Source organism: Zosterops lateralis, assembly GCF_965231275.1.
Source record: "Zosterops lateralis genome assembly, chromosome: 3".
Taxonomy (NCBI): domain Eukaryota; kingdom Metazoa; phylum Chordata; class Aves; order Passeriformes; family Zosteropidae; genus Zosterops; species Zosterops lateralis.
The window spans coordinates 9,604,184-9,671,214 of record NC_139764.1 but is presented as its reverse complement, the minus strand read 5'-3'; the positions used below and the strand labels follow the sequence as shown (position 1 = coordinate 9,671,214).

Genomic DNA, 67,031 nt, shown 5'->3' with positions numbered 1-67,031 from the left:
GGCCGTGGATGTGGGGAAATCCCCTTCCGAGGAGTCCCTGAGCGGGAAGGCCGAGGCCGATGGGAGGTGGGACGGTGCAGACACGGAGTCGGATTTCCCAGAGCTGGCAGGGAGCCTGCACCGGCTTCTAGGGACAGAGGAAGCCAAGCCCAGCCTGCAGGGGACAGAGAACGTGGCACTGAGCAGACACATGGCCACTGGTGTCACCCAGGGAGCCTCAAGCTGCCACCCAGAAGTGTCTTCAGCATCTGCACCCGGATTTCCCAGAGCAAGAGCAAACCCCTCAGGGAAGGGGGTGTTGGTGGATAGAGCTGCTGATGGTCGTGGAGCTGGTCACTGTTTCCTCTCCTCAGAAGAACAGCAGGTGAGAGAGTTTGTACCTGTAGGTGTTGCTGCACCACGAGGAGGTCCCAGGAGAGGTGGGGACCTGTTTGTCTCAGGGCTGTCCCAGCAAGGGCTTTCCATCTCTCCCAGCCAGAGTGTGCCCACCCTGCCCGGGCTAAGATGTGTGGTGGGGAAGGGCTTGGCCTCCAACACCCAGGCTGCTGCTTCCATTCCTATAGTGCCAGTGCAGAGCTGGGAACTTGCTCAGGACAGTGCTCTTTAAATAAGCCTCTTGCTGCCAGATGACTCGTGCAGCTTCCCAAGCCCTTGAGATGCCTTTCCTTAAAAACAAGCCCTGCTCTGGGCAGCTGCAGGCCATCCCCACGGATGGAACAGAGTTCTGCTTCCAGTCTCAGCTCATGGCAGGTCCAGGGTTGGATTTTTATCTCCGTATCCTGGCACAAAGGAGCCTTTTGTCTGGGTGCTGTGCTTCATTTCATGCCTCTCTCTCTCTCTCTCTCTCTCTCTCCCCCTTTCCTTTTCCATCCCGTCCTTGAGCAGGTGAAGGCATTGGGCTGTTGGGACCCGGTGTCCAGCCCTCCCAGCTGGTGCAGCTCCGCCGAGGAGACCATCCCTGCGGGCAGCCGCCACGATGCCCGTGTTGGCCGTCGGAGACACAGTCTGGGAGCTCCATCCCCGTGTCCTTCCACCCCGGAGCTCCTGCGGCCCCGAACCCCGCCCAGCGCCGGGAGCGCCCCGCGGAGCCGCTCGGTGCGGAGCCTCTCCGCTCCGTCCTCCCAAGGGAACGGCCCCTCGGAGGAGCCGTCCGGGAGCCTGGCAGCCAGCACGGATGTCCCTTCTCCTGCGGCCAGCGCGGCTGCCCGGGACGTGTGCTGCCCATGGGGAGCGGAGGGCAGCGCCCTGCAGAGGCGGGAGCCCCCGGGCCCTCTGCTCGATTACCGCAGCGCCCTGCGGCGCCTCCGGGAGATCTCCTCCTACCAAGCCGATTTCTGGGCCTGTGCCATCCCGGATTCGCTGCCCCCGTCCCCGGACCGCAGCTCACCCCACTGGGACCCCAACAAAGAGTACGAGGACTTGCTGGACTATGCGTACCCACTGAAGCCGAGGTACAAGCTGGGGAGGATGCCGGAGCCTTTCCTCCATGACTCAGGGGTAGGTCTGGACAGCTTTGCTACTTCTCCTGGGGGCGTGTCCAGGTCCACCAGCTTCTACGGCCGAACTGGGCAGGCTCGGGGCAGCAGAGAAAACGGACTTTGGGAGTTCGTGACCTCTGCAGAGAGATTCTCCACCCCGAAGCCTGGAAAAAGAGGCTGCTCAGGAGCTGACTCGTACTATGAACCTTCACCTATTGCCAAAGCATCGTTTGCAAGAAGTGCCTCCTCTCACCCTTCCAGAGGTTTTGCCAAAGGTGTAAGGGTGGAATCATCTGGGGCCAGCTCACCTGGGCGCCCTGCTGCCGATGGCAGGAGCTGGGATACCAGGGCAAGCCCCTGTCCAAACTACACAGGGCAGGTGAAAAGCACCACTAGGTTTTTACCCACCACGGGAGTGCTCCCCCTGAGGAAGGAGTGGGAGGGTGATGAAGAATTTCTTTCCCTGCCTCCTAGACTGCAGGAGCTGGAAAGGCTGGCTCAGTTTTTGTCCAATCTTTCCTTAACTATAAGTTTGCCTGGGCATGACCACCATAACCGTCCACATCACAGCACCAGCAAGCAGCCCCTTTCATCCAGGCTGGCTCCTTTGGGAGAAGTGAGAGGCAGGGATGACAGAGGGAATATTGAGGGTTATGCTGGGCTGTGGCAACACTGCAGCTCCCAAAAGCCCAGCTGGGAAAACACGGAATCAGATGGCTGGATCCATAGGGATCCTCCCCAGGGCCTTCATCTACCAACTGCTCTCAGGGACACATTGGATGGGATGTGCCTGAATGAACCACGGCTCAAGGGGCATCCAAAGAAGAGCCAGCAGAGCGAGTCCCTGATCCAGTGTGTTAAGGTAGGCTGAGACCAGAAATGAAGTTTATTCTGGGAAGATCTTGCATAAAATGTGCCTGTCTTTATGGCACGATTAATTAAAGCTTCCTGTTCTGCATGATGTGTCCTGCCTGGCAGCTGGTGTAATTTATGCAGGGGGCTCACCAGAGCAGATAATTCCTTCCGATGGAGCAAGAGCCCATCTTGCTTTCCCCAGGGCTCAGTGTCATGGCCCAGGCTGGCTGGAGATGTGGCACTCAGCTGGGTCCCCCAGCCCAGCCATCCTGCAGCCCTGCTGCACCAGGCAGGAGCTGCAGCAACTCTGAAGGGTTTCCTGATGATTTTGTGGATTCTTAAATTCGTCCCAGCACTGTGCTCCCACCCTCCTCTCCATCTTCTTCCCACCCCAGTGCTGGGACAAATTTGGAAATGATGCTAGGCTGTTTGCACAAGTGTTAGCATGCACAGAGCTGCAAACTCATCCCCTCCTCTGGTATGGAAATAACTCTGTTGATTTAAAAGGGTCTTCTCTGTATTTGTCATGCCAGATTGCAGTGCCAGGGAAAAGCACTGCTTCATGGCAAACTCCTGAGGAGCGGGAGCAGGTCTTGAGCCTGATTTTGGTGCCAGCAGAGGCCCCTGGGGTTCCTGCAGCATCTTACAAAAATAATCCCTTACCGAGACGCTTTAAAAATAAATGAAAGCACTTAATTGAACGAGACAATCCCTTGGGGAAAAGCAACTGCAAATTAACTGCATGGCTCTGCTGAGGAGGAGGATGAGGATGGGCTGGGAGGTGGTGGAGGAGGCCAACCTCTTCCTTCAGCCTCCAGCATCTCTCTGAGCAGACATTCCATGGTGACCCTCAATTCTTGCCACACAGTGAGTGCTGGAGCTCTTCAGGAGTTTAAGTTAATTTTGGCCTTTTTCCTGTTGACCCTTGGTACTCCCAAGCTCAGGGATGTTTGTGTGCTGGGCTCGGAGAGGAACAGGGAGCAGCTTCTTTCCGAAACACCACTGGCTCACCTTTTCATGTCCCTGTGCTGTCTCTGCTGCAGAAATAGATCTGAATCGATCTGTGACCCCATTTTTATGCTTTGTTGGGCAGATGTTTTGCTGCCAGCTGGAGGAGCTGATCCATTGGCTGTACACCGTGGTGGATGTCACCGACAGCTGGGTGCCACCCTCGCCGGATGCCCGGAGCGTGTCGGCGTCGCTGCACCGGTACCTGGTGGGTGTCACCCTTGCTCTGCATCCTCCCCTCTCCTGTGCTGCAGGCAGCAAGCCAGGCATCACTGGGATGCTCCAGAGTGCACTGGCTTTGCACAGCCACATTTGGGAGCACCGGGAACCTGCTTGAAGGAAACTGCTCGCTGGGCAACCTGCCGCAGGTGGTGTGTGTTTCAAAATCCCTCCTAAGAAATGCTGTTCTTCTCCTTGCCTTGCCAGGAGTTCAGGAAGGATGTGGCTGACCACAGGAGCCTGACTGAGAGCGTGCTGGAGAGGGGAGAAGCTCTCCTGGACTGCATGGCATCGAATTCACCAGGTGAGGACAAGCACTTGTGTGGGGCTGCTCATGGACACAGATGATGCTGGCCCAGCCTGGCCAGCACCACAGCACACACAGAGTGGTTGCTCTGGTGATTTAGAAAAGGGATTTCTAAAGGGTGGGCTGTAGCTGCAGTCACCAGAGGGGCTGCAGAGGTCAAGTGCTGCATTATGGATGGGTTTTCTTGCACAGTTCCAACGGTTTTCTTTAAGACCCCCTATTTCTGCATCTTCATTATGAACCTGGAGCCTCCTAGGTCAGTCCCCACTCCCTGCAAATGCAGCATCACAATGGGGATGGGATGAACAACACAATATTGATTTTTAACACTTGATTTCCTTCCAAAGTCTGCCTGGACGAGCAGCACTCGCAGCTCTGACAGACAGTGAATTATCGCATTCCCGTCACCTCCATTCCGCGGTTTTTGCTTTCCAGCTCTGAGAGACACGCTGGCTCTGATTGCCAAACAGTCTGAGGAGCTGGAGAACCACGCAGAGCACCTGTACAGGTCCATCCTGGCTGCCGTGGGCCCCGTGGGGCAGGACAAGGCGGGTGCAGCACACGGCTGCTCCCTGGGTAAGCAGGGGCACACCAGAGAGGGAGCACAGGGAGAGAAACACTTAGCAAACACCAACCATCAGACTCCATTGTTATTTCTTGGGTTCTGTTTGGAAAGCCTGAGAAGGCAGCAGGGAGACTCAAAATAGATGTCCTGTGGTGTTTAACCGTGTCAGGGAAAGAGCAGTGCTGGTGAACCAGCTGATGAAACCCAAGAGCAGGAGGGGAGCGATGGCAGGGCCCTGTCACTCAGGGCTGGGGGAGGGCAGCAGTCCAGCACAGACACCTGCTCTCCCCGGATCCCTTGCACAGAACAGGGGAGGTGAGGAAGGGATATTTTTTGGTTTTGTATTCTCTCAGAAACATTCTGGTTGCTGGGAAGGGAAGCAAGTGATTTCAGGTATAATACAGGGGGCTAGAAAACTCATTTGCTTATTTCTTGACCATCTCCCTTCAAAGGAAACTGGAGGCAAGCGTTTCTTAAAAGAGACAAAGTGTCTTAAGTAGTGTTTGTTGTGGTTTTTGAATTGCTGCCTCTACAGTGGTGGGATGGGGGAGTAGACCATGGGGATTTCTTTCTTTGTCACACTGCAGGCAAAGCACAGCCCCAAACACCTCATTTCATTTCAGGTGCTGCCTCTGTCAGACCTAGGCTGCGTTAGCCCATCTCAGGAGGGCTGAGAAGAATTGCAGCAGGCACCAAACCACCTCCATCCCCTCTCCAGAGATGCCAAAATCTGTGTCCAGTTGCCCATGAGGCCGATTTCAGTGTGGGTTTGTGCCATGACTTGAGAAAGGTGTGCTTGGGATGTCCAGAGTTGTGTAAGGAATGTACAGCTGCCCTTTTCTGGTTTGTTTTTTTAACATAGTTTCTTTATTTTTATTGAAATGGGCTGTTGTGTGTTAGCAAAACGTCAGGAAGAATTTTTTAACTGAGCAATCCATGGTGTGCCGTGAGTTTGCTAAGTAAAGCCGTGTGATTTTAATAGCCCTGTTCTCATGGTTTGTTTATGCTCGTCAAAAATAGGTGTGAGGAGCCAAGAAATAGCAGCTCCTGGTTCTTGGGAGCAAACTGAAGGCCTGTTTATAATTACCACTCCCTGCTGAAGCAGAGCCTACTTAACTTTCAATTTTGTTATTAATAAACACAAAAAGCCGTAATGGTGAATCCAAATAAAATAATAACCAAGGGAGTTCAGGCAGGGAGGATCCAGGTTCTGTGTGACCTGCTGGTACCTGCTGCTGGCTGGAGCTGTTAGTGCTGTGCTTATTTCCTGGGGTGGAGTTGTGCCTTCCCCCCCTTCCAGCTCCTACAGTTAAATCACTGCTCAGAACATTCATCAAGGGCTCCCCAACCCTTTCTCCAGCAGAAAATGGGCAGCTCTGAAGCAGCATAAGGTAAGTGGCCAAGAAAAGGTACAGAATGTCGGTACTTGGCTTTAATTAACCTTTAACCTGAAGGGTGATCATCGTGTTCTTGTGCAGAATACATCATTTCCTCCCATTCCTGTGAACAGAACATAAAGTTTCTGTTCTCACAAGTAGAAGGTGAAAGCAAAGTTAAACTGAAGCAGTTGCAGCAAATAATTCATGGGGGTTTGATATTCTCCCATCTTCTATAGCCTCAGCCTGAAGAGCAATTCTTTTTGGCACATTGTGTCAAAAAAGTATTGCAATATTTCAGCTCACAGGTAAGAAACTACAGTGCCTTTTCCCAGGAGTTTTAGGCCTGCTCTACCTTGTTCACACAGCTCAGGCTGACAACCCCAGGGTCCAGCATGGAACAGCAGCAGCCCAGTGACCCATTCATGACTGAGGGGGAAACAAAGAACCACCAAACACCTGGTGTAGCCCAACTGGTTTTGCAATGCTTTTATTACTGTATATATTAACATTGGTTTGGATAGTATGTAGCAGGCATCTCGACATTGAAGTTCATTTGTGCACTCTCTGCAGGGAAAGATGTTTTACCCTCAACACACCTCCTTTGCTTCACTTCCTGACCTCAGCAGCACTCGCTGCTCCTCCTGCTCCTGAGGAGCAGCAGGTCACATTTATAATGAATTATACCAACAAGCACATCTCTACTAGAAAGCACATCACTTTATTTGTGAAGGTCTCAAGTGGAAGAGTTCAACTTAACCATGACAATACTTTATGTATTACAATTGCCTGTTGATTTATGCAACTATGTTGAAGAAAGCTGTTAGCCAAAGTCACCCCCCCAAAAAAAAAGAATCAGAGGATATTTGCACCAGTTTTAGTTTATACCTCACAACATACCTAGGCTATATTTTTACTATCACAGGGTGTATTTACTACTAGGGGAATGTTACATGGTCTTTCAAACATGAGACTATTTACAGAATAGGCTGAACATTTGAGTTTAGATAAAGCTGAACAATTTTACATGTATAGGAAGTGTTATAGGCTAGCTTTCCTGTGGCTTTTAGCTAGACATCAGGCACTAATGATTTGATTAGCTCTGTACAAAGAATCACACACCATCCAAAACCCCTTGGCTGCTGGTTAGTTCCAAATTGTTTGAGAAAGCGCCTACTTGGAGCAACAGTTTGGTGGGGGCCTCGCTATCCCCGTGTCACCCTCCTGGTGCCTCGCTGCAGAAGGGAATAGAAGCTAAGCTGTTGCACTAAGTCAGAAGATACTGATTAAAAGAGGATGGAATTAACAGTATATAGAAAAGACATAATATACTGGTAGAAAGTTAAACCTCCTCAAGGTTACGCTGAAATCGTTCACGTTAGGGAAATACCGTTCTCTCCCCTGCTCGGCAAAGCTGACAGGAATTCCCTACATTGAGTCCTTGAGAAATAAATTAAGTTCCAAGACTAAGTTAGGGAACTGTTGTACATTCAGAGTGCATTATGCCTCATGAACCTTGGCTGGGTGTCTCTGGTACAGCACTTGTGCCTTAAGCACCATGACAGCTCAGGCTTTGGGGCCACAGTCACTGGGCGAGTTGCAGGGAAGGTCTGAGAGCCAGGGCTGCACACACAGATATGTTGTTTTGTGCACAATGCAAGCCTGATTTCCCCCTTAGCCATACAAATTAAGACAATATTTATCACCATACAGTTTGATATTACTTCCAATAAGTACAATATTTATTAAACATTTCTTCAGTTTTGTTACATATTGTGCAACAAATTACAATGTTCTGCAGCCACAAATTATATGCAGAGTATGAAGAAACTATTAATCAGATAGTGTGATCTCTCCATTTATAATTCTACAAGAAGGAACTAGCAAATCAGATCTTACATATATCTTACTAAATTTTATGCATGGAAAGTGACAGACACTGTTGTGCTGTTTGATACAAAATGGCTAAACTTCATCTTCAGAAGACTAAACCTGACATCTAAACATGCCAATAGAAACATCAAAACAAAAATACATCCTAACCAACCACAGGAAACAGTCTGGTATCAGGAAAAGCAACAAGGATTACACGTTTATAAACCAGCACACAAAGGTTTAAAACAGTTCTGAAAATGAAGTTAGCTGTCTTGAGTCAAGGGAATAAAAAAAGTCAGTATTGACCATTTACAATCTCTGACCTTTGTGGAGACGGTAAGAATCTGTTGTAGTGCAGCTACATACAGTACAATTCAGGCAAATTTTTTTTTTTTCACTTGGGTTCAGATTGCAAATTCATTGTTGTGAGACAAAAGGGGGGAGGCAAGTTTTAGCAGCAACCTCCACTAGACTGCTTGACTGGAGTGCTCTGAATTTTAACATTGGACTTCTCTGCACCACCAGCTGTCGCTCCCGGGCCCATTCGTTTTTTAATCTCGGCAGCCATGGTCATGAAAGACTGTTCTACATTTGTGGCATTCTTTGCACTGGTTTCCAAAAATGGAATTCCGAGAGAATCTGCAAATTCCTGCAAATTGAGAAACAGTCAACAGTAAGCTCAGCTCATGCACAGGTTCACACCTCACCTCATCTCCTGGAGCATCACTCATGGGATAACCCATGAGTTCCTGGATCCCACCCCACACCCCAACTCCAGTGTGAGCAGGACTTGCAGGGCAGGGGTCACTGAACTGCCCATGTGTGGCACTGGAACATCTGTGCCTGACAAACCAGAGCAGGGGCTCAGGCAGGCACCCACAGGAGCCCAGACATACCTTTGCTGTTGTATAGTCTACTACTTTCTTTGTGGTCAGATCACACTTGTTCCCCACCAACAACTTGTTGACGTTTTCACTGGCATAGCGGTCTATCTCCTGCAGCCACTGCTTGACATTATTGAAAGACTCCTACGAGGTAAGAGAACAGTGAGCAAGGCCCTTGATAAAGAGGGAAGTTCAGCACTATCCCTTTGGTCGTGACCAGGGAAGAGTAGGAAGCACTGCACTTATCCATGTGACTGACAACCATGGGAGAGGACTCTCCCCTGATGGCCTCAGGACAGGCTGCTCACCACAGGGGCCATACAAGCTCCTGTTCCCAGCCCTACACAATCAGCCCTTCCTGCGCTCTTCCCCTATTATTTTTCCCATATATTGAATATTCAACACATTCTACCATCTGGGGCTGTTCTTCCTCCTCCTATAGCAGAGTTAAGAGACATGGCACACAGCTGAAACCAGATGCATCCCACATACTGACAAAGCATCAGGTATTAGGTGCAAGCCACCTTGTTGTAGATGGGCTGGAACAACCTCTGACTCTAGGAATGCTGGAGTGATTTTCCAGTTAGTGACTGAACGCAAGTGTTTGTTCTTTTTCTATTAATTCAGGGAACCCTATACTTCCCAAGTGCCCTTCAAACAACTGCAGCAGTTCTTCAGAGATCCTTTCAGAGAAAACACTGGCTCAGTTGTATCCTGCACAGAGGCTGGCAATTTTCTGTTCCAAATGCCAGTCTTTACTGTAGACCACAGTTCAAGTACATTCAGAAATCTTTCAACAGCTTCCATCAGTAACTCAGACTTCCTGCTACCAAAGGCAGGGTGAGATGTATTCACACAGAACAGTAAGTCACCTGGCTCACCCAGTTTTAGGTTAAGCCTAAGATACAATTGCTTAGGAGCCACAAATCCCACTGCTCTCTTTATTTCTGTGTTTTGTTTCTGCCAAACACGTAAGTTTAGCTTGATAAGCCTTAACACAGCCTGTAGAACTGTGTCACTGCCTCCTCAAGATGTGCCCAGCTGTTAAATTCCCAATGTGCTCCTCAGCCTGGAGCAGCTCTGCAGGCAGAGGCTGAAGACGTACCTGATCTGTAACATCATACACAACTATGATGCCATGAGCTCCTCTATAGTAACTGGAGGTGATAGTCCGGAACCGCTCCTGTCCCGCCGTGTCCCACTGCAAGACAAGGGACAGGGTCAGCTCCTGCAGCCTGTCTGAGCCACTGCCCTTCATCAGCTTCCAGAGAAACACCTCAGCACTCATCCAATCACAACCAGCTGTGCCACAGCAGTGGGTCTAAAGCTGCATGCATCAAACAGGATCCCAGGAGATCACGTATTTGAACTGAGAATTACACTTTGTAGGTACTTTTTGAAAGTGCTCATTAGTTTGGTTTCAGCCAAGTGTAGTCAAGAGGATCTCTCTGGGGAGAACATTAAGCAGTTCTGACCCATGAAGAAGCCACGGTTCAGTGGTTCAGAAGAGCAAACACAAGCCAGGACTTGAAAACCTGCTAGGAATAAGGTCAGAGAGCTGCAGGTCTCTAACATGACCACTCTCTTCAACTTCCTTGGCACACAGGCTTCAGCAAAGGCACTTAAAGGCAACAACCCAAACCAAACGTGGTTCCCTTCTCCTGCTGGGAGAGTTAAGAAAGGACATGAGATGCTTGACCTCTTCTCCCACCCAGGGCAGGAGCAGGACTCGCCCAAACATTTCTCTCTGTGTGTCAAGAGCTGTGTCAAAAACAGGGCTGGCTGTGTATTAAAAACGCACTCACAGACAGATTGCAGCAGTGACAGCATTCCTAGTGGGCTGCTCTGCACTCAGGACAGTTACATTAGAGTCTGGAGGCTCAGGCTTCTGGCTGTAAGCTGGACTCTGCTCCACAACACTGAACCCCTGAGTCATTGCCTTCAAGTCCTCAGAGCCTCTGCTTGAGCTGGAAGCAGTGGCTGACAAGGAGTGTCTGACCTTGCACAGATATTAGATTTCATCACACCAGGCACCCTTTTAGAGTGCTTCAAGATTAAAGAATTGCCAAGTCTCTTCCCCTGTTTATTCCAAGTGAAAGGCCAAAAGCATAACCAGAAAACACCGCCCAGTGCTAAGGCAGCCAGGCCAGCTAAAAGCCTTTGTGTCACTTTTTCCATTCAGGTCAACAAAAGCAGTTTCCAGCACTTAAGACAGTGCAGCCTGGTAGTAACAGCTGCTGTGGAATTCAGGCATCTTGGACAACTGTGTGGTATTCCTGCACTTACACAAATCCTGGCTAAATACTGCAGAACTACATCACTTTTGATATGAGAGCACTCCAGCACAGATCTCCTCTTTCAGGCAAACAGCATTCATAATAAACATCCTTCTTTAAGGACAGGTCATGGCAAGTCTTGTGAAAACTGCCTCACCTCTTGTAACAGGGAAAATACCCCTTGTACCTGAATGTATTTTAAAGTACAAAGGTGACCACCAATAGCTATGGATGTAACTCTGTGCTCCAACAGGCTGAAGCACACAGGAGTTGAGAAATACTACTTACTATCTGAAGCTTGATTGTTTTCCCATCTAGTTCTATAGTTCTGATTTTGAAGTCCACACCAATCGTGCTGATGTAACTTTCTGTGTACGTGTCATCCTAGGAGAGAGAGTGAACAGAAGTCAAGCCAGCTGCACCTCTTCTGCAGTCACCTACTTCATTATGCACCAGGCAGACAAAGGTACTTAATTTCCTTGTGAAACCAGCCTGATCTCTCTCATGGCGAAGTCCAGGACGTGGCCCAGCATTTCCACCAAGTATTTATTTTCCAAAAATCCTGCAGCTTTTAAAAGCACCATCCAAACTTGTGTTTCAAAAACCAGTCCAAAAAAAAAAAAAAAAAAAAAAAAGCCTCTTTTTCTGGAAATGCTGCAGTGTAAAAAACAATCTTTGCTCGAGTTGGCAGACTGAAGAGCTACTTAGAATAACCACTAAGGTTATTGAAACACATCACATTTTCATTTTCCTTTGATGATTTTTCATCTGTGTTACACAGCAGCTACCTAGAACAAGTCAGAGGCTGTGTCTCAGTCACAAATGAGTGTCAGGTCCTCTGCTGCTGCAGCTGGTTGCTAAGGCAGGTTAGAGTTACAGCTGGAGTACTCGTGCTGAGGCCTCTGCTCTGCAGCCTGTGTCCACACAGGAGGGAAAACACTGCTTCAGCAGCTTGCAGGGCCCTGGCTGCAGCCTCCAACAGCCTTAAGGCACACAGAAAATGCTGGGTCAGTCTTTGCTACCTCCTAGTGATTGTCAGCTCGTCAGCATGAAGGAAGGTTTTATTCCTGAAGTACCCAAAGGATAGAACTTCATGTACAATGTACCACAAAAGGTATCACAAAAGCAAGGGATTCCTCTGGGCTGTGAATGGAAGACATCTTAGGCAATAAATCCAAGAAAGAATAAATTATTAAGCCTTTCAGAATGACATGACATTTATTTCCTTAACATTTCAATACTCCAAAGGGTATGTTTGAAAAACCTGAAGCTGAGCCTACAGCAGCAAGGAAACACAGGTGGGGTGTGCTGTGTAATTCCTTATGTCAGGGTAAAACAGCTTAGCTGGAAAAACACATCTCAAAAGGAAAAGGCTACTCAGCTGAAGAAACACCAGATAACAGAGTACAAAAAAGAAAAGCTGGATTGCTCACATTAAGCCAAAATTAATTCAAAAGTATCTGCAGGAGAAGCAGGCTAGCCTGCTCTGGGAGTGCTGCTGCAGCTGTGGTGTCACTTCCAACCCAGTGCCTCCATGCTGTGAGCAGAGCAGGTGACATCCGGGTACCCAGAGCAGCCATAATGGCTTTAGCTGAGGCTGTCTGTACACCCAGATCACCATTTCACACTCATAATGTCAGGTACAACAGGCTCCTCCTTCCAGAGGTGCCCAGAGAAGTTGCTCAGGCTGTGAAAACAAAGCCACCATCCTAAAGCAGTGTCACACTCAAGTTTCTGAGTTCATGCCCCTTATCCTGCTTCCCTTCCTCTCCTCCCATGGCAACGTGAGGCTGCACTTTGGCATGGACAGAGATAAGAAGTTCATTGGACTTCAGCTGTTTCTACCAACACCTGAGTCAAACCCATTTTACATTTTCTTGGTGACAGGAAAACCAGAGCCAGAACAGCTCAGCAGCAATTTTAACATTCACTAAAGAAAGCAGAAGGCCTTAATATTCCTGAAGTACTATTTACATTACTTCTCTGGTAGGTCTTTTTACTGCAGATATCAAACTTCATCTGGCTGAAATGTTCTTATCAAGTAGTCACTGATCAAGGTCTGTACTCCTCATACCTAAGGGCACACCCTCAGAATTCCTTCCATCCTCAGCATTCTACCACCACTGTAATGATGGAAGTTAAATTAAGGTATCTTGTTCTCAAGTAACAGGAAAATCAGAATTAATCTTAGCTGGACATATTATTGGTATTATTTCTTCCCAATTTAGTCAAACAGTCACATCAGACAGACACAAATTCAGCAGACAGGAGGAGTTTGCAATACTGTACTTATTCTTTGGTATTACCAGGCCTGTCAGACATCAGCCCTGCTACCTGAAGGGAAGTTCTTGCTAAGTACCTCTTTTACATAGTTGCCAAGCATGATCACTTACTGCAAACCTAAGTAGAAGGCAAGATTTCCCAACACCGGAGTCTCCAATCAGAAGTAGCTTGAATAAATAGTCACTGCAAAAGGAAAAAAAAAAATTAGGTCACTTAATGAAAAACACTGTCAAGAATGAAGTTCCTTACAGCCAGTACATTATGACTTTTGAGAAGGGTAAATTAATTCACTGCTAGGGAAATCACCTACAACTCCAAGCTCCTCTATTCAGTTAAAAATTCACAATTTACTTGGTCAGGGAGGTGTGAGGCAGATGCTCTGAGCACAGCACTGCTGTGTGGAACTGTGCCTTCCTGGGAAGTCACTCTGAGGATAACAGCAGGAGTACCCACAGTCCTACCTCAGCCCTTTGTGGTGTAGCTCAGATGAAAACCATGCTCCGCAATCGAGTGCAAGTCCCTTGTTTGGCTGAGTAACTCAAGCAGCACACAGTGGTGGTAACAGCCTGCTGCCCTCCAGGGCCATCATTATCTTTGCTCTCTGGACTCAGAGGTTTGATTCCACTGCACATCTTCACCAACACCAGGGAGCTGCCGAACCCAGCCATGTCCTTCCTCAGATTTAACTCCCAGCAGAATGGTACAGCCCAGCTGGATTCCCACCTTACAACAGACTGTGAGCAGTAACCAACACCACACTTGCATTCCAGGAACTAAGCAAAGCTCAAGTCATCTCCAGATGAGGATATACCTCTGGGGGATGTCAGGTGTGGTGTCAGTAATTCTCCAGATACACTGGAAGAATTGACAAATCTTGTGCCTATAATGTTGAGCCTTCCCAACATTAAAGAACAAGCACAGTGTCTCTGACCAGCCTGTATTTACACTTCAAAGAGTAGTGAGGATTTCACTGTTGGTAAAATAGGAGTTCTTGTCTTAGTCCTGAGACTAATGGGGAAATTTCACGCTAGAGAACAAGTAACAGAGAAAAACAACAACCCACCACTTACACAAGTTAGTGTAGTTAGTACTTGAGAGGCAAAATAACTCATTCTCAGCTGACAACTCTTCAGCCCCATAATGGCCCAGGACTGAGTTCTGTTCTCACCTAACCACAGCAGTCCAACAGCCATATTTTAATGCCCACTTAAGCAAGGTGAGTAAAGATGAAGGATATGTGAAGTGCCTGAAGTCAACTGTCCCCACCTATTATTCCCTAGAATGGCCAGAGCCTCTGGCTGGCAGGACTCCAGGCAGTAACTGCATCCATCCAGCTGATAAGAGCCGAGCAGATGGCCAAGCACAGCTTCCCACCACTCCTCTGCTCAAGGGCCCAAGTGCTCTCACCTGGCTGGGCTCAGGCTGCAGAACACACCCAGCTCCGGCCTCTGCAGCACTTCTGCCCAGCCTAGACAGGACTCACAGCTGCTAAATGTAGTAACCAACAACCCAATCCTTAAAAATGCAACATTTCCTAACAGTGCGCAGCTAAAAGCACTAAAGGCATAAAAAAATAAAGTCCAAGGATACTTAGCAGTTTACAGTCTCAGAATTCAGCACTCCACATGTCAAGTCATGAACTACCACAAGGCAAGATGGCTTCAGGAGAATGCCAATTAACCCAAACTGTGCAGGGGACAGAAGTTACATTTCCCCACAATCACACATCTCAGCAGGCTGGAGGGGGCCAAAGCACTATTACAGACCAGAAAACTTCTCTCTCTCAATAATGGGGTGAAACTCTGTAACCTGGGGACCAAGGAGCAGCACCAGGCTCCAGGACCTGCTCCACTGTCACACCTGTGCCTTCTTCCCCACCACTGGGCCTCAGCTTTCACTCGGCTCCTTCCAACTCCAGTTTGGGTTGCTCAGTTCCCTACAAACAGAATTTTCAGCAATCCCGAAGTCAAGTTATTAGGTACAGCCTGCAGCATGTTATAATCCCCTTGAGAATATAAACAAAAAGGATATTAGCACTGTATTGTCTTCACTAAGATTAATGGGGAAAAAAGTTAACTCCTTCTCGGTAGAGGTAAGGCTCCAGCTGTGGGTCTGAGATCCATTTAAAACCTCCAGTTGCTTCCAAGAGGAATTCAGGTTTCCCCAGGCCCCAGACGTGAAAACTTGTCTTCCTGTGTTACTCCTCATGCTAAGAGCAGCTCCCAGCCAAACCTACCCATTAAACCTTAGTCTCCAGCAGCAAACAACAACACTAAGTGTGTACACAGAACAAATGTGAAGCTAACACAACAAGAACTCAAGCCTGAAATACTGGGTTTGATATCTTTGCTATTCAGCAGTCCCTTCACTTTGGGCTTCAGTATTTCCACAGAGACATACAGTGGTCTTAAACCACTACCAAACTCAGCCTTTACTGAGTCAGCCCTGTTTCTGCCCTTAGAAATGGCTGCTGTCTCACAAAAACCTAATTTTGGTGGTAAGACTTTCATTGGTTTGGGAATAATATAAGTAAGACTTTAGGAACTTAGGATTTCAATTTTTTAGAACACTCCATATCCCAATATTATAGCGCCTTCCTTCCCAAGTACAGCTTAAAGCTTTACAAGATCCAGGTCCCAAGACCTTTTTAAATACAGCAGGTGCCTATTTAGGGCCATAAGAGCCAAACGTGCAGTTTGTTAGACAGAGTGTGATGCTTGGGACAGCTCTTGGGTACAGCAACAGTTTAAATCAGAATTTTAAAAAGCTACAAAAATTTGCAGAAATTTCTAGACTATTTCTAGACTGAGCTACACTAATAGAATAATTGGGTAATGGGGTTCAATTGTAGAAGCCAAACAGGTTATTTGGTATTTACTCACACACATTTCTGAACCCACTGAATTTTGCTCTTTAAACCTGGAGACTTACAACTCATCAGCTCCTCTGGTTTAGGGAGCCTTGATAAAGTTGGCTGAGCCATGCAGCACAGCCTTCTCCCAGCTCCTTGGGAGACACTGGGAATTCAGGCTAATCATTCAATTATTTCTCACCATTTACATAAGCCACTCATACTTGGGTCGTTTAAAAGAGAAAGAGCAGCAAGGCAGGTGGGGACGGTGAGTAAGAGTGAGGCTTTCAAATCCTCCCCATAACTTCCTCTGGCCAGAGAGATAAAGGACAAAGATGTTAAATGTAACTGCCAAAAAAAAAAAAAAAAAAAAAAAAAAAAAAGCACCTCCAAACCAGCCCTGTTGATGTTTTGAGCAGCGCAGCATCCTCTTGACACACACATGTCCCACGTCAGAAAACCAGGAAATCAAGTTGAGGACAGACCTGGCCAGAGCTCTGTGGAACAAGGGCCCTGTGGGCCCCTGAGATACTGTTGTTTATCTAATTTATATAAGGGGATTTTTTAAATGCCAGGAAGGTTTTGTGCCAAAACAGACAAGGGTAGGTAGTCATCTCTCTGCAACAAGGAACTGCTGAAATTGGCTTTAATCACTGATGTCAGCTGCAGGTTCACTGTAAACAGGGACTCGTGGCAGCCTCAGTCCCCACTCTTTGTTCCACCACCCCAGAAATTTTGAAGAGGAGCACGACTGTCACTGATTACACACTCTTTGTGTAAGTAAACAGAATCCAGGAGACACGATGCCACCCTGCATGGCAGATTGCTCTTTAGAAAGGTTAGAACACAAACACTTTCAGAGGATTCCAGCAACCCAGGAGCTGTCACTCAATTGTGATCTACTAACCGCCATCACCCAAGACTGAAAGCCACAAACTCTTCTGAAAAACGCAAAGAGACCCCCTAAGAGCTGCTCCAAACCCCAGCGAGTTTCCTCATCTGTGCTGGAAGGTACCTGGAACAAGAGCCAGGCAGAACATTGATCTGATCAAGAGTAACTCCTGGCAGCACTGACTGTGGACCTGCACCCCAGCAGCGTGTTTATGCCACATGCAAATTGGAGAAGGGCAGGAAATGCTGAACCTGACATGATCTAGTCACAACAGAGTCAATATTGACATTCTGCTCACTCAAACACGGCCAGGGAGGGAGGGAGGGACAGAGGGAACACATCCCCCAGAGCTGGGTGGGCAGGTGTTTTCAGATTTAGCTTCCAAACACTAATTTTAATATCTCATCCACCCAATCTAGAAACTATCAGTGCACTCAGCTGTCCAACAGCCCTGAAGCTTCAAGGAAACCCTCAGAAGCACAACTCCCCTTCAAACCTTGGCAGGAGCAGGACACAACCCCGTAGCTTTATCAGGAAAGCTGAAGGAAGCAGGTCTTTAGTTAGGAATTTTAACTAGCTATCCCACTGACTTCTGACCAGGAGAGAGGATCTGGGGCTGCAGCCTGATCTGAGGCTGTGATGGGGAAGTGAGAATGTCTGACATTACAGGCAAGGCACTTCTGAGAGGACAAATGGATGTATCTCTTGCAGGGAACAAGAAGGAGCAATGTCATAATCCCTTAAATCTTATTCCTGTTTTAACAGGGATCCAAGCACACACAACACAGTGACAGGTATTTCTGTCCATCTCACCACACCCTTCCCATCTCCTCCCCTCATCCTGCCGACGCCTCCCTCTCAGGAAGTGGCAATTTAACTCTGCGAGGTAATCTCAGGCTGCAGCTTTTCCTCTTTGTTTCACTTTCAAGAACTCAGCTGTGATCACCACCAGGACCAAGCACCCTCCACTGAGAATGAGTCTCTCTGAAAACACTGTCCCTCAGCACTTGGGACCTTGCTGTAGGGAACTACCCTCTGCATCAGTCTAGAGGGCTGACAGACTGCAAGAAAGGGGAAAAAAGCCACTATGGGAAAAGCTCCCTCCAACTCATTTCTCTCAGTGGCCTGACACTCTGCAGGCAGTTTTCCCTGCCTACAAAACCCAACAGTCTGCAAGGTAAATTTGAGTTTTAACTCTTGAGAGTCATTAAGCTCAGGGGTCACCAGCAGTTTGTCGGTTTTTTCATCCACTGCCCACCTCCAGCTGCTGTTTTGGCGTTTTCCAAAGCTACACGAGCAAGTTTGTGATGTAATCTTGCCAAGATGTAACTCGAGTTCCTGGCTGTTCCTCCTGGGTGTCACCAGCTCCCTCACCAGCCGATGACTACTTGTTTGCTCCTCAGGTGATTTTAATAGACGCGGAGCACTTGTAACCAGCCCCATGACAGAAGTGGGGAGCACAGGAGCCACACCGGTCAGCCAAAAGGACAGAACTGTGGTGCCTTCCAAGAGCAGAGCCCATGGATATCCAGAGCAGCAATGTCACTCCAGTGGCACCAGATGGGACAGTGGCTTCCCCACCCCAAACTGGGGTGACAACAAAGCCAGCATCTGTGAGAGGATCCTAAACACACCCTACAAGGCTGGAGGGTTGGAAGAGCAGCAGCTGGTTTTTATGAACTGCTTTCTAAACTAAGCCTAAGTCCCTCCTCTAACTCATATGAGAACGTCTTGAAGGAAATAAAAGTTTATTGTTGCCGACAGCCCGGTGGGCAGGACACATCTCCCCGAGTCTCCAGAGCACAGACAGGCCCCGGGCAGAGGGTCAGACAGCCCGGCTCCCCAGCAGGCCGGCTGAAGAAAAAGGCCACACTGGCACACCGACCCTCCCCAAAACCCCTCGTGTCGTCACCGGGTTTTCGGAACAAGTGCCCTTTCAGCTGGAAACAGCCCCAAGAGCGTTCTATTATCAAGTCACAGCGTTGCAAAATCTCCATAGGCAAGAAGTGTTTTGCAAGAGCCATGTGACACACACATGACTCGCACTAAAGCGCAGGGTGGACCCCTGGCTCCGGAGCGCCCGCCGGCCGGGGGGATCGCCTTTCCCGGGGCGCCGCCGAAAGTCTCCCCGCTCACTTGTTGGGCTCCAGGCCCCGCCGTGCATTCCCGAGCCTCGGGAAAATCGCCGCGGCTGCGCCCAAGGCGCTGCCCGGGCTCCGGGGCGGGGGAGGCCGGCTCCCCCCGCGGACACCACTGACCCCCCGGACCCCCCCGGGCGGCCGCGCTGCCTCCCGCCCCCACCCTCCTTTTCCTTCTCCTTCTCCTCCTCCTCCCCCGCCGCCGCTGGGCCCGGGCGCGGCTCCGCGGGGACGGGGCGGGGGGGGGGTGGTTCTCGGTTCCTGGGGCCCGGCGCGGTCCCCCCGCGCCCCCATCGCGGCCCCGGGCCCGCCCGTCCGCACTCACTATTCGGGGTTCATGCTGGACATGTCCGTGGGGCCCGCGGCCCGAGGGACGGCGAGCGCGCTGTGAGGGGGCGGTGCGGCGGCACCTCCCGCCGCCGAGGCAGGCGCTCCGCGGTGCACTGGTCCGAGGGAGCCGCGATCGCCCGGCGCTCGGCTCGGCCCGTCCGCCCGCGCCCGCTCCGCGGCCTCCGCGCTGCGCCTCAGCCCAAAATGGCCGCCGGAGCCCGACCAGGAAACGGGGCGGCCGCTCGCCGAGCAGCGCTTACATGGCTGGGGGGCGGCCGAGGGGCGCGACGGGAAACCGAGTCCGCGCCGCCGCCTCCTCCCGGCCGCGCCCCCTCCCGCGGACTCGCTCTCCCGGCGGCCACAGTGGTGGCGGCCGCGCATGCGCAAAAGCCGGCCTTTATTTCCTCGGCCCCGTCGGCTCGGAGCGGCGGCCGGCGCCGCTGATTGGCCGGGAGGCGCCGGCCGGGGGTGACGTCAGCGGGCAGACGTGGCAGCTCGGGCGAGTCAGAGCGCGGGCGGGGCGGGGGCGGGGCCTCGGCGGGCGGGGCGGGGCCAGGCGGGGCCGGGCTCCATCCTGGAGTCGTCCACCCTGGGCTGCATCCCGGCTCCATCCCTAATTCAGTCCCTTCTCCCGTCCCTCCCGCCATCCCGGGCTCCCTCCTTCCTCCATCTCTGCGGGCAGCCCTCGGTCCATCCCGGCGCGGCCCGTTATGTGTCCCGGTGGTTCCCTTTGCTCGGCGCCCAGCGGGCCCCGCCCGGCCCGGCTGTCGGTGCCCGGCGCTGCCGAAGGCCGGGAGCGGCGGAGGGAGGGGGCGGCGAGCGGGACGAGCCTCGCTGGGAATGCCGCCAGGCCTGCGGCTGCGGGGGGCGGCGGGGAAAGGGAGACCCGGTGGCGGGCGGCGGTGGGGGCTTTGCCCTGAGCGTGGGAAGCGCCTCTGGAACGGCACAGGGCATCTTCAGCTCCTCCACGGCCTCTGTTCTTCACAGGCATTAATAAGTCACTGTCCCTTCTTGCGTTTTTTATATATATATATATATAAAAAGTGCCGTTGCATCTTTTATCAAAATCCCTTTACGAGCATGAATGACATTTCTCCCCCCATTCTTCAGGCACAGTAAATATTCCCACGCTGGAGTGACTGCTGAGGACCAGGCCAGACTGCTGGGGACCTCTGAGCCACCCGCCTGTTAGAGCTGGGACATTTCACAGCGCGGGGGGCGGGCGGTTTTCTGCTCAACCACTTCTAACAGTCCCACCCGACAGCGAGTTGTGTTGCTGACACTTTGAGTTGTGGATGTTCTCGGGTTTGTTCCCAGCACAGCCCTGGCCTTTTGAGCAGCAGCAGAGAGAGCACAAGTGCCGCAGCAGTGCACACATCATTCCAGCCTCGCACATGGGGCACTGCTGAACCTTACAAGCCTTAACAGCTCCTCGTAATCAGCTCGGGAATTCAAATCCCACCGCTAAATACATATTACCCGGCGTTATTTCATTACAAAGGGCACACTATAATGCACTGACCAAAGTTTATCTTCCAACCAGCTCCAAGGACAGGAGGCACGATCGGCAAATGGGCTGTGAGATCACTGCAATATCCAGGGCAGGGGGGTGTGTGCAGGGCTACAAGCTGGGAGGTGTTACTGCAGACATCCAGGTGTTAAGTGTGCTCCATGCCCAGAGAATCCTGGAATAACCGACAGGAATGACTGCCTTTCACTTGGACAGCATCAGGATAGAGCTGAAGCCCCAGAGGAACTGGAAATTGCGCTCCTGTTCCCTTTTCTGCCCACAATAAGATGAAGAAAAGCCACTCATGCTGCACGCATCTCTGAGGTTTTAGTTACGTTGGGTTCCTTACAAAAAGCTGATAAAGTGTGCTGGCTACAATAGGAAACACCGAGCACTGGTTACCCAGGGTTTGGGTTTCCTCTGCTCTCGCCCTGCTGGTTGGGTAACGCAATCTGCAGTTGAATCTACCACATCACTTGCTGTATGTTCTGTTGTTTCTGCGGGGGTCACTGCTGAAGTCTCCACTTCCCTTTCTCTATTAGTTTGTCTGTCTGTGAAACAATGCTCGTTTTGTTTGATGTTTGCCATCAGAAATCCCGTGAATCCTCTGAAATGGGGCTCTGCTCTCTGGTACAGTAGTTCTCTTTGGGCTCTCCATGCAAGGTGACCAGATGTGCAGGAATACCCCAGATGACAAACTTCATTAAGCAGACAGCACTTCGTTCTCTGCTGGATACAAAAATTGGTTTTGCAGGGACATTTTAAAATGTGTGCTTTAACTTTTCTCTACCCCAGAGAAACAAAAAGCTCCAACCACCCCAATCCCTTACTCTGTTGTGAGGAATAATGCTCAAAAGGCACAATAAATAGGACTCTGCCATATATGGCACTGCATAAATGTACCCAGCCAAATCAGAGAAGACACAGGGACAAACCAACACTAGCACCAGCTAACTATGAAATTGCAAATTAGATTTACTTCTGAAGTAGGGCACAGGTTAATAAGACTGTGGGAAGCCGTTTCATTTCAGAGAAATAACAGCTTCCATGTCTAAAAGCATATTTATTCTGTGTGACTGTCCAGGCAGCGTGGCAGCTGTAGCAGCCCATGGCTGCAGGGTGTACGAGGGAAGAAGTGGGAATCCTCCAGCTCTGCAGGAGGTGCACGGGGGACTTTCTGCTTCCCGTGTGGCAGGCTGAGGTCACCTGCTGCTGTGGTGTCACCTGGTGCCATTGTGTCACCATCTGCAGCCGACTGTGTCACCTGTCTGACTGGACGAGCAGGCTCAGGACCCCTGCCTGGTTTCTGTCTGGGATGGCAGCGATGATTTATAACCCTCTATCACATTCTGTCCTCTCCCTTGTCCTGCCTTCAGGGCTTATTCGTGCTTTGTCTTGAACACCTTGAATCACTGGATGGTCAGAGGGGCCTCACTTGTTTCCTGATAACAGAAGCCTAATGCAGGGAGCAGTGTCATGCCAGTTGGGGGGAATGTTATTCATACACCTTCAGGCCTGAATTCTGCCTGTGAAAAGATAGGTTTGTTTTATCCTGTTTGTAAAATCAGCTGCAGAATTTCCTTTGGTTTGGGCTGTAGTGCTCTACCAGAGCAGCCAAGGAAAAGCCATGAGCACAGACTGGTTCCACCTGTAACCAGCTTCCTCGGTCCTGTCCACCCTGGGGCAGCATCCTGACCCACTAACTCGTGTTTTTGAGGTTGAACTCTGGTTCCTGGTTCCACTCAGGTGATCTGCCCTCCCCTGCTCCCATCTCTCTGCTCCCCAGGCCACAAAAGGCCTGTGCCAGAGGAGCTCTGGGGAATGAGGGGACAAGTAGACAGAGGATGGGAGGGAGAGAGAAAGCGAGCTTCAGGGGCTGCAGTCAGGTGTGAGAGGGGAAAGGAAGGAGGAAAAACAGCACAGATGATGGAGGAGAAATGTTACAGCTGCATGAGCCCAGTTTTTCCACTCATGTACAGAGCCCCCATTCCCAGAGGATTGTCAGTGGGACTGGGATGGGACCACCTGCAGAGAGCAGCAACCTGCACAGGATCCATTCTGCCTTTCTTTTCTGCCCTTATTTTTTAAGAAATCATCCATATTTTTATGCTGTATAACCACACCACACAGTCACAGGGCAAAGGAAGGTTTCAGGTGTGCTATCTGGCACTCTACCACAATTTTACCCTGGAAATGTCTTTCCTTCTCCTGCATAACAGTTCTTGAACCAAAGGTAGGAGGAATTGGGCTCCTGACCCAGAACTGCCTCTCCATAAAGCTGTCACGTTAGCACAGCAGAGCTCAGAAATCATTTGGCCCCTGGACTATGTATAAAACCAGAGGGGAAAAGTAATACAGGAGTTTATTTGCCCTCCTGCCTTTCCCCTCCCCCTTCTCAGTGTCTGGCCCGTGGAGTGGGAAGCTCTCAAGCTGAAAGATCCACAGCAGCCTCGGGAGAAGGTCAGGAACACACAACATTGCTGTTGGCTGTTTGGATCCTGGGAGTGCTGGGGAACAAACACTGATTTCAGCTTATCAATAGCAGCAATAGTGTTTCTCTGGCCTCGCTCACAGTCCTCCCATGTGCCTAATTTCTCTGCAGGACTTGTCAGCTACCAGTGCTTTTCAGACAACATAACCAGGCCATTTCAGATGTGTTGGCAGCACACCTAAAATGGTGTCAACAAATTCTTCCTATTAATCCTTGATTTAGGAAGCAAAGGACAAGGGAGAAGTAAATTGCTGATGCACCTATGGTACCCCTGGGAAGGAAAGTACAAATGTCACCATACTCAGACATAGAAAGATGTCTGAAAAATGATCCTGGAGAGGACAATGGTATTCTGGAACTGTTTAACAGAGCTACTCCACTATCACACATTGCTTAGGGAATTTACTGCTCTGTGAATGACCAGGAACAGGCTGATGTCCAGCTCTACCTCTCACTTTCACCTCCCACAGTGAGGGGAATGGAGCCCAAGGTTTCACATTGATCCCAATCACAGGCAGGAGACAAGAGGTTCCAGCAGGGTGGAGTGTCAAGAGCACTTGGATGTGAAGTGACAGCAGGATGCTCAGGGAGCAGATGTCCAACCCTGGTGAGCTAAATCTCTTTTGGGAAACTCCTAGAAGGAGATCTAGCACCTTGTTCTGGTTCCTTTCTTCAAGCCTAGTTTGCTTCAGTATTGCTGTGAACACACTTGTGTTTTTAGGGCAACTGTCAGCCAAATTTGAAGTAGAAATTTATGTTGAGCAGGACATGAAACACTGTAATAAGCAGGTTACCTATTAACTTTGATATCTTTCTGTTTTACTTCACACTGTTGCCACAGTTCAGATCTTGATTTCACAATATTTTGCAAAACTGTCAATACCACATTTCATTTTGTGTGAGTAGCCATGGAGGAAGTAGAGGGGTTTGGGAGCTGGACTTTCTGGGACACAAGCCTCTGGAAGCAGGGTAATACTGCCAGCTTAGGATAGCAGCTGTCCTTATACTAAATATTATATACTTATTTAATATTATATAAAATATAATTTTATATAGTATTGATATAGATATATTTATTTTATTAGATATTATAATCATGTTTAGCAAACACAATTTGCTAAAATCATGCAAAAAAGAAGGTTGGAAGAGACTCCAAGAGATGATCTATTCAGTTCCTCTGTTTCAGCTGCATCTATTTGAATCTCAATAGTGATATTCTTGAAAAAGTCCAGATATGACAATTCCACTGTTCCCACAGGCCATTTATGACAGCACCCACAAGAAAGGTAAAAAAAGCTCACTGTTAAAATGATTCTAAGGATAAATTAAGCAACTTAGGCTTTTACTTAAGGCTGCCAGTAAATTCAGTATACTTTACTTCATCTTTTACATCCTGAGCATCTTTTCAATCATAATCTTCAGTGCCTCAAGCAATAAAGAAGATGCAGCTCGAGCTAATATGCTGAGTTTCTGTGGCTCTGTGCCAGCTGAGGATCTGGCCTGTTTGTTTTTATAATGGCAGCTCAGAATCTGGACCACAGCTCTGCCACAGGAGGTTGGGCTTGGAGGGTGGTGTCTCCTGATGTCCTGCTCGCTGCACTCATCTCCTCCCAGCAAATGAACCCTTTGTTCCTGCTGCAGGCCTTGGTTCACCTCCTCACAGCCATGGGGGCAGAGTCCTGCCTGGAAGCACACTGGGAAGGGGCCCAGAAACACAAGGTTTCCTGAAGTGGGAGTCAGAGAACTCCCTGCAGGTACTGCTCAGGGCCGTCTTCTCCCTCTGACTCACGGAGATAGCAGGGTAGTGTTCCCTGGAATTTGGCCTCTCTGCTCTTTGCCTAGGTATCTGTTTGCTTAAGAGTTCGATTCATCAGCCAATTACCATCCCAATGCTCTGGCACGTACTCAGCCAGCTGGGCTGGCATCTCCCTGCCTGGCACCGGATGTTATTGAACACTGACATTGATTTAACACTAAGGTTGCTTTATTGGGTCTTGTAGGTGCCTTTGATGACAGAGTTCTGGGAGGCAGCTTCATCCTGGTAAGCTGAAAAGCTTGTATGTTCTTACACATGTGAATGGCATCCAGATTTTGCAAAAGGATACATTTCTTATGAAAAGCAGCAAATTAAATCAATGGCTGTGCTTTCTTTCAGCCTTCATTCCGCTCTCTGCTTTTCTTCCCTTTTGTGCCACCAGGCTCTCTTCTGACCTCTTCCGCTTTCAAAAACTTTCTTCTCATTTTTTCTTTGCTCACGATCATCCTCTGTTTGCTCATCCTTTTCACACACCTGCCTTGCACAGCACCTTCAATACTTTCTGTATTGCTTACATTGCTTGCAACGTGCAATTCAACAACAGAATGCCTCCCTTGTCTCATGGCCTGACATTGACAATATCATTTCACACTTCCCATCATCTAAACTTTGAATCTCTTTGTGGTTTTTTGTCTTTCTCGGCCCTTGGCATTTTGTTCTCACCCTGTTCATCCCTTGGACTCCCTGTCTAACTTGGTTTGGGGCATTTATGAGCTTGCACATACATGTACAATTTAGTGTCAGGAGAGAGAGCCTCAGACTTCTGTAATGACAGTTGGGTCTGCAATTGCATTATTAGACATTCTTCTGGAATTATCTGTTACCATGGTGGCTACAAATGCAGGAAGGAGGAGCCACCTCCCACACTACCCAGGAACAAATGCATATCTTCAGGAGGAAAGGACAAGCAACTTTTGCCAAGCTCCACAGGCACTTTCCTCTCCCCACAGGATTAATCTGGAGTCTTGCCAAGGCGATGGTTAGACACAGGGTTTGGGAAATACTGTTACAGCTCAAAGATGCAGCACTAACTAGACACAGGATGTACTGTTCAGGGTTTGGGCCTCTGCAGCCTTGCAAGCAAAGAAGCCTTTCTGAAAACTCTCAAAATCCTTTCTTACAAGTGCATTTTCCTTGCCCATACTTTCTTTTCAGTTTGATACATTTCATGCCTAAAAATAGCAACAGAGAAAAAAGAAAAAAAAAAAAGCAGCCAACAAGTCCACTTAGTCTACCCAAAGTTCTGAATGAAGCCTCTATTTGATGTTGTACTTTTCTGTAAACAGGTACATTTTAGCTCAAGGGTTTTACTTTGTTAAGTGTTACGGGATTTGGGGAGATTTGAAAATAAGCTTACATAATTGGTTTATCCTATCAGTAATGCTGATAACTGCATACCTTCACTGGCTGGCAGACTAAACTTCGAGCCATCATATGCTAAATTAAACTAACAATCAACAGAAAACCAGATGGGATTCATTTTTTTATTATTGTTATTTAGCATGAATCCTTCAATGTAACAAGAGCTCAAGGTAAAAAGCTCATGCTGAGCTTCTGTTAAGACATTCAGAAGCCTTCATCTTCACCCTAACACAGGGCAGACAGAACTAAGTGAGGGCAGCTCACAGACCTCTCAGTGACAACCTTTATTTAAAATCCTTCTGATGTCTGTTCAGGATTAGGCATCATCCTTATTATTTCAAACAGAAGCTCATCATTTGTATCATATGAGGTTACATTGCTACAGTCCTGTGAGGAGCATGGGACAGAGCACTCCAATAAGTCTTTGAAGAAGCAAAGAACAGTGAGATAATGAGATTTTTGGTAGCAGATTTTGGAAAAAAAAAAAAAAAAAAAAAAAGGCTTAATTCTGCTTAAAACATTAATCAGTGAATTCAAGAGGTAAAACTCTTCATAGTGGTAAAGCCAATATGAAAATCAAGCATTCAGTGGGTCCACAAATGGTAACCCAGCCTTTGCTTTACTGAGACAGGTACCCCTCTAGGCTTCAACAAACCCTCTAGGCAACACGTCCTGTTTTACACAACATTTGCAAATTTTGAAGACCCATCTGTGAGTAAAAATGAGTCCAGCCAGGAGACTTTTATGTGGATTGCACAAAGCCAAAATTAGGAAATTATACCCAAGATTCAGCAAAGTGTGGAAAGCTTCCCATGCAATTCAATGTTTTAATGATTGGTTGAATTTGTTTTCTTTCTCTCAATTTCTTTTTCTCTTCTTCCCCTCTCTCTACTCCTCCTCCTCCTTCTTCTTTTTGCTTTTATAATTCATTTTTTTTATGATTGCACTGTGCCTGCACTGACTAGGTAAACCTACCCATACTATTTACACGCCCAACCTAAGTAAAGCAAGAAACTCTTAAATTCCATAGAGATGTTTCATTTCCAAGCTAAGAGGCAGCAACATTTAATTACTAGTAGGCTAATCCTGCAATCATCACTCACCACAACCACTCAACACATGGAAGGGTGCTAAATTGATTCTAAATAGCACTGTGTAATGACTGACAAACATAAAAAAAACAAACAAACAAGAAAGCAAAGCTGTTCAGATAAAGGATGTGCTCTGAAATGTGGTGGAAAAGCATGAATTAAGACTAAAACATCCACAATGGCAGATAATTTAGATCTAGGTTGATTTCCAGGTATACCAGAATGTTTCTCCCAAATCTCACAGGCTGCTTACCACACCTATTAGTCACCTATGGATTTTTTGGTGTTCTCCATGGCTGAGAGGATAGCTGCACTAATTCATCAATATGATCCTTTCCATGAGAACAACCACAGTATGGATTGGCACTGATGAAGCAGCTCTCCAGTTTCTTCCTGAAAGCAAGCAAAAGGAGAGAGAGCAGCTATAATTCCAGGAGCTATAAACTCACCATTACCTATTTACATTCCATTTGCTATTGTGAAAAATAATTACAAATAATATTATTTGAGATAAGGTACTGAAGTGATTTGTTCCTTTTACCTTAAGAAATAAAAGCTGTTCAAGGATCAAGTAATTCAGTCAAATGCAGTCACTCCCTACACACTGCATGCATTGCCTATATTCATTAACTAATTAAATTCCTTTTATACCCTGCAAAAAAAAAAAAAAAAAAAAAAAAAGGTGACAGTTTGAGTACATGAGATAAACTACTTAAATTTGCCTGTTTTCTAACACAATATTGCCCCATGTAATATGCATTCCACATGAGGGCTTTTATGTCCAAATACAAAATCTGCTAAAATCTGTGGTTCAAGAGACATAGCAACATCAGACCTAAATAGAGAGCATCAAAACATCGTGTGGGGCAGAAAGCCACAGAGGATTATTGGGTGTGATGGGATTTGAAGAAAAAAAAAAAAAATCAGGACAACTACATTTGCTTTTCTCTTTGGTATCCATGAGACCTCCCCATAGAAGAGAGAGAGCACACAAGGGAACAAGGGTGACAGCTTCTGCAGTGATGACTTTTCTCTGCTTTTATTTTTTTTTTTTTTTCTGTTCTAATACTCTAGTTCAGAAAGAACAATGGGCTACTGTGTTTTCCACCAACACATAATTAACAATATCAGAGATCCCAGCCCTCCTCGTTAATTCAAAGCAGTGTCTGATCTTTTCTAGAGTGTGCCCAGTGTAACCCGTGGTGAACTGAATGAGCACCCCACTTTGAGTAGCTGTTTTGAAAGGCACCAGTTCTACAAAACTGTGACCCATTCTCCCCCAAATCCTGCTTTGACTTTGACCAAGTCATTCAGAATTGTGCAGGCAAACCATCTGCCCTGTTTTAGTGGTTACATTTTCTGCTCTAAATCATAAATCTCAAAGATTACTGAGGAGGATGCAGCCTATCTCCAAAGGAAGAGGACAAGGGGAGACTGTGCAGTGGCAACATGTACTGTTGCAATGTTCATGGCAGGCACAGGAGCAGAGAGCTAACAGGCCCTGGAAACGTTTTCTGTTCAGGGATACAACACAACCTGCCACAGATATTTCTTATAAAAGCTGAAGCAATGCATCTTCATTTTCTTTTGGTGGGCAGTCACTGTACATGACAAAAAGAGCTACATGAAAGAAGCTGTGGACATGGCATTTGGTCCAGCTGTAGTTTTTTCAGTCCTGATAAACCCACTAAACTGAGTCAGAAATTATTCATTCCTCCCCATAACATTGCTCCAGAGCATTTGGCTGCAGAGAACTGAGATACTGGCCTAGGAGAATAAGATAGGAGGGAGTATTCCAAGGAAGTTCCAACTATAACTTTATGCTTATTGCCATTTTGCCAAGTTCAAACCCATTTCTCCTGCTCCCTGGGTTATATTCCAAAGGGCAGCCTGGCATCCAGCCAGAGACAGGCCCTGAAAGAAATAACAACATAGGGCACATGCACTTTGCCTAGTAAGTAATGTCTATTAAATGTCTGAGGAAAAGTTGATGTTAATACCCACCACTTGCTTAATAACAGTGATAACAGGGAATGACAGGATAAAAATGCCGCCCTCTGCCCTTCATTGCATGTAGACATGTATGACAATCCTTCAGTACTTTAGACTCCTTCCTTTAGCTGAGCCAAAAGCTAGTTTTTATTAATTTTATTAATTTCAAACACAAAAAGTGTTCAAGACAGAGCTGGCCTGCAGGAAATGATCCTCTTTTTTTTTTTTTTTAATAACAAGATCCTGTTGGCCTTTCCAAACAAATGTATGGCTCCATTTGGCAACAACATCCTTAAGAATCTATTTACATTTTTAATTACTTTATTGTGATAGTTAATAGTTAATTATTAATAGTAGTTAGCTATTGTAGTTAACTTTAAAAAAAGAGAAACTATTGATATAAAAATGGAGACTGAACCAACATCATGACCATTTGAAGTTTCATGTTCCCTGAAAGAGTAGTAATTGCTGACACAATCTGCTCATCCCTACTGACATCATCACAACCAGCTCAGAAAAAGATGTTCTCTCTCATTAGAGCAGCACTTGCCTGGGCACTATAATGCTTTCAGAAATGTTCCTTTGGCAGCAGATTGCCTTCTAGAGAGAGCAAAAGTTGTGCATAAACCCCAGGAACTGTAATGCCTTGGTTTCACTTTTATTTCATGGTTGCAACACTGCAACTGTGAAGCTGAAGGATGAAAAGGCTCCATCTTGCTGTGATATAGAAGTCTCTGCAGACAGGCTTACAAAATAGGTCTCCCATAAATATATTCTGATTAAGAAGGGATAAAAAATGATGTATAGATGGGCTATTAATTTAACTGGATTGGCACAAATAGGCCACTTCTTTAGACCAGAAATTTAAATACCAGGGATTTTAAAGGTGTGTCTGTTCAACTCCGAAAAAAATCCTTGCAATAGATCAAAGGAAAAAGTGACCAAACAAAAAAATGGGCATTGGGCTTTTGAACACTTATAAATCAGATGAATGAAAGGGAGTAAGGACAAATAAGAAACATCCTAATTTTGTGGTTGTTCAGGATGTTTTGGGAGACTTGGAGTTTCTTGGTGGGCTGCAATCACCTGCCAATCCTTCAGCACTACAGATCACCTGGCTGGATAGACCCAAACTTGTCTAGGTCCAGTTTGAGATAAAGAGTTCTGTATGCAAAAAACCACTCCTGTATCAATCTATTGTCAGCAGCTGGGGAAGAAAGGAAGGAAATGGGAACTTTAAGTGGTTTGATTTGATCTAATACATTTTTTTTTAAAAAAAGCCCTTTTGTTTTCTAAAAATGCTGCTCTACAACCAGATAACAACGGATTGTAAATTACTGGATGTAAAGACAAAATTTTGATATATTATACTGGCAAATTTTGCTGCTTGCATGAAACAAACAAACAAACAAAAAAAGCATCCTTTTACTGACTTTTACACAGAATATTATCATATTCTAGCAGAACAAAGTACATCACCCAAGAAACTGTCTCACGGTGAGTGATGTCTTGTATCTCTGCCAATATTAGCTGTATGGACCAAGTAACAATATTATGTTAATAACTGCTGATTGCTATTTGTGTACCAGGCTGTTCCAATGCCATGGTGATGAGCATGCTGTTGGTGTCTGGAACAGATGGACAGGACACAAGAGATCTTTGCCTTGATTTGAAGACAAACAGGATTACCTGTTTCATTCATAATGCTGCATGAAAGCACAGACAAAAGCACAGTTCTATCTCCATCTCCAGTAAGTGACAGGAGGAAAAAGACACATGGCACACAAAATTCACCCTGACTTTAAGGGAGAGCAAACCTTTGAATCAGTTGTAAAGCCAACGCTGCTGCTTTATGCTGTTTAGAGTGGAAACAAAATTCACCATCTTATTGTGTCAGCAACAAAACTCCTTTGCAGCTCTCTGCAAAGGTGATACTTGAGGCTGGGGATGAGGCAATTGCCTGCATCTTGCCCAGCACCACTGATTCTGTATCTGCTGATTTAAACTCCCCTTACAAAGAAGTCATTGCAATAGCTTTCCACCATTTGAGAAGAAAAATGAAAACACTGTGAGTGACACTTGATATCAATGCTTTGATATGACAAAGAAACAGGAAGAAAAGCCCACTTCAGTTCCACAATGTTGTTTCTTAAGCCCTACCACCAGCACCAGATAGACACTTTATTCTGCACTCTCTTATTCTTTCACAGAAATGAGGAAGAAAGACCAAGAGACAAAAGAAGAAGGACATGTTTTCACTGTAGGTTGTGCAGTTCTGTTTAGAATGAAGCCTGTGATATCGGGGGAAAAAAAGATCTCATGACAATCTCATACACAGTAGAAGATATGGTGCTGTGTACTATTGACAAACTGGTTTTGAATGACTGAAAAAGCAGTTATGTGGGGAAGAGAACTTGGACAGAGCACTGAGACCATAACAATAACAACTCCTTTCCTATTTCAGTGAGAATTGAAAAGAGGAAACTGGAATCCACTGTTTTCATATAAGAGCTGCCAATTTCTCACTGATATCAGAAGCCAGTCATGTTTGGAAAGGAAATTACCTATTCCTGCATGGCAAGGCTAGCAGGTGCAGATGGCTTGTGAACAAATTTCCCAACCACTGATCTGTCAAGGGCACAAAACAGAAAGTGCAAATGGTTTTATGGACAATCATTCAGTTCCTGCCGGGTCATCCGCAGACTCTGGAAACACTTTATTCAACTTGGCACCCAAAAAGGTTTGAAATAAGGCCACCTACATGGGTGAGGTGTCACAGGAGCTGCCAGGGTGAGCACGACCCAGCTCATGGCTTGTGTCTGGGCATGAAAGGAGGAAGAGTCGTGAGAAATGCTGATAGTCTGAGGAAACGAGATTCAGCAGCGTCTGCTGAACGCGCCAAGCGAGGTCAGCGCTGCTCGTGCTGGCGGCCCGGCATCAAAGCCTCGCCACTGAAACGAGAAAACTTCCTGCCATGCTTTTGCTCTTCATTCCCTGTTTCACCTGCAAATAGCACCATCTACATCTGTCCAAGGAATCACCTCACATTGCCACAAACAGAGAGAGATTTTGAGTGGGTCCCCGTTCTCTGCTGAAACACGAAACTTGAGAAAATAACAGGAAATAGCAGAGCAAAGACAGTTTCCAAGAAGCACAGAGCCAAATCAGCACTTTGTTCTTAGTGGGTAAATTAAAAAAAAATCTTCTCTGCTGCTTTGTGGAGCAGGGTGAAATATAGTAGAAAGACTTCTATTTCATTTGCAAATATTGACTGCACTTTCATTAGGTTCCAGTCACAAAAACAGGTGGGATAAGGTTGTTAGTGTTAATTTGAAAGCTGAGCAGTGATAGCTGCACATACAAAACTGCATCCCTTCTTTCTTCTCAGGGACATGTTCCTCTCTCCTGAAATAGGTATCAAAGAGGGAGAGAACGAATTATCCTCTGAATTGCCTGTTTCTCTTTATTGCCTACTGACCATTTGGTGAGAGAAGCTGGCTGGCCTTTAGAGGGTGGTTCATTTTACTTTCTCAATTACTTCTGTTCTCTTCAATAAGAAAAGTGAATCTGTGTAACAAGAAAAGGAAAGCTGCATTTAATACCATGGTGAGACTTCATCTTTATTGTCTAAATAATTCAGTCTGTTCATTTTCATTAGGAAAAACCCAGAGTTTTCATGCTTTGGCACTAAAGCTTTAGCCTGGGTTCTAGAAGTTAAACTACATGCTTTTTGTTAACTTCACTATCCCCACATTTGACTTACATATCCCCATTTAGCAGAGGTACTGCTAAATGACTACCAGAAACTGGCCTGGAGTGATGAGATCATAATTCAGGGCATGAGATCAGAGAGTAAACATCTCTGTATTTGAGGATGTGCCACCTTCAAAGGGGAAAAAAATGGGGTAAGGAGAAAGGTAAAAAGAAATTAAATGAAAGACTGCCCTGTAGCCTTCAGATTTTTTTAGATATTCACCAGTGAAATATTCTGGGGCAACAGTTAATTTTTAAGCTGATAATATTCAAAATACTACACAAGGAACGTTGAAAATAGCACTGGAAAATGTGACCTGAGGTGCTGTGACTTACACTGAGCATGTTAAGAGAAGACCACAGCTGCCCTCAGGCACCAGTGTCACACTCCACACACTGTTTGTGATTAAAACTTGTTTTCCATGATACAGACACTTCCAATATACAATGTCAAAGAAAGGCTACCCAGGATAGGATGCACATGTAGTAACACTTCTCATAAGCAGTCTCCCAGCCTCCAAATTTCACAACCATTTGTTCCTCCTGCAGCCAGGAACCCATACCTGTGTCTGCTCCCAAGGATGCACCAACCCTTTCCCTTCACAGAATCAAAAGAATCAATTTATTTTTATACTCTGATAAGTACAAAGATCACCTCAAACTACTCTTTTAGATTCAGGTAGTAGTAGTAGATAAGTTGTTGGTATTAACAGAAAGAAGGCACTTAAGCTTCATGATATCAGTAGGCCTTGTACAGAAAGACAGCTCTTGTTCCCAATACATATATAAAATAAAAACGAGGAATAGGAATTAACTTCCTCATATTGAAGAAATATTTACCCCTGGATAGCAGCTGTGCTGTTAGACAACACATCCTAGGGTGTACTGTACATATAGTTCTTGTAGAAGCTTTATTACTTTCTAGAACCAGAAGTTCCAATTCGTTTAATTGAAATATCTTTCTGTTACAAGCCCTACCGAAGGGTACATTTTTACTGAGAATTTCAGTGAGGCAGAGAAGGTTTTTTATCACACCTATCTATACAGATTCTTCCATCCTAGTTGTGTCAACAGATATTTTCTATTTGGTGGAAAAACGTTTGCACTTGGCTAAGCACCTAGATAAAGCCCTTTTGTTTTCTGCAGCTAAGATGTATCTTTTTTTACATACTCTACATGAAACCCACCTTTCTTTCTCACCAAGGCTGGTGCAAGGTAGAATTCCCTGTGTAGAAGAAAAAGGTGCATATTCTCTGTGTAGAATAAATTTTTAGCTGGTGTCAGTAAACACAAGGTAGGTTATTCAAGCTCATGCCTGGAGCTAAATGAAATTTTCAGAGACAGAGAAGACATGCACACTGCTGTTTATTCTAAACAGTCCTTCTGATAGGTTCCTCTTTCATTTTCCATTTAAGTTTTTGTGTGTTTTTTTTCCCTGGGATGAAAGCATAGTTTGCCAGTACCAGATATTACAGCTACATGTTCTCAAAGACTCAAAGGAGGATTATTTTTCAAGTCAACCAAAGCACCAGCAAAACAATGGAGTTCTTACCTACTGAGATGAAGATCAAAGATGAAGATGTTGATAAGAACTATAGAAAATTGTTCTGGTTCACAAAATTAAACTTGACCTACATGTTCAGGTAGATTGCTTTGTGCCCCTGCTACCGGATTTTGTTTTCTCATTCATCACCACTAGACAAATATATGTAATTTTGGAATGACTAGCAGGTTAAGCAAAATTAATCAGACCAGTAATACCAATGTAAGAAACAGTTAAAAAATGCAATCTACATATAGATACAGACCAACTCCTGGAATTCTAGCACATTTTCACCCAGTGAATAACCAAGTTTCAAATAAATGCCAACAAAGCCCCACAAGAGAACAATATTGCAAACTGGTCCCTCAGTTCTCTGTAAAACAGGGCTGCCAGATGAATGCAGGTTTAAGTTTAGAAAGCTGCTTCCATTTGCTCTTTCTATGTCCCAATGAGGTAACCTTGCCAGTGCTGGAAATCATCAAATATGAAGGAAGTGCCTTCTCCAAGTGTTCTGATTCCCTAAGGAAAAAAAGGCCTTTGTCATCATATTTTGTGCCTGAGTGCCTATTCTGCTGTCTTCACTTCCTCTTAGAGTAACTTTTGAATCCAGTGCTGATTTTAAACTAAATTTGAAAATGAATCACAGGTTTCAAGACACAAAGTTTAGTGCAAGTAGGCAGCCAGCTGGGAAAAAGAGGAGATCCAGATGGTGTCACCAGCCATGGAAAAGAGTGCAGCAAAAGCCTCATTCTTACCAGGCATCAGACAATCCATCTCAGACAAAGACCATACAGGCCAGAGGGAGAACTTGCATGAAGCACAAATCCATAGGAAACCAGGCTTCAGTGATTCCATTACTCATGGGCTTCTTGCTCATTTCTCTTAGACTTTTCTACCGCACACAGGGCTGAGGTTCCCTAAATATCTGTTCATGACATCCACAGTCCAAGCTCTGCTCTCAGAATAGATCTCCTTAGTGCCCCAAACCACTAAATAGTTCTTCAAATACCTGTTCCACATATCTACAACTTTTCTCAGCATAAGAAACCATTTTCACATGTGGCCCAATTTAAAATGTGACTCTGCTCTGGAATTGGTTTGCAAAAGCAAAGGAATCAGTGTTTTTTCTTTTTGTTTGTTGAGCTCAGATATTCAAATCCCCAAATGATATTCACCCAACTTTTGTGCAGGCAGAAGTCCTGCCCATGATGCCATTTGCTTGTGAATTACCAAAAGGGCTTCAGGCTATGTAGAGGTGGTGGGATTAACCACCTCAGAAATTCCTGACCCCTCTTCAGAGTGCTAACAGAGGAGTCCATAGCAGTACTGCTAACTCAGGTGAGGCAGAGCCAGATAATTTAAGCATTAAAATGATACACACCTAATTGTACTTAGTATAAATTAGGGAGAATCCATAAAAACTTCTCCATGACAGGCCAGTTTGCAGCAGCTAGAAGCACCCATGCGGCTGTGGATGGAAAATCTCTTTCCTCTGCACAGCTGTATCTGGAATAAAACATCTGTCTATGTCCTCACCCAGCCAAGGCTGCAGCTACTGTTGTTCCAAGAAAACAATAATCACAAAGAGAGCCCTTAAGGCTCCAAAACTACCTACTAAAAAAAAAAGAAAACCATATTTCTCCAGCAATGCAGACATTATAAGACCCAAGTTTATTGCTCTTCCTCCTAGAACAAAATGCTTTTTGGCACATTTTCCAATCCCATAAATGCTGTGAAGGAGTGAAAATTAAATTAATGCACAGAACAACTGTTATGACTCAGCCTTCCACCTAAAAGTAGTGATCAGTACTGATCATCTGTATCAGGCAAGTTTTGCACGTTCTTTCACAGTTTCAGTGGCCTTTTCAAAAACCAAACCCTCACAAAAAGAGAGGTGCTCATTTTGGCTCCAAATAAATCTCTTTTTTTTTTTGTATTTTGGTGTTCAAAACTTGGCATGTATCTCCTAAATTAACAAGTATCTTAACACTACTTCTTCCTCCCAGCCATCCACTTCCATAAAATTGCTAGGAAGCTGGATGACTGGAGACCAGACATGAACTGAAATGTCCAGTGGGGTTCCACATCATTAGTGTTGCATGTTGAGTGTTGGAATAGGCAGAGAATGATAGCAGAGAATTATTTCTTTAGGGAATCCGGCTCAAAGAATCATCCCCCACCCACTTTTTGCACTAAAAAGGCAGCTATTAACTCCCTGATCTGCCTGCCTGTGACAGACAAAGGAAGTGAAGAAATAAAACAAATAAGTGATGGTGTTAACTGAGGAATAAATTACTTTTGGTAGTCAGATGGAGGAGAAGCCTCTGAGGAAATGTAATCACCACACCCTGCCAGTTATTAAAGGATTGTGTGGAAGCCATGGCTGGGCCACTGCTTATGCAAACTTAAGGAAATATTTGCTTAATAAAAAGATTAAACAGAAGGCTCCCTGACAATGTCTACTGTGCTTAACAGGACCAGACTGTTACAGAAAACGTGGTCTCTCATTCAGATCCATTCAGGCAAACTGCAGGATTCAAGCCACAGGGGAAAAAGAGGAAAATGTTATTTTTTGCCTACAGACTATGACAAAAAAACAAGCTCAGAAAATTAGTTCTGTTATGGATCAAGACTTACATGACTGTGTACTTTCCAGGCAGAGCAGAGTTGCAACCTGTTCTATTTGAAGAATTTGTTGCTTAGCAAACTTTCAAATGAAGACTTTTCATGTGCATCTGAAGGAAAAAATTGTAACTTGAAATTTGGCCCACAATACATATTTTTAAACCGTGGATCTGTAGGGGAAAAATCAATCAATACATACACGAAGTTTACAATAATAAAATTTACAAGTATAATTTCTACTATGAATATCCAGAGGAAATGAACAATGCTGCAAAACTCTCTTGGTTACATTTTTTACCAGTGAATGGTACTGTTCACATTCTTCAAAAAGATTAGAAGTGGGAGGTTGCATGGAGCTACTCTGATTCATTTAATCTTTTTTTGTCTTTTTCCAACTAAGCATTTTCACAGGGGAAAAACAATGATGTCATCAAGTTCCTCTCTCTGCTGGGACTGTGTAGTTGCAAGGTTTTCTGCTGATTTATGGATTAGAAAATTTCAGTGATATTGCTAATAAAAGTAGGTTATTTTGCCATTACTGTGTGGTAGTTCATGAGGGAGACAGGAATACCTCATGACCTGCTTGTACACCACAGTTAAGGGATGAAGAATCACCCAACATTTCAGGATACCAAAAAGGAGACCAGAATTAGGCACAACTTTTATTTGAATAAATCAACTCTGTATTTCATTAGTTATTTTTGTCTGCAACATGATTTTCCTAGTTAGAAGAAACAGACCCAGAGGAGAATGACACAGATTAAATTCTGCCTCTGCAGTGTGCTGCAGTCTTTCCTGCTACAACTTCTGAGCCAAATGTTAAAAAAAAAATCTAGGAAAACTCATACAGCTTCACATTAAAAACATTAAATTAATTAGCTACATTTTTAATTATCAGGCAAAAAGGTCAAAGCTAGTCGTTGCCATCTTCACTATCCAGGCTGCTTGTCGTTGTGATGTTTAAGAAAAAAGGCTGAGCTGCTGAGTTATTTGTGCCCAGCTCTGACTCCATTTGGATCTGAGCTTAACTAAGCAGAGACAGCAGCGAGTTACTACTCAAGGCTGCCACCTCCTGTCTTAAATCTCCTCTCCCTCACGGGCTGATTAGTAACCTGATCAGGGTGCTCCTCCCAACGCCGGCTTGGATTGTAAAGCTAATTCTGCTTAGAAAGGATGTTTCCTCAAAAATAATCAGAAACGAATGTTTACATAAGTTACTAGAACAAGAGCAGTCGTGCAATATGTCGTGTCCATCTTTGAGCAGCTACTGATTTCCATGGATATCCAAAGCTATGAGACTTAATGAAATCAATTAAAAGAAGATTATTTCCTTCTCAAGCAGCACTGTGCTGCGTGTCACTGTTCTGTATCTCAGCAGACAGGCCTATCCATCTTACTATGCACATTAATCAATTGCCAGCTAAAAATATATTACTGGCATCTGAAAAGTGCCACTGCATTTATAAACTGTTGATTAAAGAGAAAAAGATTAAAGAGAGAAAGGCTGCATTTTTCTCCCCAAGTATTAATACTAATTTAAAGTACAAGTGGCATCAAAACTGCCAAAGCTGAGAAATTAGAGGCCACAGTCTGACAGTTCTTTGCTTCTAATCAATTAGGTGACAACCCCACAGTCTTTTATTTGCATCTGAGACTTTTTCTTCATGAGCCTGGCTACTGGAATCCAAGTAAACGCAGGATCCTCTCTTACTGTCTAGCCTGAGACATCAATATCTCCCTAATCAAGGAGCATAAGAATTCTTATACAAGTTTTAAGTACATGCAATGTTCACCTGCAAAATACAAAAAACCAAACCAAACAGACCCCCCCAAAAAAGCTGTATCTCCTTTCCTTCTTGCTTGTCTTATTCAATTTGAAATTCAGGGCAAATAAGCAAAGTTGCTAGTTGAAAGTTTGTGATATTGAGTGTGACAAGAGAAGAGAGGTTTTCCTTATTTTAAGCTAGTGGTGCATCCACATATTTGAGTTTTATTAAGTTTTTGGAGTTGTTTTTTTTTTTAAGGCTTTAAAAATACCAAGTCTTTTGAGAAAAAGTGAAAGATGCAATTCAAGCTCTCAGCAATAACAGATATTGATAATTTGTATGCCTTTTGAAAAAAGCCGTTTAATGAAAGACACTGCAGTTCATTCTGAAATGTCTCTCTCATTTAGTCAAACACTTAACATTCACAGAAATGGGGCATCCACAGCTTCTCTGGGCAGCCTGTGCCACTGTCTAATCACCTTTGTCATAAAAAATATCTTTCTTATGTCCAGTCTAAACCTGCCCCCTTTGTTTAAAACCATTTGCCCTTGTCGTGTCACTGCAGCCCTTGGTAAAAAGTCTTCTGTCACTTTTCTTATAAAGCTCCCTTCTAGAATTGAAAAGCCAAAATAAAATCTCCCCAAACTTTCTCTTCTCCAGGATGAAAAACCCCAGTTCACTCAGCCTGCCTCCATGGCAAAAATGGAAAACCTCACTGCTTTCTATCTTCTAATACCTACAGTATTTTACAGCAACCACAGATATTCTCATGTAGAAGTATTTGGTAAAAACTGATTTTAGAAGTGCAGAAAACAGATGAAGAATGGTAAAAAAATTAAATTATATTAATCAATTAATTAAAATTAATATTTACCTGCATGGGACTTAACTTCATCACACTAAAGAATGAATTTATTTGGAACCACTTTCTTTGAAAACTGGAGATGCAAATTGACTTCAGCTACCCAAATTCAGCAAATTACATCAAAACACTATTTCGCATGTGCTGTGGATGAGTTTTTAAAACTCCATTTATTCTTTTAACAAGTCAGTATTCAAGTTCACAGTGTTAAAAAAATCAGTGTTGTGGTTAATGCACAAGACTGGGCATCAGATGATTTAGATTCTAGTCTTAACTCTGTCTCAGACTTCCCCTATGAGATCATCACTTACAATTATCTTTTCAGAATTGGCATCTAATTTTGGATAACCCAGCTCTGCCTGCCAGACTTTAATATCTGGAACCCAATTTTCAGAAAATGTTTTGATTCACTTGAGCTGGTATAAAAAGAACTTGAAATCTCTGGAAGTCAGGTTTCTGAAACTCTGAAATTCCATTGGGTGCCATTTATATCTCTGGAAAGTGGCCTCAAAATATTACCAGTGACGTAAGTGGAGAATTCAGATTTATTAATACCTTGCATCTACATGCTAAACAACTACAAAATATTTAGGGCAATGGAGAACAGGGTCCAGAGAGAGCAACCAAGGGTTTTCCATGAAACACCTCATCTGCACATTTCACTGCTTCATCTTAAGACCTCAGAAATTAAACTGTTTCAAAGAAGAAGCAAAGCTCTAAAGGCAGATTTTCTTTACCATAAAACTATTTGTGGCCCCTAAATTTTAGTGAAATCAGCACAAGTATACACCCTGCACGGATTTGGCCTTTTGTGACAAAGCATCATCACATCTACAATGGTCAAAATTCATGATGATTTGCAGTGCCCGAACTCTGTAAGATAACTTGGTTTGAAGTTGAGTTTTAAAAGTTTTGAACGGCAGATGGGACATATGCTAGAGAGACAACATGAAATGGAATTTTTGTTTAACTTAAAACACAAAGTGACCTTTACAATGTGTTCTTATGTTTATCTAGAAATGAGCCAACAAAAATAAAGGTTCATACTCTGCACCCTGTGACGCTAAAAAAGAGAAACATTTTTCCACCCTGTGAAGAAATGCTTGTGAAAAATAAAAATCCTTCCTCAGAGTATTTTAATTACAGCCAAATATCTCACTCAAGAATCGTCATGTAACCTACACTGGATCATACCATCTGTGTGAAGATGTTTTGCAATTATGCCAGTACTTCCAGCTCAGATGACTCAGAATTGGGTGGTGTTTACAAGGGAGGAGAATCCAGACCCTTTTGTCCTTCACAGAAATCCAGGCCTGCTCAGCAGTCTCGGTCTGGTGCAGTTTGACAACCAAACTGTCTTTTCTTAGCAGGAAAATGATCCTGCTTTGTCCCCCATGGCCACACTGCCTCTGGCACCTGAGTTGACTCTGACAACCAGGAAAGTGAGATACTCAGGATCTGGGGAAGGTCAGAGTCCCTTAACTCTGATGAGGCAGTCACACAGTGTCGAGGGTGTGTCTGCTGAGGGTTTACCTGCCCTTTAAACCATGATCTATTCAGAAGTATCCAGACTGTTTTTAACTTACTACAGACACAGTTTGATAAATCCAGAAAACGATCAGTGTTTAGTCAGGGGACACTTCCTGTGAATATTTCTAGTCCAGTGAAATAAATCCAAGACAAAGGTAAAATCCCTCAATAAGAAACCAAACAGATTATTGAAAAGATTAATGCCAGTTTTCAGGCAGAGTGTCTTTCTCCTGCCCTGCCAACACAACATTGGAACCAGCCTTGCCAGCACAGGAATGAGCAGGCCTCAGTTTCTCCAGCCAGCCAGAGTTTGCAGGTCCAAATTCCACACACCTACACTGGGAGAGAGCTCTGTGGGGAGTGGAGGTGGAACTAAGGAACACAGTGTTTGCTTTGCTGCAAGCAAGATATCACTACACCCTCCTTTCTCTGCTGTACTGAGCAGAGCTATAGGACAGCTGTTGCAGCAAATAATTTTTCCTTTTAATTCTGAGTATTTCCTGCCTCTCTTTGTGTGCCTGCACATTAGGACAAGCACTTAATTGGCAAGTTCATAAAAGTCTATCAAACTTAGTCTAAGAGAGAGGTAATAATTTCTCTGATAAGACTCTGCTTAGTCATTATACTTTTATTATCTTCTATCACGTCTTGCTCACTCACAAAAGTCACAGCAAGCCATAACACCTTCTCCTGTTAGGACACTGTGGACACTTCTCTCCATGGTTTTTCCTCCTACAGACACTGCTTTATTTATTTTTTTTTTAAAAAAACAAACAAACAAACAAACAAACATACAAACAAGAAGTAATATCTCAGTTCAGCTAAATCAGTAAAGTAAGTTTTAAAGGAGATGTCTGTTCCTCTCCTGCACTGTACATGACATTTAATAAATTACAAAAAACTTCTATGGCTATCCAACAGTTGGTAGTAAGAACAGTGGTGAATTTATTGACTATACCATGCAGGATGTAAGTTCTGGTACTTCTGGTACAAAACCTGTATCCCTTTGATATGAAATCTTTATGCTGGGCCATAAACAGAAAATTAACCATTTATATTTGCCAGACTTCGGTATCACTATTTCTTGAGAGACATTGATTACACTGTAAATTCTGATGGCAGGTTATCAAACTAACCCTTTGTCATACAGCATTTTCTTTAACTGATAGCCTTAAATTCCTGGCAGAAAAAGGCTCATTTGATAAAAGCTACAAAAAATTATTAAAAAGTAGTTTTAATATATAACCTGTTATAAGTAAGAGGTTATATATATATATATATATATACATATATATAAAGTATTTAAGGACCTAGTGAATATCTAACCTCAGAAAGGTTAATGAAGAAAGTTTGCTCCTTTTTCACTTCATCACTGCCATATTACAACACAGTTTGCCTTGGAGCAGAGAAAATGTTGCCACCACTGTACATGACTAAAGCACAGCTGAAGCATTCTGTCTGACAAATAATTTGAACCCAAAATGAAACATCTCTCACTCAGAGATTGCAGATGCTTTGGCCATGAGCACTAGTATGAGGTGGCATGGTACCATATCCAGTTTTGTGAGACTAAGGCACAGTCTGGTCAAGTGCCAAAAAGTCCAACAGCAGAGTAGGAAGCAGGGTGTGTAGTTTCCCTCTATGCTGGGTTCAACGAGCTGAAGGGTTCAAAACATACAGATTAATTATTTTTTTTTTCTGGGCAAAGAGCAGGCTTTTAAGGCAATTGCTTTATGCATCTGGCTTCAACCAGCAATGTAAACCGTGGCATGCTCTGAAAAGCAGATTAAAATAAGGTCATTAATCATATGTGTATCAGAAAGCAATCTGTACCCAGGTAAAGCTGTGTGGAGTGACCAGGATGTCCTCTCATAACAGCTGTATGCTACTGGATTATTAATCCATGTTTGTTTCCATAGCCTCTTTGTCCTACTAGGTATCACAACCCTGTCATTTCCTCATTCTCAATATCTGGATGTGATTAAAGTTTTAAAAAGTCAAATATTATGGCCGATATTCTGGTGTTTGTAAAATTTGATTGTTACCACTATTCTGTAAAATTAAAGGTAGAAAAAAATTACAGCCACAAGCATACACATCTATCCATATGTGATAGGAGAAATGGGTTTAAAGTCTTTAGAGACTTGATCTGAAAGGATCTGCCAGGAAGAATGGGTGTGGGGGTCCTTACCAACATCAAGCCCTGCAAGTTTTGCTGCACAGCCTGAATTTCTCAACTTTGGGGGGAAATGCACAGGCCTAATAGAGTTATGAGTATTAACTTCTGCACCCAGGCTGGGCTAACAGTTAATTCTAATGGCCATGCAATGCATGATGAGGGAGGGGATTCATGTTCAAGAGGGAATATGTAGTGGATGGTGTGGGAAGGCTGTACCTAGGGAAAGGAGGAGGGCAACGTGTGTCCTCCAAAACGTGGAGAGAAACCCCACAGGAGTACGGCCCAGTGGGCTCTCTCCCTTTATTCAAATAAAATAATTTTTGTAGGATTCCTCTGTCTCCGTTGCGGACACTGGCCTTTCACAGCGTGGTTTTCCACACAAAATGTAACTCTCTTAACTGCACGACCCTCTTCGTGGTTAAATTGTGTGACACTGAATTGTGACAGGCCGCTGTTCATAGCGGGCCAACACAGCTTTGGCACGGAGGGAAAAACCTGGGAAAAACCTCAGTTTGTTCCTGACTTCTCATCCCTTCTCATCCCACGAGAAGTCAGGAACAAACCTCAGGTTTTCCCCTCCACGCCATGAGCTGTTCTTCCTATGGAATAACACAACATTCACGGCAAATAGAAGCCTTAGAGAGCTGCCTGAATTCGCTCAGTGCGAGCAGAACGAGCGGACAGAGCCCGCGGGGAGGGGGCGGCGTGAGGGGGGAAGGCGAGCGGCCCCTCAGGTGACCCGACGGTAGGAGACCCCTCGCCATCGGCGGGAGAGGAACACAAGGAGCAAAGCTGGGGTGACTCGGCGAGACTGGGGGGCGCCCCGGGGACTCGGTTTCGGGGCCGCCTCGCCGCCCGTGTCCCTCCCCGTGTCCCGCCCGTGTCCGGCCGCCGCCGCCGCCATGGCAACGGGGGCGGGGCGGGGCGGCGCGCGCTGACGGCTTCCGGCGTGCGCGCGCTCGGGGCGGCGGGCGGCGCGCTCGGGGGCCCGGCGGAGGTCGGGGCGGTGCCGCGATCGCCGTGTCCGTGTCTGGTCCCCGGGTGGCGGAGCCGCGTCCGCGTCGCAGCAGCGATGGACACGCTGGGCAGGAAGGTGGTGGTGTGCGACAACGGCACCGGGGTGAGTCTCTCCGCGGGGCGGGCGGGAGCCGCCCTGGCTGCCGGGGCGGAGGGGAAGGGGAAGCCGGGCGACTCCCCCCGGAGCCGGGCCGCCTTCCTGCCGGCACCGCCCGCGGGCCGCGCCCGCCCGCCCGGCCCTGCCGCCACCGCCGCCACCGGGCCCGGCCGCCATCCCGGCGCTGGCGCGGCCCGCGGAATGAATGGGCGGGGGCGGGCGGCGGCCCTCGGCGGGCCCGTGTGCCCGAACCGCCGGTACCGCGGGGCCCTGCCGGGCCGGGCCGCTGTGCCCGCCCCGGGCCCTCGCCGCGCTGCTTCACCGACACTGTCGCGATCGCTCTACGTGACCCGAGCCGGGCTTCGCTGCAGCAACCAGCCTTTTAGACAAAAACGCCGATCTTTAAAAATTGTGAATGAGCGCGTTGTGCGTGGAGCGATCGGGATGCCTCCCGTGTCTGCGGGATTATTAGTGCAGGGGGTTAGTTGTTGGGGTTTTGTGAGGATTTATTTTTGTGGGGTTTTTTTTGGCAGCTGCTGTTCAAAATAGAGCATCATCCTTTCCTTAATACCTCTCTGATCTGCCACGTACCTCCAAATTTGATTTATTTATTTATTATTATTAATAATAATTTTTTTTTTAATGAAAGGTTTTCTCCCCATCCTTTCCGCCTTTTCTGGCCTCCTGTAAGCGTGCAGGCACCCACTGGAAATCCATCCTTTTGTCAGGCTGTGAGGCACCTTGGCAGGAAGTGAAAAAGATACCATTTTAAAGCAGAAAGGGATCAGATGCTATCAGTGGATATTTCCCCTTGGTAATTTTTTTTTTTAGCAATATAGGGTTTCCCCTAGTAAAGCAATAATACGTGGAGAGTTGCCTTAACTGGTGGTACATTTAGATCTCTTAAATGGGAAAAAAAATGTTGTGTTTTTTTTTAAATATGGACACTTGCAATAAAGAATTCTTAGGTTTTTTTTATAAACCTTGGAAAGAATAGTTGAGACAAAGAGTGATGTTATTAGAGATTCAGCATCCTAAATTAAAGGTTTTTTCAGTTAGCATCTGAAATTGTTAGAATGGTTCAGGAGGAAGAACATCATATTTGACAGTTCAGGGATTTGACAGTTTTGATATATTTGTAAACTCTCACGTAGCAGAAAAGATCTTTAATAGGGCTAGGGTTCAGAGCCTTTGGGCACTTCTCACACTATCATTTAGAAAAAGGGAAGAAGAAAAGATAACATTTTCTTGTTTCAAAGGGATATGGAAGCTGCTTTCTGATTTGTTTGGTTTTGGTTTGAGATTTTTTTGTTGTTGTTCTTTTTTTCTTTAATATTCCCATTGTGAGGCCCAGACTTAAAAGAAATAATGCAGAGCTCCATCCATTGGTGTGGTCCTTTATGTGGCACTAATCACTGGGCTGTAAAATGCTCAGTGTATTGGTGGTGACAGCAGTGTTGTGCCCTGGCTGGTCTCAGGTGTGACATGGGGGGTAAAAGCAATTTTTCCCTATCAGATTTCCCAAGCTGGATGTGCCACACAGATTTCTTTACGACCTGGGGTATATGTGTGCCTGCTGTTAATTCCAGAGGCACCTTGGATCCATACATTTTTTTCCCTCATGCCTTGTACCAGCCGGATATAAATAACCACGAGAGTGGAAGGTGCCTTTATGGTGCAAGAGGAGGGGCCTGTGTCACTTCAGCTCGTGTGGTTTTGGGTGGGGGAGCAGAGGGTCACAAGTAATTGTTAAATCAGTCAACTCAAGATGTTTAGATCGATTTGGGATAATTGAACAAGGATTGGACCAAAATTCCATTCAGTAAAACTTCTTGAATCTCAGCTGCATGTGGAGAAATCAAGTAGTTCTATATTGTCAAACCAGTATTTTTATAGTGATATTTTTCCTGTGTGACAAGAGATCTCTTTTTTTAGAGCTATTTCTGATATCTCACACTTAAAACCGTGATTGAAATTAAATCTCTTTCCAGGTGTCAGAAATCTTATAGATAAAAAATGAAGAGTATCTTTGGAAAAATCAGGTGAATTTTTACCGTTAGGCTTGTCTTTGAAATTTGCAGTTCTTGTTAGGCTGCAGTAGGACTTCTGATCTATCAGGCTGCAGCCAATCTTTGAGGAAGAGGTGAGTGACTAGAAGGAAGTTGTTGCAACATGTGGTGTGGGAGGCAGGCAATGGCACCTCAAAGGTCTAAAACTTTAGAGCTGGATGTTCTTATTATTAGAACCAAACAGAAAGTTACTTATTGCCCTGTAAAATTGCTGTAATTGTATTTAGGGTTTTTGTTTGAGGGGTTGCATCAGTGGAAAGGATCCAGCACAGGATCTGATAAGAATATTAGTGTTCATTTTAACAGCAGTCACGTGAGCTGCCTGTGAGCTTCCTCATTCTTTTAGTTTGAAAGAACACTTCTACATGCAAGTTCTTAGTGTTGGATGACTCAGTAGGAAGTGAAAGACACGGTATAAAACCACAGCGAAATGGAGAAGAAACTATATATGGTAAAAATTCTTACATACGTAGTTTTGCACACAGGCAGGCTAAATAGGTGTTCTTGGAGCGTTCTGAATGTGTAGCAAATGTGTGCAAAAACAAATGATGAAGAAGTCCTTCCAGAAATGGGTTAATTCACGGAGTGCTTGTGTTACTGTGGGAAACATGAGCATTGCACTGAAATTATTCAATAATTGCTGTGAGGGGTGTGCACAGCAAGAGGTGGAAGAGAAACAAGTGCACTGTGCTTAAATTAGAGAGTTTCAAACTGAGAGTGGCAGAACAGTGAGCATTTAATGTTGGGCCTTAGAAAAGAGAAGTTCTGCAGTTCATAACATTTACTTGAAGATTTTGAAGGATTTCCTGTAAGTGACAGGAGGGAGAGAGATCTTACATTTCCTGTACCCCTTCAAAAAAATCTAAAAGAATCCAAAATCTATTATTATATAGATCTGTGCATTTACCTGTTGGTAGTTTTACCAAGTCTGTTTCTTCAGCCGTGGTAGGCAATGTTAGGTCATCACAAACCTACTGAACCAGCTGAATATTCAGGATAATGTCAGGGAGAATTCTACAGTGGGGATGCCCCCATTGATGGAGAAGCTGACAAGGAAGGCTCACTTATTATTCATTAATTTTTTATGCAGACTGGAAGGGAAAATTTCAAATTTGAAGGCAAGTTAAAATTCTGTCCTTTCTGTCTATAGCAGAGTCTATCAAACTTTGTAAAATGTAATTTTTAAGGCACTCTGTTCTGGCCAATAAGAGGTGGGAAACAATCTGTGAATTTCTAAGCTTAATCTCACTCATTGCAGTTCCCATTGATTAAATCTGGTTTTGATTGTGTTTTAGGCTTGTTGGAGAAATGACAACCTGTTTTAAAATCTAGGGTTTGTTAATTGCTAACACAGTTAATTTCCCAGGAAGGTCTTAATGTAAAAAGAGGCTGGAAGTTACTATTCATATCAAATAGTTAGAATTTTTGTGGGTTTGTAGGTCAGCAGTTTTTAGGTCAGTGTAGTTGTATGTGATTCTGAGAGGTGTTTTAAAGATTGGCCAAGAAGTGCTGATTTTTGTGCAGTGGTTGTTTTGGTTGCATATATAAATACTGGGGGTGTAGCAGGGTTTAAGTTTTTGGGTAGTGGAGCTTCTTGAGGGGATGTTTCAGGAGTTTAAGTTGTAAAGATCTATTTAGATATTATTATCCTGTTACTTCTGATCCTCTGGTATGTGATCCAGAAGTGCTTGTGGCTGCTCTTTGCTTTCTCATAGCAGCACTGCATTCTTGAATTCACAGATAAGATCTATACAACTCCTAGACATGTCTGGCCTTAGTATAACCAAAAAGAATTGGTAAATACTTGCCTTTTCAGAGTATTCCTGGTTTGAAGTAGAATAAGTGAAATGAGTGTGTACAGAGTGTCATTCTTCAGGTATTCCAAACTGGATCTGCCTTTGGAGGGCAAGTGCTGAAGGAGTGAAAGAAACCGGGGTCACAAAAAAGCAAAATAAAAATCCTTTCTCCCCTCTATCACCCCAGCTTTAATTAAAATATCTCTTGGCTCTTTCTGTAACTGGCTCTCTGAATTTCTTTCCACAACAGGTGCCCTTTTTTGCTGCAATAAGGTGAATAATTACAGGCAACAGCACGAGTGACTTTTCATGTTACCGTTAGTGTAATGACAGAATTCCTCTCAGCTGCAATTAGCTGTACTCTTTGCTGGGATAATTGTTCCAGTGGCAGTCTTCACACCTTGCTTCAGAAAATTCAGGGAATGTTTGGAAAATTCTAGCAGATGGCTTTTAATACAACCTGCAGGGGGCAATTACATTTTGGGACAGGGTCCCAAGGAGTCTGTGAACTGCCTGTTCTTGGAGGCTCCCAGCACCCAGCTGGTCCAAGCTCTGAGCAGCCTGCTCAGAATTGAGCTGGTTTGAGCCCAGGGTTGGATGAGAGAGCTCCTGAGCTTCCCTCCAACCCGAGGGATCCCATGGTGCTGGGTTACTGCTGCTGCACCTCAGTGGTTGGGTAATTTTGCAGATGAAAATATTTTTTTTCTGGCATGTTAATATAGTCCACTATGCAAACTGTGCATCAAGAATAAAAGAGGAGTCTTCTCTCTCCTGTTCTCTCTTCTGTATGAGCTGTGAGTGGAATATCAGAGTCCAATACATGAAAATATCCTATCAAAATAGGATAGCTGAAGAGCATAACTTGCTGATCCCCATGAATTAAACTTGTAACTTCTTACTGGCACATTTTAAAGTTCACATTTTACAACTGAACTTCTTCCTCTAATGACTCTATGTATTTTTAAATTGTGCAGTGAATTGTCATTGTTTTCTTAGTGTGTATACTATCTTGAAACCCAGTGATATAAAGCTTCCTTTTGTATATATTTGGGTAACAAACACTCTTTCAGAGCATCCTGTTTGGTGTGAACTGCCATCTTATGAGGTTATGGTTGTGCTGTTGGTTTTAGAAATGCTTACTGCAAACTTTATCCTTAAAGGAAACCCTCAAAATTGTGAAACTTTGAGAAATCCATCTGAATTGCTAGTTCACATTTGAGCACTTTTTACAAGAGTGTAAAACTTGAATTCACAAGACTTTCTGGCTTTTTCTGGTGTGTGATTCATTATGCTACTGTGTGCTCTAATTGGAGAGGTGATTTAATTAGGTTTCACTGGGTACTCAGGTGATCCATTACAAAATTACAGATTTCAGGTTGCTAGAGGACTTTTTTAATGGAGTGGCAGGAAATCCAAATTCAACACTGGACTCTTTTACACCTTGCAACTTAAACTTACTCATTTTAAACTGCTTCTCCAAAATCCGATAGTCTTGATTTAGCAAACATTCTGGAAAATGCTTTTATTCAGTTTTAAAAATCTATGCATTATCTAAAATGTGTAAAATTGATTTGAAAATATAAATCAAATTGGTTTCCAGTAGGACACATACTCTTAGATTTGGACTTTTAGTTTTTTACCCCAGACCAGGTTTCTATATGTAAATAGAAGTAATGTGTATTCTAATAAAATGATTTCTTCTTTTTCAGTTTGTGAAATGTGGCTATGCAGGCTCGAATTTTCCAGAGCACATTTTTCCAGCTTTGGTTGGAAGACCCATTATAAGATCCACTGCTAAAGTAGGAAACATTGAAATCAAGGTAAATTTTTTGATTATTATTTCTTTCTGACAGATAAAAATATTTAGGGCAGCTTTTGACTTGTGTAATGTTTGGAAATGTTTTTTTTCCTTAACTCTCTTTTATGCTGTTTCAGTATCTCTTGATTCATTTCTGTATTGGATTTTAGCATGTCACAAACTACAAAGTTAAGAAGAGGGTAATCTAAAGCACTGGAGGCCTTGAGATAGTACACCTGAGGAGGCAGCAGGTAGGGCACGAGTGGTTCTGGGCAAAAAGGGGCTTCAAATGCCAGTGTGCAAATGGTGTCAAGATTAGAAGGCAGAAATCAGACAGAAGTGACTGACTGTCACCAAGCTGTGCTGTGGGATTTTGAGACAATGCTGAAGAGCTGCTGGAGCTTCCAGGTTTTTCTGTATGGTTTGCTTTCTACTCAGAGTTGATCATCTGTGATCTTGTATGAGATGTTGAGCCTTGGTCGTGTTTGCGTTTCATTGTTTCTATGGTTTTCGTTTTCCTTTTGCTGTTGATGGACGTGGGTGCTCCACACCAGTCAGAGATGGAGAGGCTGCTTTGTCTTGGGGCAGTATTCCAAGACACGGGGGGAGAATGCATTTTCTGAAGTCCAGGGAGCTGTAATTTTTCAATTATTTTGTAATTAGAGAGTAACACTTCAAATGTCATTAGTTGCTTCTGCTGTTCAGGCTTTGGTAAATGTCTTGGCCCTGCTGTGGTCACATCCTCCCTTCTTGCTTCTAGCCACACAATTCTCACCTTGTGCTGGTCATGCTGCTTGTGCAGGCACGTTGTGAGCTGCTTTAGTGAGCTGATGCAGCTGAAATGAAGGATTCCTTGGTCAAGTAAAGTAATGGGTGCCTTGCTAGACCATTGTGCAAACTCCAGCTGGAGAGTGAGGGAGAAGCAGGGGGCAATGCAGAACTGTGGAAGTGCCCACTTAGGCCAGTCAAGGTTGAGTAGGACCACACAAATACAGGATTTCAGTTTTGCGTTCTTTACTGGTTCTGAGCAGCAGTTTAGGAAGAAGAAAAAAAATCAGTCCAGTCTTGTTCCTTATTTTCAGAACCCTGTAGCTGACAAGGAGAACTTGAGTTGTTGGGTTTCTGCTTCTGCCTGTAAAATGGTTATAGTAGCAGAAAGCCATACAAGGAAGTCAAAAGGCTGAAAGATGCTAGAGCTTCTCAAAGTGTGATTGTGGATTTGTCTTGTTGCTATCTCAATAGTGCTTTTTGTATCAGCTAGGACAGTTTAGTTGAGAGGATAGAGATCTTTCCCTTTCACAGTAGAGAGAACTTTTTTATAAGGAGACAGAAAATATAACCCTTTCTCTAGTAAGATTTGGGGAGAGGTATTTCTTTGGGTATCTTCTTGAACCTAATGTGAAGAGCCTTGTCAAAGGAGGTCCTGATAAAGTTTTAGGAAATTATGCAGTGATTTATGAGTCTAAACTCCCCCCAAAATTTTCTTGCATGAAATCTCACTATTGAAGTCATGTTTTCTCTCCAGCTGACTCAATACAGCCTGTCCCACCAGTTTTGGTGTCCTCTGATAAACTGATAATTTAATATTGTTAGAAATAAAAGTGCTGCATTGAAGAGATACGGGGTAGAACTGGGTAATTGCTATGAGATCAGCAAAAGAACCTGTAAAGTATCATCTCACATGCATTGCTGGTCTTCTGCTTGAGCATGGATCATGTTGGTGTATTTCAAAGAGCATAAACTGTATCCAGATTCTTTCTAGAGGTTTTATATCATCTGCCTGTAACAGCTTGTCACCCTTTCTTAAGGAAGCAGTGTATCAAGAGAAGAAATCCCTGCCACAGACACTTTGGGGTATCCCAGTAGGATAGTACAGTAGAAAGACATGTTAACTGTGAGTGCTGTTTTTCTTTGTGAGAATCTTGCAGATTTTCCAAAAAAAATGTATTTTAGCAGATGAGTTTTATGCCAAATTTTAATTCTAGGCATACGCTATAAGTTCTTGTGGGATAAGTTTAAAACTGGGTAAAGGAAGCTGGCAACAAGATTATCAGTTTAACTTTTCAAAACTATCCATGAAAGCTGCTCTCCTGTGAAATTCAGAAACTCTGTGAAAGGAGGCTGGAAGCTGATCAAAACAGTGGTTGTCATCCATTGAGTTACCAATTTCAAGTTGCTTTGACCATATTTTCCTTATGGATTCTCATTTCAGCTAGCATCAGGGGTATAGCTTTTTCTCCTACTTAGGAATTCAGTCATTACTGGGATTATTTTGCTTCAAGTTGTGACTAAAACCAGAAGCATAGATGCTGTTCTTGGCTTTTACTGATTTACTAGTCTGCAGCAGGTTTGGGGAGGTATTAATAAGTCAGTACTAAGGAGTAGTTTTCAGTTCTTGGATGTATTAAGTGAATTTTTAAAACAAAATTTAAATTTCGCAATTGTCAGAGCTCGTTATGGTCAACTGTCCTGTGCAGAGTCTTGTCTAGTTCAGATATACACCTAGCCCAGGGTAAAACTCTACTGTTACAGAATATTTATGCACAGAATCCTATTTATGAGAGATAGGCAGATGCACTGATCTTGTTTACAGTCTAGGAAGCCTAAACATGACTTGCCACTGATATGTAGCAATAGCTTCCTCTTAGCTTCCTCTAAAGAGACAATAATTTAATCTGATGTCCTGTAATGTTAGTTTGGCCCTAACTAAACTAACTCAGATCATTTCCTGCTGTACATGCATCTCTTTTCAGCCTAATTCTACTGTGTACTTAAAGTAATTTGAGAATTTCATTTAGGCCTTTTCTGACTTTCTTGCTTCTACCTTTTCTTCACCTTTCTTGACCTGTTGAAGTAGAATAACAAAATGATGGTAAGTGAGGTGGCCCTGTGCTTTTTGTTTGCCATTTTTGCTTGATGAGACCTAGTAGCTGTTATGTTATTTTTTAAATGCTATTCATTGTTTTGTCTTGTCTTACATTTTACATTTGAATACACACTTGTTTTGGACATTGTTCATTGCTTTTGGTTTACTGGCAACTAATTAATGAGAATATGTTATGTATTGCTTTTAAATGCTATGTAACCTGTAGTTTTGAAAGATGCAAGAATAACATTGAAAGATCAACATGAAAGATCAACTCAGCATCTTTAACAGTAGAAATTGCTCTATTTAACATCACAAACCAAGAGTTTGAAGAAACTCTTCAGATGTCAGTTAGGCAGATGTTACTGAGTGCTGAAGTGGTGGAAACATTGGATGCAACAATATTGATTCCTCTCAGCAAATTTGGTTGTGTTGTCCCTCTTCCTCTGCAGCTGCCAAGTGTACGTGTTTGTTAGTGTGCTAGAGCTGATTTCTCAAGAGAGAAGAATTGTTCTGCCCTTTAGCTTTGTTTTAAAAGGATGTGAAAGTTTTGTGCAACTTTCACTTTGCACCTTTGAATAGCGGCTTTTCCTGGGCTACGTCCTGTTGGGCAGCTCAGAGCCTCAAAGAGCAGTGCACAAAAAACCCCTCTGATTCTTCTAACTGGTGGAGTTTGTGTTGTCTTAAATTCTCATGAGTACCGTGGCTACATGGTGGAGTTCTCATAGTTCTCATGGTTTCACCAGAGTGCTTTTGATTGAAAGTGTTGGAGTCTTGACTTTTGTCTTCTGTACAGTCGAGAGCTGAAGCGTGATCTGCTGTGCAAGGGAAAACAAATAAAACACCTTGTCAGGGAGAGGGGGCGAAAGAGCAATGATTTCACTTAAACTATTTTCAATTAACTTCCTTTTTTTATATAGTCAACAGCAACTGCTTAGGTTACATCTAAAATAGGCATTATAAACCGGATGCCAGATTTTTTTTTTCTTGTGCATCTTTTTTTTTTTTTTCCCCTGGCACTGAACAGTAGGTTGAGTAACCCTCACTTCCACTGTGCTGCAGCAACTGCAAACTGTCATGGCATATGTTTGGATGAAGCAGCTGGTTTTTCTTTCTTTTATTCTTTTTTTTCCCCAATTAATATTATTATGGACAAAGCTGATGGTTCCTAAAAATATGTTCTTACAGCTTGAGTGCAAGTGAGTCAGTTTAGGCTTCTTTAGAAAAGTATGGGATATAATGAGGAGCAAAGATAAGATGTTATTGTGCATACTTCCTGTGGGAAATACGTGGGAAAGGAGAAGATGTGATGTTACTAATTTGAATGTGCAATGTTTGCATAACTAACGTTAATAAACAGATTGCTTAATCAGTGTGAAATGACTATACAAATTGCATTAGTTGGTTGTGTTTGTGCAAGAATGCATTACTGGGGTTTCTGGCTTGGGACTTCTGGCAAGGAACAGATGAGGTTATATTCTGTATTCAGATGTGTCTCTTCACACCCTATTGACACAGGCAATATGTAAACCATTGTTTCTTTTAATGTCTGGTGTGGAATTTATAATCTCGTATTTGCTTTTGCTCCTGTTCGGTATGCTTATTCACCACTCATTATTCCTTTTTTGGTATTGTGCACAGAAATTTGCAACATGCATGGAAAAATATTCTGCCAATCCCACCTACTACCCTTATGTGCTGTTTTGCATCTCGGCTCTTAGAAATTAGTATTTGTTAAAATAATTTCGGAGGTGTCAGTGGAGAAACATCTGTACTTACAAAGTCTTTGTAATCTCTACCTCTAACAGGGTTTATTGGTTTCCTTAAGGTTAATTGAAAAAAATCAAATTAATAATGTTTATTTTGGAAAAGCTTTGGGATGGGTAAGAGCCAAATTTAAATATTACATGAAATATATTCTGCTTCTCTCCTAAGTACCTGCAAATGTTTCAAAAATGTGGGCATTGTTTTAGAGCACATCTGGCCTCAGGCTGAAGCACTTCACTGTCATTCTTGAGGAGTTGGTGTTTAAGAAAACTTTGTGAGCACTGACATGTTTTTGTATTAAAATTTGACAGGATCTGATGGTTGGTGATGAGGCCAGTGAATTACGATCAATGCTGGAAGTGAATTATCCCATGGAGAATGGCATCGTCCGGAACTGGGATGACATGAAGCACCTTTGGGATTACACGTTTGGACCAGAAAAACTTAATATTGACACAAAAAATTGTAAAATACTACTCACAGAGCCTCCCATGAATCCGACTAAGAACAGGGAGAAGATTGTGGAGGTACGTGTGTCTGGTGGGAGCTGATACACAGTCATTGGAGCATTGCTGAGAGACTCCTTGTTCCTGAGAGATTCCTTGTTCCAGCAGCACACAGTGACTGTCTGAAGTAAAGCAGTTCTGTTCTCTAAGCAAAACCCCTTCTCAGCCATAGGCATGAATGGTACTGTGCTTAAATTCAAACCAGCTGATCTCATTCACGAGCTGTAGGCAGGCTGCTTGTCTCAAGCATTAGTAGCGGCATTAAAACACAGAATTGGAAATAGATGTCTGTCTTCACATACCCAGGATACCTTGATTACTAGCTGTTGGATGGATGTTAATTACTTTAAATGACTTGGGCCTGTATAAGCCAGTAATGCAGAGGAGATTGGAGCTGGATGATGCTGACCAGATGGAGCAGTGTTGTTGGAGGTAGCTGAGACCAAGGTGTGATGACAACCAATGCACTAATCTTTAATTAGTGTTAGGGATTATCAAAGAAACCCTTCTAAGAAGGAAAGCCTAGTTCTTGCATCCTCAGTCTCAGAGTGCTGCTCTGGGTGCTCTAAGCTCCAGCTGAACCTTGTATTCAGTGTAGGTTGTCAGATATATATTGTTTAGCTCCTGTACCTGTGACAAAGACTCAGTAATGTTTGATGAGAACAAAACGTGTAGTTTTCTGGTTTGCTAATTTTTTTTCTCATAAGCATCATAGGTATTTTCAATTAATGTAAGTTTGAATATCAAAGCTTGTATATATATATATATATATTTCCCCAAATTCATTGCTTAGTCTGTTAAGAATTTACATTTACCATCACCTTTCCTTTGAAATATTTTTGATGTCCCAGCTACAGTAGTGCTTTCTGCAACTTGGCAGTGAATACACTTGCACTAATCCTTTCTTTCAGTGACCAGGGAGCAAATGAAGTCTAGCAAAGCTGGGAAAACTTAAGTGAAAAAAGATCAGACTGTGCAATCTAAATTCAACATTTTTTTTTTAGCAATTGTGGACATTAGGGTCCTATGACCTAAGTATCAGGTAATGCAACACTGATAATATCATGTAGTGTATATCAGCCAGCTGTGGTGTGATAGGCAGAGCAGGTTATTCTGGGTGGCCTCCACATAGCAGGAGTGGCTCTATTTCCTGTCCAGCCTTCTTTGCTTTTCAGTTGTCAACAATAGTGTTCTTGTTTCTGTTTTCATGATAAGTACCAAAGGATGGATTTTAGTTATTCTCATTCCAAGTAATTTTATACCAAAAATTCAAGAGTCTAGTATGGCCTGTGAATTCTGATAGAATATTTGCATTGCTCCATTTGCCTTTTTAACACCACCTCAGAGACCATAGATACTTAATCATGATGCAGAAGATTAGTGAGAACTAGAATCCATTTCTGTAAATTTAAATTTGAGTTACACAGAACCTCATTGTTTCTATTAATGTTTTTAATGGAACACAATGTTATGAGAACTTGCAATATTTAGTTTAGCTGCAGTGTATTTATACTCCTTCCATTTTTGACATGGCCTCCTCCTTTTCAGGGGGGCAAGCCCAGTATGAGGCAGAGGAATGAATGAAGATACTTCCTAAAGCCTGCAGCAAATATAATAATGTCTCTGCATTTTGGGATACAGTGCAGTAGCATTTTAGAAGAAAAGCTCAGTCATCTGGACCATATAAAGATGATAAATAATTACATAGGCTGTCCTTCATTCTGTTTCCAGTAATTCTCTCTCCTCATTTCATCACTTTGTCAGAGCCACCTGCAGCAGTGAGGCAGCAAGTGTTCACGTGTCAGCTATATTGTAACATATGTGTTTAAAAAGTGCTTTTCTTTTCAGAGCATGTACAAGACCCAGGTTGCTCCTCAGCTTGACAGAGTGTTTGCTGTTTGTCTTTATCTGCTGCACTCTCATTGTGTGACACCCTCAGAAGCAGCCAGACTGTAGTGGCAAATCAAGAAGCGGTAGAGACACTCGAGCAGAGTCACTTCATCTAATCCAACCTAGGATTCCTTGTATTTTTTTTTTCCCAGTTTTTAATTTTTCCCTTCTATACCCAGTTAGAACATCACTTTGTAGTCAGTCAAAAATCTGCTCTTATGTGAAGAAGAATCTTTTCAGGGAAACGTTTTGCTCAGTATTTTTATCTTGAGATTTGTTAACATACATGCCCTTTGTCAAAGCATTTTCTATGTCAAAGAAACTAATGCAGAGGAGAATGCATTTCTTTTTTCTTGAAAGAAAGAATGACAACACCCCCAAGGGTTATAAAAGGTTTTGTAGAGGCCTTAAGAGTTTGGTACATGTGAAGGCAGTAACTAGTGCCATTTGAATATTGGTTTTGTTGTATGAAGGTGATAATTTAGATTTTTCTTACATTATTTTTTCATTTAATAAGCACTCAAGTTGTTTGAAAATATCCGTTGGAATAGTCTTGGGCTTAGACAATGACTACTCAAAGGGGATCTATTTTGAGTTGCTGCCCTTTCAACTGTTCCCTTTCTGTTCCTTTTCACACTGTTCTAACGGAGGAGGTTCTTTAAATAGTTCAGAATTCTAAAATTGTCAGGCATCAGCTTTTTTCTTCAAAAATATTTAGATATCTTTTACTTGAGCTGTGGGAGCACTTAGGATTCATTCAGTTTCTAATCCTAGCAGGGTTCAGAAGGCTGCAGGGTAGCAAAAGCAAGTGTATGTATGTATTGGAATAATCAGAGTTCATCCATTTTTCCTGGTATAAGCTTATTGAGGGGAAAACTGCTGTACAGCAGGATTTGTTTCCTTGGCCTTTTCTTGTGTTTAGGAAGAAGATCCTATAAACTGTACATCCTTTAATCTTGGCCTGCTTCTTAACTGAAACTAGTTCAGTGATTAGGGAATCCTGGTGTACAAGACAAGGAGTTGCTTTTCTTGTTTCAGTATGAGTTCTGCAATCCTGTAGTTTTGTCTCTGTAGTGGATTTTACACTAAATTTAAGAGTTTGTCATGGGTTGCCCTTTAAAGAAGGTGGTCCAGATCCACCTGTGATAGTGGGGCTCATTCTAGACTAAGATATGAAGGAGTCTGGTCTTTATTTGACATAGTGTGCAGTTGACAAAGTTTGTATGAAGAATGAAATACAAAGAATGAAAAATGCCTGAATTTTGTTTTAAAGCATACATCTTAAACAAACATTTTATTCCCAAGTCACACTTCAGTAATGAACTGCTTGGCTGGTCTGCAAGTACCGCCTCCCACTCATTAGGCACTTTGGAAAAGTGAAAATTTGTGTAAAGCTGCAAAAATTGATGTGTGGGTTTCTTGTAAGTATTTGCTTTTGTTGCTTAAAGGGATGTGGAATATTTCATTTGGCTTGTCTGGTGTGAGCAGGTCAGGTACAGAACCCAAAGCAAATTTGTCTCTAATGTTGGTGTAGAATCTGTGTGCTGACAATTCTTGGGAAGTGTTTTTGATGAGTAAAAATACATCATTCTAGAAATACAGTTTTCAAACACCAATGAAATTTCTTTGTGGTATTTGGCCTGTTTTGGAAGCTGATTTTTGCCTTCATCTTACAGGTTATGTTCGAGACATACCAGTTTTCTGGGGTCTATGTAGCCATCCAGGCTGTTCTTACTCTCTATGCTCAAGGTAGGCAAAACTAACCTAAAATTTCTTAAGTTTCCAGATGTGTTGCTGAGCCAAAGTGCTGACGTGACATCACTGGCTCTTGGGTTAATTCCATGCTGTTCTCCAAGGAAGCTCAACTCTGACTGACACCTTGCTTTTTGTTTTGAGGAACTATTGATAAGTGCCCCTGTTGGTGTTATTTTCATGGATAAATGCAAAAACCTGGTTGCTCAGAACCCTTTGGCATCAAATTTTAATGGCTTACTTTGGATTTTCTGAAAAAGGAAGAACTTTTTACCATGAGTAAGAGAGTAATTTCAAGAAGGGGATCATGTGACTTTTGCACTATCTTCAGGGGAAAAAAATGAATAAAAAGTTGAATCTTTTTGCTGTAGATAAACTAAACTGAAAAGGTCCTCAGCCTAAGCAGAAAATTCGGGATTGACTGAATTCAATGGAAATTCTACCATCGACTTCAGTCCATCTAGGATTTTAAGAAGCTACTCCAGCACATCATTTTTAATACCATGTCTCCTTGCATCTGTTTGTTGGTGACTTCGTGTATTTAGCTGTCACACAGCAGGACAGAAGTATCCAATATCCATAAATATAACATGTCACTGTAGTGTCCCTGTCCAGGACAAAAAGGAATGGAGGTACTGGAAAAGTGACTCTGCTATGCAAGTCGGTATAACTACTTGAACCAAAACCACTTTTGCAAACCTGAATATTAATTTTATTTGCTGCAATCTGTGCTGTAACATTTTCCCCCCATGGTTTTCTTTGGTTTGATTCCTTACAAATATTTAATTAACTGACATCTACAGTCTTAAATTCTGCTGTAATTGTACATGTACCTTACTGTGCAGTGCTCAGTATGGTACATGTACAATTACATGTACCATATTTGGAATAACAGAATATGAGACAACTTGGAGCATCTGCAGTGTTTCTACATAACCATAATCTAAAACAAAGCTGAAGACCTTCTAAGATGTAAAAATCAAGGGGCACATAAATCAAACATTTGCTTTTGAAAATTTTAAAAAAAGTCCTTTAAAACATCCTACTTATTTATATTACTTCAAAGATTAAAGTAGTGGCTACAGTTACATAGTTATGTGCCTCATTTCAGTGCATCATACTTCTAAGATGTCTCCTTAAAATATGGTTTCTTGCTTTAGGCAGCTTGTGAGAAACTATAAAGCTCTTTTCTGATCAACTTTCACCATTGATTTTTGCCTCTTAAGTATAGAATCTTCTGTTTCTACATGTTCATGATAACTGTTTTGTATACATTAGAATTTAATAGTTTGTGGTAACAAGTTGATTTTTTTAATCTGTGAAAGAGGATCTCATTTAGCCTAATGCCACTTGTGTGAGGAAATATTAAGCGTGTGCTCTATAATACAAATAGTCTCTACCTTATGGAAGTGTTTGTTTTTTTGAATATCAGTAAATATCAACAAGTCCTAAGAATTTAAGAAGGTAAAGTTATGGCTTGATTATCTCTAGATTTCTTCATATTTCAGAAATTAATAAAAGATTGCACAACTGTATCCAGTGGACAGATTTGTGCCCTAATAAGCATTTAATGAACACAGATACTCCCTTTCATTAGCATGCAGTTTGAAATGTCTAAACACCACATAAGATTGTGAGTGGTAGAGTTCTAAACATCTAGGTAAAAGTAACACTTTTTTAAAAAATGCATGAAAGCATTTGTTACTATGAAAACCTAAAGTTTAATATCTACTGATGACTGAGGGAAGAGAGGTTGTATCAGTTTACAATAAAAAAATCCTATCTTAAACTCACTGCTCTATTTACGAGAGTGCAATAAAAGTTGTGCTTCTCCTGCATCCTTTCAGGTTTGTTGACTGGTGTTGTGGTGGACTCTGGAGATGGTGTGACTCACATTTGCCCAGTTTATGAAGGTTTCTCCCTTCCTCACCTCACAAGACGGTTAGATATCGCTGGGAGGGATATCACTAGGTACCTCATTAAGGTAAGCTGGGAGGGAAGAGGGTTTAACGTTCAGGCTGTGGTGTGTTGGTCCAAGTCAAAGTCTCTGGATAGCAAGAAACCACTATATATTTTCCCTTTATTATTCATATGTTAATTACAGTAAGAATTCCTGTAATTCTCTGTGTTGCTTCAGTCTATTCTTACTATGTTTCCTCATCTAAATCACATGTGATGATACTGATATTATTCAGAGACATCACATTTTCTTAGTGGCAATCTTGTAGGAAGGGAATTTATTCCCTGTTTGGGAGGGAAAAGCTTGAAAGTTGGCTTTCTCAATACCTAAAGTGAAAACTAAATTGTATTTTCTAAGTTCTGCTCACTTGTTTTCAGAAAGACTTCCTTCCAGTGTGGAAAACAGTGTAGTGATTCTTTCCTGATTATTAAAGGAGGGAGCATGTTTGATAGACAGTTCATTTGTTTGGGCATTTTAAATATAAGCAACATGTTAGATTGACAGATCTTATGGTTAAACTGGAATATGGGAATGTTCTGAAGTAAAGTTCTAAAGATAAGAATTACTTTGGGTTTTTTTTTCATTTGTCTTTGTGCTGGTTATGTTGAAAGTTTTAATGATGAAGAAAAATTCCCATTTGGAGTAACGCTGCTGCTTTTCTGGGGATAATGGATACACTGGGACGGATTTGTCTTAATACCCAAATTTGCAGCTAAAAAAGGGGGGTGAACAGAGATACATGTTTAAATATCCCTGTAATGAGAGATCTGGACTGTTCCTCTCATTTCCTGCTGACCTGCTGTGTTCCCTGCAGCTCCTCCTGCTGCGAGGTTACGCTTTCAACCATTCTGCTGATTTTGAGACGGTTCGCATGATCAAGGAGAAGTTGTGTTACGTGGGATACAACATTGAGCAGGAGCAGAAGCTGGCACTAGAGACCACGGTTCTAGTTGAATCCTACACGGTGAGACAGCTTTCCTTGTCCTAAACTTCCCAGGTTTAAAGTCAGGTAGTGCTTAGCTTTGATTCCTTTACGGTTTTTCTTGGCAGTAGCTCACCTCTCTGTAGAATTGAATGAATTGGTTCTGGGAAAATCTTCTCCAGACTCTTTACAGATTTTCTGTAAGACTTTGTACTCATTTTTGTCATTGTAGATCTTTGAAATTTGAATATCATAGTACAGGAATTTGTAGAGAAAGTGAGCTTATTTCTAGCATATGAAATCGTTTCAGCATCATCCATGCAGCAGCAAGACATGGGACTGGTACCTGGTGTCAGGAAAGGTAAACTTCCTCTCAGTGGAAACTTTGTGATCACAGTTGGAAAAATCTGCAGGAAAGCATTATTCTTGCTGTAAGATAGTTTTTTAAATTGATGCTAGGAGTTGGTATTGCAAGGAAATATTTAACAGGTCAGTATCAATATGTCTGGCCCTTGATGTCTCCAAGTCAATTGCAGAGTGATTAAAGCATTTGTATATTCTTTCAGTACTACTGAATGACTTCTTGCAGCACTGACAATTATCAACAATTTCCTGTGTTAAAACATTTGGGAGCAATGTAGGTCATTTCCTCTTGGTTTTTTTTTTTAGCATTCAAGTGGCTAAAAGTAGTCTTTTCAATGGTGTTGTTTCCTCCCTAGCTCCCAGATGGCAGGATTATCAAAGTTGGTGGAGAACGGTTCGAGGCACCGGAGGCTCTCTTCCAGCCTCACTTAATCAATGTCGAAGGGGTTGGTGTGGCTGAATTGCTGTTCAACACCATCCAGGCTGCTGACATTGATACCAGGTGAGAGCAGAATGTTTAAATCCTTGGTCTGGGTGTAGGGGTGATTCAAGAGCTGTCTTCAAAGTGACAACTTTTGCTTTAGACACTGATATGTGCTCCTGGGAGCAGAGCTCAGGTTGAACTTTTGGAGCTTAACAGGTTGTCTGGAAACTTTCAATAGTCAGCAAAGATAAAATCTTGAAAACAATCTTTTTTTATTCCTGCTTTCTGTGAAAACATGAGCAAGTCTGCTGAAATTGTGCAGTCTGTCTTTGTGTAGTGACCATTTGTTAGATTTGTATTTAGTCCCCGTCTGTATAGGTACTACTGTAGTACAGAGTAAACTATACAACACTACAGAGACTATTCTTTTTTTGGGGCAGGTCTGAATTCTACAAGCACATTGTGCTGTCTGGAGGGTCCACCATGTACCCTGGGCTGCCTTCACGACTGGAGCGGGAACTGAAACAGCTCTACCTGGAACGAGTTCTGAAAGGAGATGTGGAGAAACTCTCGGTGGGTATGGGAAGGCTGCTGCACCCGAGGGGCTCCGAGGCTTCCCCTGAATCCCCACTAGAGGGAACCAAGTGGTCAGAAATGAGGGAGGCTGCGGGTGGCCCGCCCTGCAGCTTGCAAAATCTCTGCCCTTCTTCCTCACCCCTGCCTTTGCTTTGTATGTACTTGCGATAAAATTACCTTCTAGACCCTGCTAGTAGCCCTCCTGAAGTCTTGGGGTGTTTTGAATGTAAAATAGGCTGATAAATACCAGGACACAAATTGTGATGTTGGTTAAACAAATCTAAGGAGTTGCTGTGCCTTAAAGTTGTGGAGCAAAAAAATTATTTTTTAATCTGTGAAAGTTTTGGTTCATATTACAAGTGAAATACTCAATGGTGAGAGAGGCTAGAGTTCTAACTCACTTTCAGGTGGAGTAAGTTTGCCTTTTCCATTGGTTATTGTGATAAGCAAGCAACACAGCCCACACATTGCAGAGATAAGTAGCAGTGTGTTGTACTAAGAATTCCTTTGAGTGGAGTTTCTAATGGTGAATTGAATTGAACTCCCCTAGTTCTTAATACAGTGTTCTCTGAAGGTCTTCTGTGGAATGACTCAATTGTATAGAATGTTTTACATCTGAGATAGTATTTCAGTCATAGCTTTGTAGTAATTTTTGCTCTTGAAGTTAGAGCTTTAGCACTGAAGAAGTTAAGGGAATATTAGTTAAGCTGGTTTAGATTGTGTAAATTGGTATAATTCTAAAATATTTGGAATTTGATGATTTTGTAACTTCTGATAATTTTAGCCATCAAAGATTAGGAATTATTTCACTTTTAATAGTGTTCCTGAAATGCAAACATGGTGTCTTTAATTTTCTGTCAATATTCTGAATCCTGGGCTTTTTGTTGATATACTGAAAGTACAATTTTTGGGCAAATGTCAGTAGCTGTGTGTAATTTCCAATGCAAAGTCATTATTTTACTTCAGTTGCTCAAGCTGAAAACTCACACAGAGTGCCCTGTGCTAACATTTCAGTTTTTTAGTTCATTTTTCTCACTAGACAGTTTCCACTTCATTATTCTGGTGGAAAGCCCGATTTTATTTTTTCAAGGCTTCGTTTCAACAATCCTAGTAAGGATTTATTTTCTTTTTTTTTTTTTTCCTCAGAAATTTAAGATCCGAATCGAAGATCCCCCTCGTCGGAAGCACATGGTGTTTCTGGGGGGGGCTGTTCTAGCAGACATCATGAAAGACAAAGACAACTTCTGGATGACCCGACAAGAATACCAAGAAAAGGGAGTGCGTGTGCTGGAGAAGCTTGGTGTGACTGTTCGATAAATCCCAAAGCTTGTTCCCATCACATGTCTAAAGCTTTTTTTTCTTTCATTGCCAATCTCTGAACTCACTCAGCTCCATGCTATGGAAGGGCCTGTCTGTGGCCTTTTGACCCAAACGTCAGGTTTTGTTCTGGTTTCTTGGGGTAGCTTTTGTTCAATGTTTCTTAATGTGGCTAAATTTGACTATTAAATTTGACCACTTCCCTGCAAACAAAACGGAGCAAGAGCAGCCTGTCTACTTCATTGTTCCCTCCCAGTAGGCAATTGGGTAATTCTGGTAGGCTTTTTCTTCTGGGTTTATTGCTGTAGTCCTGCTAGCTTTTGTCTCTAGTTTACAAGGGGTTGTGTGCCTTTTTTAGCATAAGAAAACCTTTAAACAAGAGTTTTTGCTATTGGATCGTTGTGGTGGTTATCTTTGCATCTTTATGCCTCTCTACACAAAGTTTTTGGGTTTTTTTTTTCTTTCCTGCAATTAGGAATTTTGATTAAACATTGTTAAAAACTAGTTGAAGTAGCTGGGATGACTTTAACACAACTGTTTTGATGTAATGTGGTTTCATATGCACTGCTGCCTAAACTGGCTTCTGAGGTGTTTCATCCTTAAAGGTGGTGGTGGGGCCTTCAGACTGTATTTCTCTAAGTGGGAATGTGCAGTTGCCACGAACAGAAGAAACACCTGATGTTCTGGCAAGTGTACATTTGTGGCCTTAGATGTCTTTTTGTCTGGAGAGAGGAGACAGGTTTGAGCTGTGTTTCTTTTTTGTTAAGGGACAGCTGGGGGGGTCAGCCTGACCAAAAATGCCTCTTTTTGTAACTAAATTTTGGCACCGTGTTGTCTCAGCATAGGAAACAAGAATGTTAAATTAGCTGTTGTGTAATTGTTGAAGAAACTTAGATATGCTGAGACAGGAGCCTCTAAACTTATTGAAGAGATTTAATACTTTCAGAAATGCTTGTGAAAACTGTAACTATAGATATTTAAAGCCCCAGAACTAAGTTTTAAAAAGTCTGATGTTTTAAGTGCTTGTATGTACATCAGAAGCACTTCCATTAAACTTTACAAGTATATTAACCTAGTGCCAAGTAGTTACTGCAAATGAGTATTTCAATGACCAGTGTTTATTGCAGCAAGCAGATATTTATAAACAACCAGTGGCAGTAGGTTATAAAGAATGACTTATATTTGTTCCAGTTAAGAATAATATTGGAATAGGAGATGTTGGTTGGTAAATAGCCACAATTCATTTTATCCAGTCTTGATTTTTGATACTTAACATGGGATGGGGAAGGAAGTGAAAACCAGTGATGAAAATGCTGTTTCCAGAAAGTGCATTAAAGCTGAGTTGTTCTAAAAAAGAAGTTGTCACTAGTAATTATCAGCCACCTTCTCTGAGTATAGTTGCCTGTATTTTTTTTTCCTACTAGCAGACTGGTAACTATCATTGCAATAAAATCTGCCTTATATTAAGCATAGCAAAAACTGCTTGCATACAAATGCTAGCTAGACTTAGTTCTACTTTGCTTTCCATAGAAATATTATATTACTTCTTACTGGTTTTTGAAGCCTACCATAACATTTAAGCATAAGGAAGTCAAGATCTGCTCTTGACTTCCAAACCTTGGAATGTATGAGAGATGCTTTCATATACTTGCCATTTGTCTACATCTTTACATTAATAATTGACCCCAGAAACATGGAAATATTAAACTCCCTTGGACTCTTAAAACGTGCTTCCTTTCTAAATTGAGCAGACAGCTTCCTTTGGCTGAGCGAGCCAAAGGGGCAGGAACCATGTCTGCATTTCTTTAATAACAAGACAGTCACTATAGTATTGCTAGTAATGACCATTTAATTATAGGTGGGTGGGGTTTTTTGCAGCTATATTTACTCTTAACTTGAACAATACGGATTTACAGGCATGCCGGTCGTGCCTCAGTGCATGCACTTAAGCAGTTACTAGATTTTTGGGGACATGAATGTAAGGGGTACTCTGAATTCCTGTAGTCTTCTAAACATTTAATACACAAGACTTAAAAAAATGCTGTGGGCTTGCT

The 67,031-nt window shown here is 43.4% G+C and overlaps 3 protein-coding genes across 3 annotated transcripts in view; 2 read left to right on the top strand and 1 right to left on the bottom strand.

Moving 5' to 3' along the window:
• CEP68 (centrosomal protein 68) overlaps window positions 1-5,392 on the top strand; it is a 7,827-nt gene extending 2,435 nt beyond the window's left edge. Inside the window, exons 2-7 of the mRNA XM_083858326.1 lie at window positions 1-364; window positions 886-2,340; window positions 3,427-3,549; window positions 3,768-3,864; window positions 4,303-4,443; window positions 5,056-5,392. The exon at window positions 1-364 is cut by the window's left edge and continues 50 nt beyond it. Coding sequence (XP_083714452.1) covers window positions 1-364; window positions 886-2,340; window positions 3,427-3,549; window positions 3,768-3,864; window positions 4,303-4,443; window positions 5,056-5,087 — 2,212 coding nt within the window. The 3' untranslated portion in view covers window positions 5,088-5,392. The remainder of the gene's footprint in view (window positions 365-885; window positions 2,341-3,426; window positions 3,550-3,767; window positions 3,865-4,302; window positions 4,444-5,055) is intronic.
• Window positions 5,393-6,271: 879 nt separating this feature from the next.
• RAB1A (RAB1A, member RAS oncogene family) lies at window positions 6,272-19,457 on the bottom strand. The gene is made up of 6 exons (XM_083856222.1): window positions 19,333-19,457; window positions 13,237-13,309; window positions 11,132-11,227; window positions 9,673-9,768; window positions 8,580-8,711; window positions 6,272-8,332 (listed from the first exon to the last, which is right to left on the bottom strand). Exons 1-6 carry the CDS (start codon window positions 19,353-19,355, stop codon window positions 8,135-8,137), a joined length of 618 nt encoding a protein of 205 aa, XP_083712348.1. The 5' UTR covers window positions 19,356-19,457; the 3' UTR covers window positions 6,272-8,134.
• A 25,393-nt stretch (window positions 19,458-44,850) lies between these two features.
• On the top strand, window positions 44,851-65,481 carry ACTR2 (actin related protein 2). Its single transcript, XM_083856950.1, has 9 exons — window positions 44,851-44,977; window positions 50,546-50,656; window positions 55,579-55,794; window positions 59,340-59,412; window positions 61,263-61,399; window positions 62,190-62,339; window positions 63,017-63,162; window positions 63,525-63,657; window positions 64,807-65,481. The coding sequence occupies exons 1-9, from the start codon at window positions 44,930-44,932 to the stop codon at window positions 64,975-64,977; spliced, it is 1,185 nt and encodes a 394-aa protein (XP_083713076.1). The 5' UTR covers window positions 44,851-44,929; the 3' UTR covers window positions 64,978-65,481.
• The last annotated feature ends 1,550 nt before the right edge of the window (window positions 65,482-67,031 follow it).

What these genes read in the sequence shown, in the direction of transcription:
- RAB1A (XM_083856222.1), bottom strand. Translation starts at nt 19,355, where the DNA reads ATGTCCAGCATGAACCCCGAATA. An exon ending in TCCAGCATGAACCCCGAATA is followed by an intron (nt 13,310 to 19,332) that starts GTGAGTGCGGAC and finishes TTCCTTTTGCAG; the next exon opens with TGACTATTTATTCAAGCTAC. An exon ending in TGTATGATGTTACAGATCAG is followed by an intron (nt 8,712 to 9,672) that starts GTACGTCTTCAG and finishes CTTACCTCGTAG; the next exon opens with GAGTCTTTCAATAATGTCAA.
- ACTR2 (XM_083856950.1), top strand. Translation starts at nt 44,930, where the DNA reads ATGGACACGCTGGGCAGGAAGGTGGTGGTGTGCGACAACGGCACCGGG. An exon ending in ACAGGGAGAAGATTGTGGAG is followed by an intron (nt 55,795 to 59,339) that starts GTACGTGTGTCT and finishes TTCATCTTACAG; the next exon opens with GTTATGTTCGAGACATACCA. An exon ending in TTCTAGTTGAATCCTACACG is followed by an intron (nt 62,340 to 63,016) that starts GTGAGACAGCTT and finishes TTTCCTCCCTAG; the next exon opens with CTCCCAGATGGCAGGATTAT.